Source organism: Puntigrus tetrazona, chromosome 16, assembly GCF_018831695.1.
Source record: "Puntigrus tetrazona isolate hp1 chromosome 16, ASM1883169v1, whole genome shotgun sequence".
Lineage (NCBI taxonomy): Eukaryota > Metazoa > Chordata > Actinopteri > Cypriniformes > Cyprinidae > Puntigrus > Puntigrus tetrazona.
In genome coordinates this window covers 20,393,013-20,465,101 of record NC_056714.1, presented here as the reverse complement: position 1 = coordinate 20,465,101, position 72,089 = coordinate 20,393,013, and the positions used below count along the sequence as shown (strand labels likewise).

Genomic DNA, 72,089 nt, shown 5'->3' with positions numbered 1-72,089 from the left:
CTTTGTTATGATATGCTTTGGTATGTAATGAACAGACTCTTCAAAGGAGCAAGAAAATGCTTCCGTAATATATGCTCAAGCAAAACCTTTTTATATGAAACATATAAATATATATAAAAAAGCTAAAATGTAAATGTATGTTTAAAAATACTACTATTATTATTATTATTAGTAGTAGTAGTAGTATTAAAAAGTGACACCTTTATTTCAAGTTTGCCATTTCATAATAGCAATTACCAACTCAAGGCTAGGTTACAGATATATTCAAATATCTTTATCTACAATACAAACAAAACCACATATTATTATTATTATTATATTTATTTCTATTTTATACATTATTCTACATGAAAAGTACATTTTCTTACAAAATGATTATTATTACTTATCTTTATAAACAGTATTACACACATTATATATTTATTTATAAAATGTAAAATGTATTACTATTAACGGCATTATTATTATTTATAGAACAATTTGCCACCATTTCATAATAGCAATAACCAACTTAAGGGTATATTTACAAATTACTTATATTATAAAAACACTTCATACAATTTTTCCTCTTTTTTTCTAATATACGTTTATAAAGATTGAAGACCAAGAATCTAAGACCCTAGGAATAGGCAATTTCTTTAAAATACATTTATTTCATACTAAGTATAGTTCGAATCTTCACATATTTACTGACATGTCGCTTAAAACGTATTGATATAAAAAATTATAATTAAAATTTATTTAGGCTACTACTTGCGCACAATGCGCATTTCTTAAGATTAAGCCTACAATGTGTTTTAATGTCATTATTCACGAGGCTTTAAATGCCGGATATAAGTGTAGCATACCTGAAGTATACTTACAGTAGTTCCACTTTAGCACAATCAACTACACTTCTTTATATCTTCAACATTTAATGTTTTACTTCGCAATAAGCTACTCAAAGCCAGGTTAACAGAGAATTTCGGGCTTTAGGCACCCCGGTTTGCACACCCCTCACCTGTAATGCACATGCTCAATGGTTTCTTGCCTTATTTAAACACACGGTCGCACCTTGTGTAAAGCGACGCAGCTCCATACAGGTTGAGCGTTTATGCTCAGGTGAGAGGTCACAGCCTGGGTGGCTCGATCCAACAGCGTCTGCTCCTTCACTGCATCAGGGTGACCAAACGTCTGCTCAAACCATGCTCCCCCCATCATCACCTTCACACACACACACACACGAGAAAATAACACCAGTCACAGAAATGGCTACTGTGATAACAGCCGGGATCATCCACGGGACCGATTCTCCAGCTGGAGGGCGTTGCATTATGTTATTCAGCCTGCTAACACTGGCCAAAGCATATTTCAGCTCCTCTAATGGCACTCTGAATCTAGAAGTTTCTGGCCTCTCGACTATATGGATGTTTTCAAGCAAGGGAAAAACAACATGTTCTAAGCAAAGGACATATAACTATTAAATTAATAATGATTTAAGTGGAGGAGAATTAATAATGCAATAGCAATTTTTGTTGTTTTGAGGACCACAGAGTGGCGAAGGCTATTTTTATTACTGCATGTAATATGTTCCTGATAGGGGAAAGGAGAGGAATTGTTAGAGACTCACAAATCACCGATGGGGCTATTGGTTTAGAGACACATCACCCCAGAAACCTTTAAAAGCATTTCCTAAACATGCAAATATTCACTGAGTTTTTAAATTTTGCTTCTTTTGTAGTTTTCCTTTATTTGTAAAAGCCAGATTTCCTATTTTAATTCCCTTGGCCCCACGTAAATGTTTTAACTTTCATTTTAAATTAGTAATAAGATATTTTATAATAAAAATTTCACAATAATATCCAATGGAAAATAAAAAAAACAAACATATTTTTTAAAAGATTTAATATTTTTGGATAATGTGCAATGCCGTAAAACATTCTCAAGATCATTTCTGTTTCACAAAAAAATTTAAAGGTAAAAAAGACCTTTCTTACTGAATGAGTGAATGGTTCTTTGTGGAACCAAAAATGGTTCTTCTATGGCATCGCTGTAAAGGACATTTTAAACATCTTTATATTTAAAGGGGTTTACTGATGGTTTTGTAACAATGTAAAAGTACTTACTGTGACTTTTGGCAGATTTAAGGTGTCATAAAGCTATTAATTTCTTACAAAGAAACCCAAAAAACTACTGAATGTAGAAGGTAAAAAAAAAACTGTCTCACCGTCAGTCTAGTGGTCATTCCTCGACTCCGATTGTGTTGTGGAAAGGGAACAGAGTCGTACACAACCCCCAACAGACCAGGATCTTCAGAGGAAGGCACCAAATGTCCAAAGCCCTGAAGTATTTTGAGCATATGTACATATACAAACACAATCAATATTATAAATGCCAACACATACATAAAATGCATAGATGTACGTACAGTTAGGTAAGATGACAATATGAACTGAACAAAACAACCAGACTTGAGCATTTAATGATTAGGGGTCATTATTTTGCCTCATGTACTTAAAAAAGTAAAGTCTTACAGAAACAGGAAGGACGAAACCTTCATATTCCAGATTCACCACAGAAACATTCACTGAAGCGATGGATCGCAGCTGATCCGACAGAGGTTGAGCAGCAGGGGGCAGCACAGAGGCCAATTCTGTTTAAAATACATACTGTAGATATTATTGTAAAAATCGCCTTTGTATTAATATGCATGTTGTCTGGATAGAGAGCAGTATGTAAATCTCCACCACAGCAACAGTGATCTCATTTGGCTTCGGTTGTGAACTCACAATGTCAATTAAAAATGAAAAAACGCACAGTAAATGTACTGGACGTTTTTAAGCTTGTATCAATAATTAAAAAACATAAGCAAAACGTGAAATTATGCAAAAACTCCTGTGCATAAGAATAGGAAAACTAAAGTACAATTCAAAATCAGCGAATTTACCTGATGCAGGTATTGCAGAAATCACATGATCAGCTTTCAAAGAGACGCCATCATCTAGTTTGATCTTTAAAAAAAATGAATAAAAGTTTTTGTTTGCATAATATTTGTTTATTATAAATTATATGGATTTAGACATGTAAATACATATAGTATATATTTACAGAAAATATTTATGTGCGTTTATATATACATAATATAAATATATAAATTTACACTGCATGTGTGTCTTTTTATATGTACATAATAAATACACACAGTACACACAACATAACTGATGTGACTGAGCCCATCTTGGCTGAATGTCAAAATATGTTATGTCTTCCTGCTGGGTCATCATCTCACCTCGCAGCCTCCACCGTTCATATTCAGACTCTTCACTTTGGCATGATGATGTAGCTCCACTCGTTCGCGTCTCTTCAGCGTGTCCTCCAAGGCTTCTGGGAATGCCTGCATGCCTCTTTTAAGAGACCACTGAGTCCAGGACTCTTTAGATGCTCTCTTTGCCAAGTCAGAAGGGACTATTTTAGGACCACCTCCTTATATAATATGAATACAAACAAACATTAATCAGTGACGCTTTCTCAACCTTCTTCTTAACCTCTTAAACATTTTAGCTGAAATAATAGAAGCAAATATAAGTTTAAACAAATTGCATGGTGGCATAGTGAAAAAGAACAGATTAGTCGAACACCTACAGGCCCTTCTGTGCGCTCACCTGAACCCATCAGCATGCCCAGCACGATGGAGCCCCGAGACCGCTCTGCCTTATAAAGAGGTGGAAAGCAGGACCGTACACTCAACTGTCTGCTGTCTCCAGCAAAAACTCCTCTACACAGACTGTCTATGGCTATATCAGCCAACTGCATGGAGAGAGACAATCAGGTGGCCTGAATCAGTTTCAGAATCTCTTCCGTCGCTAAACATTTGAGACTGATTTGTCATGGCAGCAAAAGAACGTTGTACAGGACAAAGACGGCGCGCTGCGTTTAACAGGTCATTGAGCCTCCATGCTCGTTCTCACCTCAGAACCCAGTCGTCTAGACACAAACGCATGCACAGATTCATCCTCCTCTGTGCCTTTCCTGATCAGTATCTCCTTCAGCACGCTCTGAATTATGGGTCGAGAGAAAGGAGGGATAGTGCAGATAACCCCACTAGAGGAAAGTAAAACAGGATAAGGAATATTAATGACTTTACATAGGTAACTGCACACAGAGTGGAGTTTCTTCTCACCCAGGTCCTGATGGCATCTTATGTAGCTGTCCCTTTACATACAGGAAGCGGTTTTTAGATGCCACGTGATCTTTTGTAACAGGCAGGATTTCTGACTCAAGACCCAACTCAGAGACCTGCACAAAAAAACAATAAGTAGAACAGTCCTTCTTCATACATCTGAGCATTAATCTTTGATACATTTGGAAAGGTACATTTTAAATGCAGTGTTTTCTTTTTCATGGAATTCATTTTGTACACTTCCTCCAGGTACTTCAGGCAAATTAGAGTAAATAATGCATATGTAAGTAAATTGTAATAATATTAAGAAAAAAAGAATCCGCTAAATAACTGTAAATGTATGGGGGCCCCCTGGTGGCCACGCCAAGGAACAACTACAATTGCAAAACTGAAATTAATAGATTTGTATAAAAATATATTCTTATATAAAGATGACTGAAAATGTATGTTAATATTTCACTAATACACATATTAAATACAAATATATTTTACGTATGAAAACTATAGTTATGTTTATTATAATACAAAAATGTAACTACTTTCTGAACACACACCTGTTGACTCTCAGTTTTATAAAAGCAATGAGCCACGAGAGTTTTTATTTGTTAACTTGGTGGTAACTGATTTTCCAAACCAATTGTAAGATAATATCAAATATTACGTGACGGTGATCATGTGAATTTAGATTCTAGATTTCTTCATAGCCATGCACATAATTTGGCACATGCATACCATATTCAAAGTGTTCCGGCCGACAGCACCTGCAGGTCGCACCCCTCGAGGTCCCTGTTCAAACACGGCCCCATCATCTCTCCGTATGGAGCTCAACCAACCCCCACATCTCCCAGATTTCTCCAGCAGCACGATCTACATCAGCAGAGGTGTACAGTGTTGGAGGACATTTGTTATTATTTTGACTTAAAATGTGTGCTGACCTTCATGATTAATGTAGCAATGAAAGCAGATATACTGAATCAAAACTTTACATTAAAAATTGGCAACAGCTTCAGCAGCAATGACCTTCATTGCTTCATCAATGATTAGGAGCTGTCTAGAACCCTAAGCTTCAAAGCAGCTCTGAATCATGAGCAGTTTGGTTGTAAAATAATAGTTTTCAGTTTTGACACCAAAAGTATTATTCTTGTGTACAAATTAAAATATGAAAAAAAAGTTAAAAATATCAACTAAATGTTCCACATTAATTCATTATGCAATAATATATATATATATATATATATATATATATATATATACACACACTTTTATATCTTACACACAAAGAATCTTAAGTGCAAGAATCGAATATTAATATTGTTACAAAATATTACAATAATATTTGAATGATTCTGACATTTACCATTACAGTACTACATTTTAAAACACATTAATATACAAAAGAGTTGTTTTTAGTTTGTTATAATATTTCACAATATTACTGTGTGATGTATCTTTGATCAAATAAATGCAGCCTTTTGGTGAGCATAATAGACATTTTTCTTACACAATAATCTTACCTATGTCAAATGTTTAAATGGTAATTATAACGGAAATTATAAGTCGATACTGTACCTTGGAAACATTAGCACTCTTGCTCAGATGATGACAGGCCGACAGACCCGCAATCCCCCCACCAAGCACTGCTACGACCTTCTGCATTCAGCCCCAAACACTTCCACACCTGCAACAAGACTTACCAGAGTCTAAAAAGACAAAGACAATCAAAAAGTTCATGACTTAATAATATAACAAGCATTCTAATACTAAAGCTACTGATGAAGCATGCAACCTGTCCTTTCCTGATCCAAGAAAAACAGCTGAGCCAAACATCAAAGCTGAGCCACATTCAGTCATACTGGATATTGAATTGCATCTCTGACAGTTAACTAGACTTGAAAGATAATAATTAGAAAGGGTTTTGGACAATGGTATGGTGCTATGGGCTCAGATGGGAGTGACAGGGTGGTGGCCCCTGATAAGGTGCCTCTGCTGTCATTTATCTTTTTCAAACAAAAGAGGAAATAAAAATTTGTCCCCCATTGCCAACTGGTCATTATCTCTTGACTGTTAACGGAGTTCAACTTTGAGAAATATATATAAGACTATTTTGCATGTAGACTGCATGTTTTTTTATACACATACATGTATCACACACACACACACACACACACACACACACACACACACACACACACACACACACACACACACACATCTATTTCTCTCTCTCTCTCTCTCTCTCTCTCTCTATATATATATATATATATATATATATATATATATATATATATATATATATATATATATATATATGACAAAAAGTACACTTACAGCACTTCATTGTAACATCAGTACCATTATAAAAGAGAAACACGAAAATAACACATCTTGTAGCTACTAAGAAGGAAACGACGTTTTAAAAATGAATGACAATGTTTGCAGACTTTCTAACATAACGTACTTCACTGACATACAGTACAAACAAGAGGACAAAATGTGGAAACGTTTCCCTAAAACGCCAGAACGACTGAAAAAACTTCAGCAATATAAATTACATTAATAAAAACGAAGTAAAATCATTTGTTACCTGCATATAATTGTGTAATTTGAACAGCGCTGCTTCTGTTGTTACTTAGTTACACAAGAGTCTACACAAGAGCAGCGAGCGGAAACAGTCAAAAGAGAACGACTGATTCAAAATAAAAGTCCCATCCCTTTCGCTTATATATTTTCTCAGCATGTAAAGGAATACTCAACCACTAGATGACAGGAGAGATAATGACATTTTTCTAGGATAATAACCGCTGCCTTTTGCAAAATCGTTGGCTTTTCCAGTCCAAATGACTGCTATCTATCTGTGTTGCATCTTAGCGCACATACATACATATATATTTGACATGCATACATTTGTCTCGTATAAATTTTGGAGCCTTATATAACAAATATACTTCGTTTTAATTATTGCACTTTTTATATACTATTTTTAGTAAAAATTTACACATCTTTGCTGCTTTTTACTTATTGCTATTCTTCCATTCTAATTTATTTTATTCTTTTATTAACTATTGCTGTTGACAAATACAGTTTTGCATCATATTGAACTCTGGGTGATTTTTAGTTTAATAATTACACACCCACTGGGTACATTCATTGTAGAAAATATGAAAATTTTTCTGTGATTTATGAAATACACATATGCAAAAAGAGAATATATGGGAAACAAAACTCTGACACAGAGTCTGTGTGTGTGTATAAGGTTTCACTAGCAGGACATAGTGTCTTTGTGTCACTGAGAAGCTAATGGACCGTGCTAATTTAATCCCATGTGACACAAAGAGGCCCTGGAGCTCCCTGCGGTTCAAGAGACGGCCCTGTTGCTTTTGGTATTGCGGAGGCCCCTCTGACCACACGTCGTTGTTCACACTCACACATATCTCGGCTCTGGGGTTGTAGGGGTACTTACCATAAGAAAGAACTTTAACTGTGTAAGAACTTCATAGATGCCGTTAGCCAAAACACGTCCCTTCATATTTTGTTAGCATGTGGAAGGTAGCTTGGTAAATGAAGTCCTCATGGAGTGGACCTGCTTTGAATTTTAATTAAATCGCTAAAAGCTCTTTTAAATGTCATAATTTCTTCTGTGTTTCCTTTTGAGGCTTTTAGTGTGTCGCACACTTCGCAGTGGACCATGTGGTAGCGTTCAGTCGTTTACTCAACCTGTTTACCGCGCTATAAATTACAAAAAGTGCATGCGTGCAAAAACAAGAGGTGATCTGTTTAAAAGTCTGATTTATTGTGTGACGAAAAAAGGTTATTCTAAACAATCTGCCGGTGATAAATTCCCAAGAGATGTTAATTCTTCTTAGCTCAGCGACCATCTTATTTGGAGAAACATTCGCTGTGCATTTCATGCATTACGGTACGGTGCTTTTAATTAGTACTAAGAGAATGGCTTCTCCAAAGAAACACCTTACATTCAGCTGAAACTACATTTCTGAGCACCATTTTATTTAGATAGTATAAAAGACTCAATTTTTACAATGTTGATCAAGCACCATGAGGACAACTGAAGCATGACTCTTATGCTGGTCATAGTCTCTGCTCGGAGTGCATGGCATGTCCCTGCGAGGTCCTCGTGTGGATGATTGCAGGCAGGGAGCGTGTGCTGATGGGCCTGTAGAAGGGAGACTCGTACACACAGTATTTACAGTCCTCCCATCTCACCCTGGGCTTTACCCTGCTGTGCACTGGCGATTTGGCCACTTTATAGAGGAACACGTCATAGTGGACTAACGGGTTGGACTTGGGTAGGATTTTGGCATTTTTGGGAAGGTGAAGCTCCATGTCAATTGTCATTCGTCCCTGGAAAAAGAACACATGCAAAGACAGGTGCACAAAGCACATTTCCATTGGTACACAGTATAAGCAATATATGACCATCATTCCTCCTATCAAAATTGTGTATAGTTGATAGATAAATCTCATGAAAACTGCTAAAAAAAGAGACATTTCATTTTACAAAATACAAAACAAAGTTTGAAAAATTATAGAAATTTGAGGTTATATTTTAATTCTATTTAAAAAAATCAATCAATATATTTTGTGACGCTGTGACATTTTCTAAAACACACACACACACATATATATATACTCTTATGTCAATGTATATATGGATTATTTAAATGTATACATTTATCTCATTTAAATATATTCAGAATTTATACATGACAATTTTCATGACAATTTTCATTATATGTAGTCATTTTAATGTGCAGTAATATATATATATATATATATATATATATATATATATATATATATATACACACACACACACACACACACACACACACAGAGGCACACACACACAATTTAAACAAAACAAAAAAACATTCATGTCTTTTAACTCTTGATTTCAGTGTAATTGAATAAATAAATAAATAAATAAAATACATTGGTGCAATGAAAAAAAATGAAATGACTGCCCAATTAAATAAAATAACTAATTTAATTGAAATGAAATAATACATTTCACATATTTAGTTTTTAGTGTGTGGCCTAGGCGTGTTTCTGTGAGACTTACTCTCCTGCAACTGCACCTGCTACTTCAGACCTCACGTGCTGTTCAACATCAAAAGGACGTGCCAAACTCAGCAGGACAAATCGCACTTAGGGAAAAGGGGGGTGTGGGAGTATTTTTAGCTTTTGGGCCATAATCTATCAGGCCCATTTCCATTATAAAGGCTTCTCAGCCCACATTCCAAAGGCCTCATTAATAATCTTAAGCATTCCTTATTAGTTCAGCGTGTTCTGATGAACCCACACAATCTCCTAAACCAATGTGCTGAGTGTGTGTGTGTGTGCGTGAGTGTCCTCGTATTTCTAATGGCCAATGGCTGAACTCTGTCTGAGATCTGTATGTCATCGTTCCACCGTCTCTGCAGCCAATGGGGGAGCAGGGATGCTGCATCCATGTACCCATGTTAGTGGAGGCGGATGTTGCCACACCTCAGTATGAAATGTTCTCTCTTTTACAGCACTTGACGCAGAGGGTAAAACTGATTCATTTATACAGTAATATATGTCCCCACAATTCAAAAGGCTTAAAAACATACTGAATGGTGTTTTTTGAAAATCTAAAAATGCATAAAATTTCCTGTAAAGGGTAGGTTTAGGTGTAGGGTTAGTGTAGGGGCACTTAATGTATAAACGGCATTATGCCGAGAGTTCTCATAAATTACAAATACCAGCATGTGTATTTTATATATATATATATATATATATATATATATATATATATATATATATATATATATATATATATATATATATATATAGGCTACTACTAGTTAAACAAATGACAATTTTATAGTATATATTACAAGTGTCCAAATATGTTTGAGGCTACTTGCATGTAAATGAGAGTTTTGTCTGTAAAAGAGCATTTTTTCGAGTGAATGCAGAATCTTATTTGTTTTTCGCTGTCCGCTGTTCCACTGAAAATGACAGGCAGAGAAAGACCGGCCTCTCTTCAATCTAGCAATGAACTATGCTATCAGAATGTGTTTCTATGACGATTACACCCCCAGAATTGCATTTGCATGAGGACCAACAAGACAGAAAAAGGAAAGGGAGGGAGAGAAAGCGGTGAAAAATGAGAGAGAAGAAAGGAAGAATGCTAGAGAGACAGAGAGCTGGTTTTGGTTTAACAAAAACTTTAGACAGGAGCGCCTGGGGACATTACTGTGTCCTTTTTCACAGTGTCAGGGACTAAGAGCCACCTCCGGGCACTAAGGAATCTTATTTTTAGAGTGTAGCACATGTTGTGATCTCTCCCTTGTTTTTGATACTTGTGTATGTGCCGTTGTCATGGCAGTGGGCGGGAATTAGATTAGGAAAAAAGCTGTAATAAGCAGAGCTGCAACTAACTCAGATTTGGCCAAAACTAAGCAAAGTGCCCTTAAAGTCCTGAAGTAGAAACAAGTTTTACATACTGAGCTTCACAGACAATACGACCACAGACTCGCGTGATTATGAAGGTCTGTACGTCCCCGGCTCTGATTTCACAGGCATCTGTGGTGCACTGAAAAGGCACTTATGTCGCTCTGTGTGCATGAGAGGATGAAGTGCTCCCTATTATTCATTATAATACAGATTCACACAAAGAGACCCGCTAGAGGCCCTTCGTGTACCGAAAACACGGGATTGGAAAAAAGGAAAATGAAATAAAGTACTTTAATATTGTATTAAAAACCAAATAAAAAGAATGGCTGATTGGTTCAGCTCCTATTTGCTGGCAGTCTCAAGTGAACTTGTTCTGTATTAGTGCAGTTGGGGGAAGGAGTCTTCGCTCTGGGGCTGAAACAAACCTCATCGTCAAAAACTCATAAAAGGAAACCACAATAAAGAACCTGTGATTCATTTATAAGAGAAAGGAATCTTGAAGTGTCAGTTTGACAGCTGCACCGACTGCAGAGAGACTCTTATGAGGGATGTTAGTTCTGTATGTGAACAGACCCGTAGCCCATTCATCAAAATAGCCTTCTTTTTTTTTTTAAACCTCAGATTCTGGCTTTTTAAATGAGATAACAGGGAATGACAGATATTTAAAGTTCCCCTAATATGGATTTTTGAAAGCTAACTTTCAGTCACTGTGTACCACAGTTCAATAAAAACATCCTTTTAAATCTGAAAGTGCACAGTGTATAAAGCTATTGTCTCTCAAAAGAAATAGCTGACTCTGAATCATCGAAACGAGTCGTTTTTAAAACGAGTCCTAAGCGATTTCGTGTTGACGTCAAAATGAAACATTAGAATTTGTTAATCTTCATTTTCTCTTGAATAAAAATGCAAATTCATTCTCTGCCACTAGTTGCCACTTTCGGAACTCACAAAAAAAGGTAAAAAATAAATGCATATTATATGAAAATAAGCGCTTTTTGACTTTTTGCATGCATGTCGACCTGTTGTTTGGGACTCCCCAAACCAAAATATGAACCTTTCATAACCCATAATAAGGGTGCTTTAATTTTGGAACAAATTCTTGCGGGAACTTTATATTAAAGGTGCGCTGTGTGTATTATACTCTATACTAATAAATCGCATTGCATTATTGCAAATATTATTGTTACTTGTTCATCATTGTGTCAGTGTTGTATTCGCAAGAACAACATAGTAACGAAACAGGCTCGTCTTCAAACGGCTAGTGTACATGATGCAGACATTTATCTTATTCAGTTAATAAAAACATAACGGTTCATTGTTCTTTATATACTTCTGAAAACATAGTTACATACATTATATTGGATTTCTGTCAATAGATCCTCCTAATAGTACACAATGCACTAGAATACACTGCGTTTTTTTGCACACTATCTTCAGATGATGGCTTTAGATTTCAAAAACTGTATAGTGTATTCCAGACTTTATATTTGCTAAATAGCTACAACGTTTCATACTGAGCTTAACCCTGGGTTATCGTCATTCTAAGCTTTATATTTAACCCCGGTATTAACCTTTGCTCGTCCAATCAATGACATGGACAAATGTGCAAATAAGCATGTTAATCCAGGGTTTGGGAGTATACAGTATAAAACATCATCTTATGAATACCTAGGATAAATTATTAACCATGTCTAAATTATGAGTCGAGTGAAATTGTAGTGCCTTTGATTGCACTAAGACATATATGTCTAATTCAAATAATATATATGATATAATATGAGTCTTGTTTGATACTTAATAACTCACAAAGTGATGCAGTTGATTTTGAATTTATCTTTGTCAGGGAAAGATGTGCACTATTTTGGTTCACCCACCTTATGAGAGGCTTCTGTTTCTGTAAAACTTTGTCAGTGTGCAGGTCTAAAGTGATGCAGACCTTTATGGGGCAGGTATCAAAAGCCATGCGCAACTCCAAGCAAAGCATACGTAAGCGCAAGGCGGCATCTGGTCAGGGAAAACAACGCAGGCTAGGACCACACAGGGACAAGGACTTTAGTGTTAAAAAGGTTTATTTCAACAACTGTCAGATTTTTTTCTCTTCGTAGTTTATATTCCCAAAAAAGTACAAAATAAAACAAGTACATCAAAGGATTAGAAATCACATCAAAACAAAGACACATTGTGTTTTTTCTTTATATCAATCCAAGCATTTTTTCCATATATTTATACATACTCACTGAATTAGTCAGACAAACATCAAAACCTCTCAGTAGCTTTTTCTTTTATGACAACATTTTATATTTTAAACCCCGAATATGTTTTACTTTTTTCTTCTTTTTTTTTTTTACAATATACACCAACGCATGCCGTAATTCAGTTAGGCAGGGGTAGGTGTGTGTATATATATATATATAAGGGCTGGGTCAGGGGTGGGTCGACTACAGGACTGCAACAAGGGGCGGGGCAGGAGGCGGAGACTGAGTGGGTAGGGGCGGGGTTTTTAAAGTTTTCTGTCATGTGGTGATGGTGTGGTGGGTGTGGCTGCTCGTAGCGTCTGCTGCTCGATGCTTTAAGTGATCGTGGACGTGGTGGCGTGGGGTGCTTGTTTCTGTTCTACATCATGTTGTTCTGCAGCGAGTTTACCTCCGAAGAGTTCTCCTCGCCCAGCACCTTATGGTTCTCGTGCTTAGGGGTGAGCGAGTTCTGGATGTTCAGCGACTCGTCCTCTTTGGGTGGGGGCGCCTTCACGGGGTCCTCCAGCTTGTTCTGGGTATTAGGATCATCCTGGGAAATGAAAGTCCCATGTTAGACCTATGCATCAACCTCATATTGTTTATTGCGTCTCCCACTTTATTAATATCTCTTTAAATTTAGATAGAAAATAGGCAATTGTATATTTGTTAAATGATTAAATCTAAAAAAAATTACACAAATAAATTGAAATAAATCGTGCTCATAATGTAAAACTTAAAAAAAAAATTATATAAGTAGTATGTATAAAGCATTATTTATTTATTATTTCATTTCCAAATAATGTAATAAATTTTGTGTTAAAAAAAATACAAATAACTAAAAAAATAAAAGAATGGATAAATAAAAATAAAAAATACATGAACAAATAAATACATTTTTTGTGCAATGTTCAAACATATAATTAGAAAATATATATTTTCACCAAACCAAAAAAAATTGTATTTGTAAACTGTATTTGTTTACATATCAAATAAATTCAAACAAAAATAATAAATGAGAAGATACTATTTTGAAATCACTTTGGCATCACATCCAAATAGTTGGAGTGTGACGGCACTGTGAGAACAGATCTAACATCTAATAAATGAAATGACTGCAGTTGATGGCTGCGGCTGTTTTCTCCTCTGGGCAGAGAGGAGGCTGTATGATCCACCCGTCCTGACACTCATGCATACATGCAAACCCATCAAAGCTCATACAGCCCCATCCCACACTCCTGTCCCGCCAGTGAACAGGAAAAGCCAAGGACTGAAACAAGAGCTCTGGCATGAGGAGCTCACCTGCCATAGCAATAAAGCCTAGCACTCTCTCTCTCTGTGGAATAACCATTCAGTGGCCTTTAATTAGTGCAGTAATTGAAACAAATGAATGAGACAAGACTTGCACATCCTTTGAAACCTTAAGTGGATAAAAACAGATTTGCATAATCTTAAATACAAAAACGACTTGTTTTAGGGATAACTGACACCTTCAATGCATGCTAGCATGTTTTTTTTCAGGGGAAGCTGGTTGAGCTAAACCAGTTTTGCTACAAACAGATGAAGCGTTCTGGTCCCGGTGTGGTTTGGTTAAGGCACGAGTGTGTCACGTTTTGAACTCGATAGATACAACTAAAGATGATTTACCCATTCAGTGATGACTTAGATTGTAACTTCGGGCAGGACATGGGGATACGCCACCTCCATGGTTACCGGGTAGGGGGCGTCCTTTCTTCCGTCGGCATGAAACTAGAAAATGTGCTTTTTATTTGTGGTTGGATGGGGAGGTGGATTACACTTCTCTTGAGACGTTTAAGGGGTTTTCTTTGGATATGAAGAGAGTCATGATGAACATGTCTGATGATTACTTTGCATCCTTCCTGTCCACATTAGCTATGCTAATAATGAGAGGTGGTGGCTATCATGTTGTCCTGATGTAAATGTGCAGTTTCATATAAATATATATATATATATTTTGTTTAGTCGGTTAAACAATTGAGAGATTTTCTGAGGTATTAGCCAATCAAAAGTAAAGTTATAATGTGAATTCCTATAGTTACTTAAAAATTTTTTATTTTACACTACCATTCAAAATTTGGGTTCATTATGATAAAACAAAAATTAAATATATATATTTTTTAATAACATAAGTGACAGAAAAGACTGTTAAAATGTTACAAAAGATTCTATTTCAAGTAAATCATCTTTTGAAGCTTCGAAGAACTCCACAAAAATATTAAGAAGCCCTTGTTTTCAACAGCAATAATGATGCTGAAAATTCAAAGGAATAGATAAAATGTTAAAATACATCGAAATACAGCGGTGTAGTAATATTTTGCAATGTTACAGTTTTTACTGTATTTATTATCAAATAAGTATAGCTTTATTGAGCATAACAGTCTTACAGACTCCAACCTTCTGAACAGTAGTATATATATTACTTTAAATGGAGCATATAACTATATGTTTTTTATCGGGTATTAAAAGTTATGTACTTAACATCACTGGTCTGTTTTACAAATAAAACCTAAATATGTTTTGAGGAAAGAAACTAAGACAACGAAACAGGAACAAGGAAGGGAGACTGTACATTATAATCAGAGGCTTCACAGGTCTATAGCACAAAACTGCGGTGGACAGAAGAACAGAGGGCAGTGGGTCCACACTCATATTCACCGAATTAATTAAAATATTTCACTGTCAAAACTGCAGTGATTAGTTGGACAGATCCAGATTTCCGGCGTGCTAGCATGGTCCATGTGTTGTCTTAAATAGATAGTTCACCCACAAATGATCGTTCTGTCTTTCATCTGAGGAACGAGAAAGAAGATATTTTGAAGAATGCTGGCAACCTGGCTCCCATTGAAAAATATAAAGGTAGTGGATTGTAACTCTTAACTATTTGGTCAACCATTCATCAGAATATCTTCTTTTGTGTTCCACAGATGAAAGTCAGGCAGGTCGGGAACAACACATGAGGGTGAATAAATTACATTCTTTGAACTGACCTCTTCCTTAAAGAATATTCAGCTACCACTTCACTTATCTGACCTTTCCGCTCTAGTTTATATATGGTCTATTTCATTCCAAAACATCTGTCAAGTCACAGACCCTCCCTGAGGGTTTAGGTCTGTGTGTGTGCGGAGCGAGACGGAGAGAGAGAGAGATAGAGGGTGTTTTGGCTGCTAGCCAGAGCCGGGCTCTTTTACTCAAGCGGATATCGATCCATGGAGCAGCAGCTCTGAGCTGATGGTAATAAAGAGGCCTGACTGTTCACATTTCGTCTCCCTCCCTTTCTTGTCTTGAGAGATTCCTCGTTTCATGGCATGCATTTCATTTCCAGGAGTGTTTTCTCAGAGATGATGAGCTCCAAGCCTCAACGCGGCCCGGAAGAGACAATCAATTTTTGTGTCCTATATTGTCTGAAGGTCATGGAGTGTTTGAAAGGCTTTGAAGAGTTTATCTCATTCTTGTTCTCATACTGGCATATTATATTTCTGCAGAGGACTCTAGTTGAAACAATATACACCCACAGATGTGAATTCCACTGATGGAGAATTATTATATTTTTTAGAGGGACATTCGGCTAAAAATTATTTACTCACCCTAGTGTTGTTCCAAACCTGTTTAACTTTGTTCTCTAAAAACCCTTTAATTAATTCAAATATGGACTGCTTTTGTCACACAGTTTTGAAACGACATAACGGTGAGTAAGTGATAACACGACTTTTGGGGTGAACTGTTCTTTTAAGACTTTAAATGGACCGTTATTTTGATTTCACTATGATGATGATGACGATGATGACAAGAAGGGCCAGGATGCCAGGATTGGTCAGTACAGTTTGATTGACAGGAGAACAGCACAATGAAAGGACAGCTGCTGTCCTTTGGGGGCGGAGCTGTGGGGTTGTAGGTCTTACCTCACAGTCGGGCTCCTCTTTGGTCTTACACTCCCAGGTGTATCTGCTCATGGTTTTCTGAGGGGTGGGGGCATTGAGAGGATTATATACCTCATAAATATCATTTCCATTTAGAACGAGACAGAGATAGATACTATGACAGAAAGAAACAGACAGGGAAAGACAGACAGAAGGACAGGGAAAGGCCCTTGTGTAAGATCCTTCAGTGGTGTGACAAGAGACACCGAAGGGGCAAGTGTTCAAACCCTGAAGCCTTGAATCTTGAGTTTTTTTCTGTCTTTTTTTTTTCCTTACTCAAGTGTCAACATTGTGGGACTAGGTCTATGGCCCTTTAGGTAAAAAATGTATAGACATTTACTGTGTGCTAGATTTAAAGCGATAGATGAAAATTTTAATTAAAATGTACTTACTCATCCTAATGTTGTTTCAAATATCCCATTTTAAATTCAAATTTGGTCTGTTCATCATTTAAAAAATAGTTAGTCAGCTGTTTTTTAATATTATTTTTAACCACACACACACACACACACACACACACACACACACACACACACACACACACACACACACATATATATATATATAGTATATGTGTGTGTGTAAGCGTATTTCTTTCTTTTTAAGCATAGAGATATTTTTTCAAAACTTGACATAAAATGACATATACGTTTGTAAAAACATTATGATGAGTAAATAATCTTTTAAAGGGTGTACTATCCCTTTAAAAATATGAACTTGACTTGGACTACTAATATATATATATATATATATATATATATATATATATATATATATATATATATATCAAATCAATGAAGATTCTCCTAAAAAAAACCCTGAGCTTAGGTCCTGAATACATTAAATCCATGTCTCTTTTGCATAAAGATTAAAAAAAAGGAAAAAAAAGCACTAAAAAGTAGTGATTTTATATGGTTTTACTTTGATCTGACTGATGCATCCAGGCTGAAATTGATGGTAACTGCAACTGGACGGGTGTATTTAATATTCTGTGAACGTTATACTCATAATAATGTATTTTCCAAGACACATCAGATTTGAAAAGAGAAGAAAACTGAGTTATGGTTATCCCACAGAAGAGAATGACGCCCATGTTAGATCTACATCTATCCATGCGGCAGACATGTTAGCCAAGTGTTACGCCACCTATGGGCAGCAGTGAGACGTTGCATCTCAGATGTTTATCCTGAATTTTTCGCTCAACACTTCATTGGTTGGTGAGATCTGGCACAGAGAGAGCCCACTCACCCTCTCATCGTTCTGAACCAGGATAAACGAGTGAAACGACAGACATATATATATTAATGCGATGCAGTGGACAAGCAGCAGCAGATCACAGGACCACTAGGAGGCCCGTGTGAAAATCAGACATGCAGCGGTGCAGAGGAAGAGAGAAGGGGAGCAGGTGAGGGGTGAGGGGGAGGAGGGTGGCGTGGGTGGGCTCTCTCAGCGGAGTCCAAGGTCTGCAATCAGGGCACAATGCTGGAACCAGAGATGCTGCCATTAACTCGCCCTTAAACATCTGTCATTGTGTGATCGCTCATCATGTTTGCTGTAAACAGCGACAGCACTCAGACATCTGAGTGGATTTCCTTCTCTTTCTAGACCTCGAAAAGTTTCAAAATGCTTTCTTTCCTCCGAGAAAACATCTAATCTGAATTCTCTTTTTCCAGTAAAGCAAAAACGCAAAAAATATGAAAAAAATTATGGATGTAGTCCTTTTAACCAAATCATTTAACAAAAAATTTGTGACGAATTTATGATGAATTTATGATGAATGAATAATAATAAAACTGAATAAATACAAAATTTGATTGAAACAATGACAATAAAATATATATATATTTTTTTGTCTGTAATACTTGATTTTTTTTTACAAAATAAATTAATATAACAAATACTAAAAATCTAAATAGTTTTAATCAAATTAATTGTGTGTTAATCATAAATAATTATTAATATTATTTTAAAATATATTTACATACATTCCAGTATATAAAAATCAATCTATTACAAATGAATAAGTGATAATAATAAATTTATTAAATTTTTGCTATATTTTATAAAAATACACAAAATAATACATTTAAATGAACAAAATATTACTATATTTCTTTAAAAAATGAATGCAAATATTTAAACATGCCTGTAATTATTCATATGTAAATTAAGAAATATTATATTAATATAATAATAAGAATAATACGAAATTATAAAAATGAATTAATAATTAAATAAAAAAAAGTCTTATATAATTTTAGCATTGCAAACTCGCAACCTCTCACACATAAAACAAGAAATAGTCCTCTGAACCATAAACATCCCAGATTGGACCTAGAAGCCTAGAATCACCTCTAGCCGAATTCCAAAAGGATCAAACAAAATTATTCAACCCTGTCGCTTGCGTTTACATTTAATACAAATGGTCTGGGTGTGTATGTATGCGCATGTGTCGGGGAGAACGTGTCTTCCAGGTCTGCCTCTGTATTGATTCTTGCGTGGGATCAATAGGGCCGCTTTTCCCATGAGTCTCTCAAAGCGCTGTTAAAGAGCGTGTCTATCCGCTCGTCTAGAGACACTGCGGGGCAGACGGATGGCCTGTCAGAGAGAGGCTGACAGACTCGGGTCAGCCACAGCGCTGAGCCCCACCATTAACGGAGCATCCAAAGAAGCGTTCGCAACAAAAAAAAACTCCAGCTTTTTTCGCCGTTACCCGGTTACCCTGTTGCTATGGTAACAACTGTTGCCTCAGTAACCACACTCCTATCTGAGAGCAGACCTTTTCAGCGGAGAAAACGCTCCCATCTCTCTGATCGCTGTGCACCCCCTCCCTTACCAAAGGTTACGCTCGGGGTCCATGCAGAGAGGGGACGGAGGGGGAGAGGAAAGAGAAAGACGAGAAACACGTTACCTGACAGATAATGTTATCATAGTAAGCCAAAGCACGGGCATGAGGGAGGTTAGGAGGGGTGTCGCAAAGTTTCCTTACATTTGGATGGGAGCCCTCAGCGATGGTGGACAACGAGAAATTATCATTGTGGTGCTCCGAGGAAGGACGGTACTTACTGCTGCGAGGTCGGGGAGGTGGGGAGGCGGGGGAAAAAAAAAAAGGAAAAAGAAGGAGAGTGATGGAATGGAGGGAGCAACGTGGGAAAATGAGAGGTATGGAGAGACAAGGACACAATGGGAAATGCAGGGGATTATGAATAAAGAGGTTATGAAGGACAGAGGAGAGAAACAGAATAAGAGAACATTAGTGCAATTCAATAGGACAGAAGTATAGACACACATTCAGTACACAACCTGTGATGCAACATACCACATGACAAAATCACGCCTCAAATTCAACAAATATCAGACGTTCTAGACATTTCAACACCTTTAAAAGACGAATTGATTAATAAATTAAGCTTTCTGCATGGGCTTATGCGTGGATCGCAGTTTCTTCACTTTTCCTGTGCTCGAATTAGGGGCTTTCACACACATGGAGTAAATATTTTCACATGGCTTTTTAAAAATGAGGGATTGGCTGTGTTTCGTATGCGTTTGGACGATCAGTGTACACTCACTTCACTGCTAGTGTCTACAAAGCTGTTTAAGAGACTACTCTGAAATTTTAACTGATATTTTAAAATTAATAGATGTAAATAAATTAAAAAAAACAAGATTAGTAGGTAGTATCGCTGTTACCTGAAAAAAAAGTAAATTTCTTTTAGCAAACTTACATTTAATCATTTAGCAAATGCTTTTATCCAAAGCTACTTGCAAATGACAAATTACAAGAGAAGCAATCAAAAATGCAATGATTTAAAAAAATGTAATTGATCGAGAATAAATTATTTTACATTGTTTCAAACAGAATTCCTACCAAATCAACATATTGGAACGTTTTCTGGAGGGTCATAAACAGGAATAAATTACATTTCACAATGCATTATTAGTATTTTAAATTAATTTACATTTTTAATGATCATTCACGTTTAAATGATTATTTTCATCAAGTGACTGCATTTTCAGACCACAAACTTTTAGTGTAGGTCTCTGGATGGGTGAGTTTTTTTAGTGCCAAGTTGCCACATGATGTAAATTTGAGCCCTAAACTAAAACCAACTTAGAATTTATAGGATCAACGTCCTCTCCCTTCTCTTTTTTGCCATAAAAAAAAAATCCCATTGCTTCCTATAGGTTCTGAAGATTGGATCTTGTTTAGCTCTGAGTGAACTGAGCGCATTTACTCATAGCAGATGGAGAGGTGGGCGTCCGATGTATTCACGACTAGTCTCATCTGCCTCTATTCCTCCTCTCCTCCAAACACGGCCACCCTCCTCTGCAGAGTTATAAAACTCTGTTTCTCCTCTGGCACTTGCTCTGCTCTTTTCCCTCATCATTTTCCTTCTGTTCTTTGAGGAGGGTGTGTGCTGTTTAATTCCTGGCCGTAGCTTCCACCCCCACACCCCCCTGGGTCTCACAGCTGTATGTAGGTCAGCCGGCCCCTCCTCCCCCATCGCTCTGCCCTACTTTCAGCTGTAGCTTCCGTGACATCATGCAGTCTGCCCGCTGCTAGCGCAGTACGCTAAGCATTAGCGCGCCGTGCACTCACTGCATTATTTGGTCTCCGCAGCATCCGATTAGCAGCTGCGCTAACGTAACACTAACACTTTTCAGGGAACTAAAAATGCTGCAGACGTCACAAAAACATTGTCTGCATTATTTTGTTTCTCTCAGCCTAACTTTCATTTATTTATTCTTTTTTTCATTGTCTTGCCATGCTGTAAAAAACAACAGGTCTCAGCTGTTTTAAAGACACAGCCATCTGCCTACATTTACTCATCTTCAAATTGTTCTAAACCTGTATGGAAACAAAAGAAGATATTTGGTATGGTTGCTGGTAGTCACAGTATTTTTTTACCCCATATTATAGAAGTCAGTGGATATCAGCAACCTGTTCGGTTACCAACATTTTTCAACATTGTTCAGCAGAAGACAGAAATTGTCTGGAGGGTGAGTAAATGAAGGCAGAAATGTAATTTTTGGGTATGTTTTGGTGGCGTTTTAGCTTGTTTAACTGTTTAAATTCCCTAAAATCCATCCGAAACGGGTAAACTAAACAGTTTTGATGAGGCAAGAATGTTTATTTCCACCACAAACAAATTAAGTAATCAAACAAAAATGTTAAAGAAATGTATATATAGCTTTGCAATCCTACACTACAGGTTAAAAGCTTGGAATAATCAAGATTATTTGTTAATTATTTTGAAATAAATCTAAATCCAAGGCTGTATTTATTTGATAAAAAAATTAAATAAAAACAGCAATTTTCTGAAAGATAATTAAAGAACTACTTTCTCCATAAAATAAATTTTTATTCAGCAAGGATGCATTAAACTGACTGAAAGTGACAATAATTACATTTTCAAAGATTTTCTGTTGATTTTCTATTCACTAAAGGAAAAAAAAAAATTAAAGCAGCACAATCTCCATTAAATTATTAAGCAGAACAACTGTTTTCATCATTGATCAAATTTATAACTACAATTAGTAAGGAATTAATTTAAATGTAAAAATAACGTAAAAATGTAATGATTAAGCACCAGAAAAACATTAGAATGATTTCTAAAGGATCATGTGACACTAAAGACTGGACAGTAATGATGCTAGAAATTAGAAGAATAAATTACATCTTGAAATGCATTAATGCAAAACTAACTTTCAAAAACAATTAAATTATTCCAAACTTTTGACGGTGTACAGATACATGTCCAAAGAACACTTTAAAAAAACAAACAAAAAAAAAACAGTTGTTTCAACATGAAATAATATGTTAGCCGTCTAAAAATTTTGAGTCAACTTGAAATTATAAGTTTTAAATATTAAATTGAGTGACAACTGGAACATTTTAGTTCACTAAATGAAAATTCTCTGGCAGTCGAGTAACACGTCATTTTAAGTTGAAACTACTTTTTTTTTTTTTTTTTTTTACAGTGAAGGTCATGAGATTAAAGAGCCGCTGTTTAAATAACCACACAAATATTTGGCGAGCTCCGCTGTGTGTGCGATTTTTTTTTCCTAATTCCACCACGCAACATGAGCTTTTAAAGCGTTTAATCCTTAAACCCTTTCACTTTGTCTTACTTTCTCTACAAATCAGTGCCACAAAGGCCAGAGTCTCACCTGCGCTTGCGCAACTTGTTATTCTCGGTCTTGAGCACGTGCAGCTTCTTGGCAAAGCAAACGACGATCATGAAGAGCAGGAGCACCATGAGAGCGGAGGCCCCGATGGCGATGCACATTACCTGGAACTCGGTGATGACCGACTCGCAGCGGGCACCCTTGTGCCACATGTAGTCCTGGATGTTGCACCTGCAAGAGAAAGGGAAATATATGTAAGCATACTCCACCAAATGGACACTTCGCTTGTGTTTCCAAAAACAATGCAATGGTCAGAAGCTAATTTCATATGAAACGAATGAGATTCATAGCAGTTATTTCAAATATAATAATTTAAAATAAAATAATTGTAAAATGTATTGTGAACAAATAGCAGCATCAACAGAATTAATTCGATCTTTCTCTAACACTTTATTTTTGATGGTCCCTTATGAACATTCTGGTGACAATAAGTGACTAATACTCTGTTAACACTCTAATGAAAGTTAATAGATATGTAGGTGCAATATTACTTATAGTCAATGGAATGTGTTAAAGGGACCATCAAAATAAAGTAAAACAAATTTGTCCATTGTAAATCCAACGCATGAGCCTTTTCTTTTGGGTGATATTAATTTACTTTGCAACAGTTTTGGCAATATTAACTTGTTGTTCAGAAAATATAATTCAGCGTTTCATCTTGTTATTATACATTACTCTATTCTCCTATTTGATACCGTTGAGTGCTTTGACACAACCTGTATTTTTAAAAATGCGATATAAATAAAGGTGACTTGACATTATCCCAGCCATTGGCTTCTGATGTTAAAGTTCCTGGTTGAAGACCAGCAGGTTTTAGGGGCCAGTGCAGAGACAATTTTTCCGCCTCTTCTACGATGAAAACAACCTGGGGCAACCTGGCTCTTACTGGGATTCGTTTAGCAGACAATATCACGCCAACACACACTCATTTTGGAAATGAGTTACACTTTAAACACACCATATTAAGACACACAGGAGACGCGCTATTTTAATCCTTATTGGCTTCCCAAAAACGCGCTTTGATTCCCCATGTAGTCTCTGATTCCATATGAATTATTCATGGGGGCTCGGTGCATCTTCTACACCAAGGACAAGTTAAAATTCACAGCCTTCAGCAGTTTTACCATTCATTTTTTGCAGACACCTGGGTGGATGACAAGTTCACTGCCTTTATCTTACCTTAGGTTTCTTCTACATTGCATTAGACTGGATTTAACATCAGTTCTGAACTAGTCCCAGAAGGGAAGTCAGTGAACTAACTTCAAAGTCTGTCAGGATTTGCCATATTAAAACTCAGTGGCATTTGCCTTGAAAATCCAATAAGGCAATCCACTGTTGCAATATTGTGTTTAGGGGTGTGTGAAGATGCGGCTACCGAAAAAGGTTGCAGAACGCAGGGGTTTGCATCTGGGTTTTGTCATCAATAGAAGCACATGGGCATCTGCATCCTCTCCATCAGCTTCCTAAACTATTCCTCCTCCATTTTGTGCACATGACAGTACGTTTGAGGGCAGACCAGCAAAGGTGCAGACTTTTTATTATTATTAAATAAATATATGTGTGTGCTGTGTACATTTTGCATATATAAATATACACACATACAATATATGTTGTGAAAATATTTACATGTATATATTTATATTCAAATAATTTATATGAATAAATATATTTCATACAATAATATATTTTCTGAAATATATACATGCATATATGTGCATTTATATATATAAAAAACATACACAGTAAACACATATTATGTAAATTTTATTTTTATGTGATTAATCACGATTAATAGAAGAAAATAATATTTTTAGAACGTAAATATATTAATAAATAGCCAGTATAAGTTGAAGTTTATATATATATATATATATATATATATATATATATATATTATATTATCTATAACATTTTAAATATTATTCTAAATTATAAATTATTTGACACAATTATTGAAGACTTATTTACATTGTTATCTAAAATACTATAAAATGTATGAATTATATATTCAAAATCTGACTGGTTCATGCCATTGTTGATGTTGCTTCAAGAACATGTCCTACTTAGGCAAATCACGTTAAGCGTGAAATGCACCTTGCGCAAGCAGTAAAGAGTTTTAATGCGGGGTCATCACGCAGATAATCATGGGAAAGACAACTACAAATAGCTGGAGAAGGCAAGAACCCCACTGAAGAAAAGCAGATGCATAATAAACCACAAATCTGATGATGACCAAAACATTTGCAAGCAATCAAACTCAATGATCTGTAAAGACTGGCTCGTCTCTCTCCCTCAACCACAGCCACATATGCGCACAGTCAAATGTAAATGTCTATAATGAAAGGAAGTCGTCTTCATTCACAGTCTTGGTGGTCACAGGAGGGGGGTCTGAGGTTTCACTCCTTTTCACTACAGCATCCTGTATGCCTCTTTGTGCCTGCGCCAACCCCGAGCGAGGCGCAGGAGAACAGGGTTGGCGTGGCGCCACCGAGGGCATTCAATCCCAGGAGGGAGAGCGAGGTGACGGGCGTGTTGACGTGAGCGTGCATTTAAATGCATCCTTACAGTGGGCTGTATAAAGCAGCCTGTCTATTCAGCCCCTCAGCTGTTTCTCATCCACCCTCCCAGCTCTCAACACTCTCTTAATCGTGTTTGTTTCTTCAGCAAAACTTTGCATGCTATCTAAATTACATTCTACACCCATTCTCTTGCCCGTTTTCCAACCCAACCCACATTTTAGGGCTTTCAGTCAAGATCTTGCTTTCTTGTTTGCCTTCTTTTGTTCCTATTTCTCTCCTCCTCTCATGTTTATAGCTGCAAAACCTCCTGACTGCATTCGTAGTCGAAAGTGTAATGCAATCAGTCATATTCATCCCATGTAAGCTTTCGTCTGAAACAGAGCCTAAAGCAATGAACCTGTTTATCCAAAAATAATATTATGTGAAAGAAAGCCAAATAAAAGCTAAATTCTATAAAACATAAAGAACATCTGATAATAACTGCAACTGACAGGGTAAGTGAGTTTGTGTGTTTGATTTCGGAACACAAATTTATTTATGATTTACAAAACACAAACCACCAGCTACTAACTAAGTTAAAGGAATAGTTCACCCAAAAATGAAAATTCTGTCAGCATTTACTCAACTCTAATTGTGACTTTCTATCTTCTGTGGAGCACAAAAAGAAGATGTCTTGAAAAACATCTTTTCCTTTTTATTCATACAATGATAGTCAAGAGTCTCTAATGTCGTCTGGACAGAAGAAAGAAAGCACGTTTGGAATAACATGAGAGAGTACGATAAGAGACACAAAAACAGCAAGTAACACAATAAATAAGAAATTTTGCAAGTAGAAAAATTTAAATTATGCATTCGGTTTGGGAAATATAATTCACTCTTGATTTAAATTTTACACAGATAACACCAGATAATATGGAAGCCCGTTTCAGCCACTGAATAATTTTTTTTTTTTTTTTTTGCAATGCTGACTTACTTTGTCAGAATTGAAAGATATAAACTTAAAAACGCATGATATCACAATTTCAAATTCAGAAATTCGCAATTTTAAGAAAACAGTCACTCTTTTTCCCTCAGACCTGGACTTTATAACTCGGAATTCGTGAATAAATATCACAAAGATCAACAAAGAAGCTAAAAAAACAAAATTGCGAGATGTAAACTCGCAATTGTATGAAAAATTACAATTGTGCAGTAAAAATCAGAGATGCAAGATATAAAACTAGCAAATGCAAGAAAGAAGCCTTTATTTTTCACAACTGCAAGTTTATATCTCACAGTTCTGGTCAGTATTGCAAGACGCAAACTCGCAATAGCAACAAAAATAGTACGAATTGTGAGATAAAAATTGCCATCTTTTAATTTTTACTCTTCAGTAAAAATAGTCTTCCATATATTACAAATTAGTAACCATTAATGACGAATTACACAGCTACATACATATGCATAGAGTGCATTAATTTATTATATATCAAATTGTAATATCCTTACAATATCCTACTATCAACTACCTTATTATTAATAAGCAGCAAATTAAAAATGTATTGATGAAAAAGTCGTAGTTATTAGTTAACAGGTGTAACCTATTCTAAAATGTTATCGAACAATTTTCTATGAAACAAAACTATATCTATTTTTAAGGTACAATTTCCCCCCCAAAATTGTACAAGGTATAGGATGAAAAATGGTTATATTTAAGTGAAATTTTAATTTCACTCTGAAACGTTTAGCAGCATGACTATGACGGTGCACCTGGAAATGCTGGGCTAAGCTAGGGTTGAATTTGTGCCGTTAATCTCTGTGTATAAATATGGGCATTTTATGAAGCTGCCGTGCGGACAGATGGTCAGGCTAAGACCGTGTTTGTGTGTACATGTGTGTGTGTGTGTGTGTGTGTGTGTTGCATGCAGTGTTGAGATGGATGGGTGCCAAACAGCCCCAGCTGAGCAGTAGCAAGCAGTAGTTCAAACAGATGTAGTGATGACATGTCATTCCATCACTAATATCTCTCTTAAGACCAAACCTCCCCTCTGTTCCCCTCCATTTCACCACTTCTCTCTCTCTCTACACTCTGCCATCTCTTCCTCTTTGAAGATCTACGTAAATACACTTACACTTTTGCCTGTATGTTGCAATAAAAATGTCAGGACACCTCTTTTGGCAAAAATACTGTATGCATAAAGGGTGGTTGCACATGTTTGACGTGAAATGCTGCAAAATCAATGCGATGCAAAAGTGGTAAAAAATTCTATGATGAATGGCAATATAAAGCACATCTATTTGCAATTTTGAGACGTTTACAACACAATATCTTGAATATTCTTAACCATTTCGTCAAATTGGTGGCTAATTCATATGGATTTGCATAATTTCTTTTGTATGTTTAATACAATCTGCTTGCAGTACAGTGACATTGATGTTTAGGTGTTGGCTTTCATGCTGTTCACATAGTAAAAAGTGATACAAAATGCAATTCACTCTTGATTCCATCTAGCATATAGCAAATCTTAACTGCTTTAGTGTTATATGATAAACTATATTAAATCACTCACCATATATTAAACATCAGATATAAACTCAACTGCCTGTTTTTTTTTATTTTACTGCAAAATAAAAATTTATTTTGTTGTCACAATATTACCACCCGGCTCTTTTTATAAAGTTGTATGCACTTGATCTGCATACATACAATATATTTACATATATTGTATAATATATAGCATGTGTCGATTGCTAGATTTGCAGCAAAATGTAAACTATATTGTTGCCCATCTCAATCTTCAAAATGCGACTATAAGGCATTAAAATATTTTAAACATTAACATCATGATTTTCTATAAAGATGCTTTAAAACTGTGTATTGTTAAAAGCGCTATATTAATAAATTCAACCTGACAGCCTCAAAATGCATTTTAAATCTTCATATTTGTCAAATCTGCTAGTTGTGATAGTATCGCCACTTTAAATATGCAAAGAAGTGAGGATTCAGCAATATCACTGATAGTGTTACACTGCCATTTTTAGCAGATGGATTCTTACTAAAGCGACCGACAGGAAGTGCAGGCTATTTTACATGGTGCGCTGATAGTCGCACAATATTTTTAGAGATCTTTAGAGATCTTTTGCAAAGCCTGGCACTGCACAGCTTCTTAATTAAGTGTCAGTGCAGCTTGTCGTCCTAAACACAGCCACACCAAGAGCAGCACCCCTTCATTAACTCCAAACATGTGGTTTACCAGCGCTGCCACAATCGTCACTGAAAAAAACAAATAAATTACCAGGGTTATGGCACATTATTCTGTTCTGCCAAATGTCTGTAATATTCAGTTGACTGGGCTGAGAGAGACAGCAGCCCAGTTGATCCCTGGATCCCTGGGGTGGTGTAAGGGTGATTCCCAGATGGAGAATGCTCTTACTCTGAGACCACCGATGGTAATAACCCAGTGACTGAGAAGGATCAGGACTGGATTAGGACCAATCATTAATCAGGTCCCGCTGTGTCTGTCACAACATCATTCTGTATATCTAGAAAACAAAGTGTTTACTGATCTTCAAAATCTAAAGGAGCAAATTGTACAATTTAATAAATAAATAATATTATATATATATATATATATATATATATATATATATATATATATATATATATATATATATATATATATATATATATATATATATAATTTATTTATTTTTCTGGAAACAAAACAACCAGGATCTTAATTATGATGACAAACTTGTTGACCAACCAAGCCTGACAATAATGTACTCTGTTTAACTATTAAATAAATTAATGACGATTAATGAAAGATATTTTATTTAAATAATGTGTGTACTGTGTATATATATATAAACACACACATGGATTTATTTATATATTCCAGAAAATATGTTATGATTATATATATACAATTCTGTTTTATATTATACATTAATATATTTAATAAATAAAAAGACAAATGTTAAAACTAAATAAATAATATATAGTGACTTTTTGTAACTGTGGAATGATGAAACAGTATGAAACATATGTAAACAGTATTTTTTTTTAAATTATTTAATAGAAATGAGTCATCTGAACAAACCAAATCACTAACAAAGGGACGGAATTCAACATATTTTTAAAAGCCAGCTATTGCCAACTGTCTGAATTAATCAAACAGACTATAGAAAAGAAGCACTTGATACTACTTGATAGGTACTTGTAGTAATAAAGTAAATTGCTAACTTAATATCTTCAGACATAAGCTAGCGAGCAACATTTTCAAAAAGGTAGTTTAACATTAAATTTTGAGTAGATTGCAGCTTCGCTAGCAAGAAGTTTCAAAGTAGCAGTGTAAATTGTATTTTATTATAATTTATGTTTTCTGAAACGATTAAAGTCTACATGTCCTCTGTGCCACAGCATGGGAGGTTTGAAACAAACGTTTGTGACACAAACAGTCATGACCAAAACTGATGCAAACAGAAAATAGATATTGCTTGAATTTTACATTATCACACTTTTTTATGTGGTCTGACCTGCCTTAATCTGTTTCCATGCCGACACACAGAGCAGAAGAGCTGACTCACACTTGTTTTTTTTCTCTCTCTAAACTCCACATATCTCTGAACTCTCTGAATTTGTTTTTCATGTACTCCTGCGGATGACTAACACCCCACAGGAAGGAAAATCACATGTGAAATATCTTTACCATCTCAAGTTATTTCTTCTAGATGGCAAAAATAAGAAAAACATGAATGAGACGGCTGAGGAGACGTAGGCGGCCGGCAGTCTCCCTATTGCCTCACCTTTGTTTTTGGAAATTTCATTGGCTCACTGCAGCTTGTCTGTGCACTTGCCCAAAAACTAGAAAACTAGATTTCACACCAGAACAATCTTCAAATTCATTTAATATTTTTTATTTCAGAAGAAACATGTGACAGGTACAGTATATAGTTCTAAAGATCTATTGACCAAGGCTGCATTTACTTGATCAAAATATTTTAAAATATGCGTTTTAAAATTTAAAATATGTGTTTTCTATATTTATAGTTATATACTGTACATATACAAAGCTGTACATATACAAAGTGCCGAATGATCCATTAGAAATCATTCTGATTTTGTGGAATTATTTCTTTTTATTATCTCATGGTTGTGCTTCTTAATATTTTTATGGAAACCGTGACTAATTCAATCAATAAAAAGCTTACTTTAAAAACTCTAATTGAGAGCTCTTTTAGCTGTACTGAGCTACGAAAGAGCAACCTCCGAGGATGAAAAGCCCTTTGTGACATTAACAGAAAGTTTCACTGACTCGATTCACATGTTTTTGTAACCGAAATGAAAGCCCAGCTGCTATAAGTCTGCACATACTTACAGAAAGCTCTCGACAGATCACTAACAGAGAGGTGCGTGCACAGGGGAGGGGGAACGACAGAGAGCTCAAAAGATGTCTGAGCCATTAGCATTCATCCTCTAATAAGATTGCAGTGGTGAATAAATCAGTGTGTTCAGACGAGCCTCATATAAACAAAGCCAACATGGGACACAGCTGCCCAGAGCTCCACTGACCCACTTTGACTAGGCCTGTTTTGGGGAGCCAGTAAGGGTAACCGGTCCCAAAGGGGGGGTTACTGGTAGGGCAAGCGTCTGCTTACTATGCAAGTACATGAGCATGGGGAGAAACTCAGAGTGAGGCTCAGAAAAATCACATTTGATGGCATTTAGCAGACGCTCTAATTTAGAGTGAACGGAGCCGTTATAAATTACACTGGTAATTAGCGAGAGGAGTATTTGGCAGTAAGTTGTCAGCATGATCATTTACTATAAGCATGGACTGCTCATATTATGTTTCAATGGTATGATTTTTGGTAAGAAAAGGAAACTGCTGGCAGGCAGACAATTGTTTCCCCTATATAGAAATTAGATTAAATTGAGGGCAAATGAAGATCTATGTTTCCTATTTAGTAAGAGATCTCCACAACTGTGCTCAAACATCAGACAAAGATCAGAGATTTAAATTTGTATACTCCTAAAAATAAGGGTTCTTTATTGGCATTTATGATTCCATGAGGAACATTTCCATTAAGTGGAAAATTTCATATTATTAAAATTTTCTTCACATTAAGAATAAAAATGGTTCTGCTCACTGAAAGGGTCTTTGGGGAACTAACAATGGTTCTTCTTTGACATCCTTAAAAAAAACCTTTTGAAATCTTTATTTAATTTAACATTTATGAAATTAGTCCAAAATCCACCAATTTAATTTTATGAACATTTACTCATGCGTATAACTCATTGCACATAACTTTAAAGGAGAAACATTTAGAAGGAGACAAAATCCTTATATGAAGCACAACTCTCATGAACAACCCCAGAGCAATAAAATGTTTCTCTAGGATTTACTCTAACTGCTAACCATGACCTCTGAGTTGACGTAATGGTTGGGGTTGCAGTCAGGGTCATTGCACAAATCCAAAAAGAAGGAGGGGCGAGAGATTTATAACCATAAATAAGTTGTTAATGGTCACTGGCTGGCAAGAGGATGGTCTCAGATCTTAATCATGGCATGAATTACAACCTCTGGATGTCAGGAGGACATTGTGGAGAGAGAATTACACTCTATTTCCCATTTCTGCAGTACTGAGAGCAACTGAAACAGTGATACTTTAATTTACGCAATAAACCCCCCCCAAAAAATAGCATCTTTTATAAGAAAAATCTGGTAGTTGCTTTTCAGGAAGCCGTGAGTATAGCTCTCAAGCATCCACCCCCCGTTTGACCTAATCTACCCTTGAAAAAAGCTGAATTTCATATCTCTTCATACTTATTTTAAGCTTAAACATAATCCTCACGATGACCTCTTTATAGTAGCAGTCACAGGCCCTGTATTTGCTTTCATGGTAAATGCATTTGCACTGATACCAAAGTTAATGAACCTGATGTTTGTCTAAATTGGACTTCTTAATAATATTTTTCTAGTAAAAGAGAGGATTGTATGCATAATGCAAGACACATGAAAACAAACCAGGTTTCATAACATACACTTGTGTGGCAAGACTAGTGTGTGTATATGGGTCACATGTTTGCCCAAAAACAGTTGTGCTCAAAATAATCTGGCAACAAGAGGGAGGTTTCCTAATAAACTTTCCTCATAAAGAATCTGGGAAAACATGTGGTACTTTCTGCTCCGCAGCGCTCGTCCTGTCCTTGTGCGAGTCCTTACTTCCCCTCGTGACCAGATGTGCCATGAGGGAAAGCTGATCTCCTCAAGAGGTTCCCTCTGTTTCATTCCAATTTTTAACTACATTTTCCAAAGAAAATACCAGTGGTGTTTGCTCATGAAAAAAATCTGCCATCATCATGCTAGGGTGTCAGAATTCAGACTGGCTGCCCTTTAATTCATGTGTTTGAATTTGATTAGAACTGGCCACATCCCACAGGAAGTAAAATTGGATTGACATTCTCAATTCAGCTCGGAATGGCACATATCCCTGTTTCTAAGGTGCACTGAATGTTTGCTATGCAGTTGCTAGGGTGTTTTGGATGATTTCAATTTGGTTGCTTTCTAGCCCAAGTCAGAAGAGCCCACCCTCAATCATTCTGGTTTGTGGCCTTCAAAATAAGTCTATAGGATTTTTTCACTCATTTGGTGAAAATTAGTTCTAATCACCTACAGTAAAAGCACACCTGTCCTAAACAAACAAAACCATAAGTATGAGCAATATTAATAAGTGTATTATGATAATTTCATACTATGGTACATTTCATACAGCACCTTTCATAATAATTTGTGCCATGCTGCATAATCTGGTTCTTCTGAACGCTTACCTGCAGAACATTTGAGCTCCTTCCATAATGTAGCACTGGCCCCCATTGAAGCAGTAGTTGGGCTGCAGGTCACATGGGGACTTGCAGGAGCCATTGATGCGGACAAAACCCTGTCGACATTCAGAGCCGTTAACTGAATCGACCACACCAGGGGGAGCACGGGGGCCTGCACCCACAGTGGATCCTTTGGGGAGCGTGAAAACAGGGTTGGAGGGCAATCGAGGAGGAAAGCGTTTGGAAGGAGGAGTAGTGGAGATGTCATCATCATAAGAGTCAGTAGTGCTGCTGTAGGGGTAATCTTCGGTGGTGGGAGACACACTGTCGTCAAAGGGCGTCATGTAGTCGTAGTTGTCAGGCATTGACCAGGAGGTGGGGTCACGGCCCTGAAGCTCATGCGGGGAATGAGACGGTGGGCCAAGGTTCTTGCGGCGGGAGCCAGGGTCAAAGAAATCTACAGTGACGTGGAACGGGGAAGGGGGATGAGTTGGAGGTGGGGTTGTAGGAGATGTCTCAGAGTCGAGGTCAAACACAGTGGTCTCCACGTCTTCTTTAGCATCCTGCCAGGGTGGTAGTGTAGGCTCTTCCTCATCCTCTTCCTCCATGAAGGGAGTGACATGCTCCTTCACGAAGGAGGTACTGACAGGCTCATGGAGAAGCAAGTGTTCGGTCTCAGCTGACTCGGAGCTGATCTCTGGGCTTGCCAAAGTGGTTGTGGCACCTTCACTGGAAGTTGGAGCTCCAGGAGTTGGCTGGAGGGTGTCTTCCAGCATGCCGCTGCCTGCTTCTTCATCTCTAAACTTTCGTCCGGTGCGAGTCAGGTCTGAGGAGCTGGATAAGCTGGTGAACTGTGACACTTCCTCTATCTTCTCCTCCTCATCCCCGGTAGACAAGGAGGTCACGTTAACAGCACTATCAACTTCAGTTTCATTTCCCACCACAGAGTTACCTGCTGAAAGGAGTAGATCACAGTTAGAAGAACTCAATGAAAACTTTTGCATTCATTCAAAAAGACACTGGTGTTTATGCTTTGCTTATTTACTTCTCAGTGGTAGGTTTCCCAATATCTTTGAAAACAATAAAATCCTTGAGATTAGGTGCAATTATTTAACTAATGCCCATGGTTGTCAAAGACAGGATTAGGGATTAGGGATCAGGGATCGCATGTAGATTCATGGCTCCCGGCAGAGCAACAATTAGCTAAAAAGACACACACCATTCTTTGACCACCAGAAAAGCCCACAGATTCTTTTGTCATCTTATCAAGTCTAATTAAACAACATTGTAATTTAATTAAAGTAAACACAGTGTTCAAAGTCAATGAACAGTATATTCAATGAGGAAAAAATAAGGAGTTACTTGACATCTCCATCGAGTTGACTGTGAAAAATGTGGCTCAAAAATAAGAGGGCTTGCTTGGAGACTGAAATAAACAGCTTAACAATGAAATAAATAGCATTTTGGTATTGAAACATCTGTTCAAAATACAACCTTAGAAAACAAGTCTAAATAGGCATTTAACTAAAAACCTATTGAGAAGTCATTTTCGAGGTTTCCAACGACAATTTCCCTCTTTGGAATAATATAAACAAATGAATCATTCACAATAGGTCCAAGACTATGACTAAACACACAGATACTCCCAGTGAAGTAATGGTTAGCTAAAAAGATAGTCTTCGGCCAAACTAATACAGTTAGGAAGCACGACTCTTGCTCAATGACTAATAGTCCATTAGACATCAATATAGCTTCAAGTACAATTCATTTTCATTGTGTTTTTTTTCATGAATTCAGAACTTGACCTTTAGCCACTGGGAAATATTTCAAAGAACAAAGATTTGGTAGTTGTGGTTTAAAAGCTCAAAAATATTTTCCACTACACATTTTTGAATGTATACGGGCTCGGTTAAAAGTGTGATCTGCGGTAAAAATATAAGCAAACTTAAATGACAGTTTCTCTTTCTTTTCAAAGATGTCTGATTTGCATTTGATTCTCTTGTGGCATAATCTGACTGCTCTGGTGAAGAAAAGTTTATTTACTTCTGTATTGCCAAGACATTTCTGTTCTAAAAACATCTGTGTTTTTTCACTTTCAAACCAGTGACTAATAAAGACATAAATTGAGTATCGTCGGAGACATAACATGTGACAGTGGAGACTAAGATCTTTGGCACAGAGATGCTCCTCAGAAAAAAAGGTTTCCAAAAATGGCCAGATGTGCTTGGTCTGGATTTTATTAGCAAGCGTGAATCACTAATGTAGTATTTATGTGACAAATCTGACGGAGATGAATCTCATACAGCTCCTTTGTGGTAACATTATAGTCTCTGCATTCGTGCAAGATTAACATGCCTTTCAAACACAGATGTCAAATCAATACTGAGGCATAAACACCAAACACAATACAACAAATAAGGGGAAACATATTCAGGTTTTGTACGTTTAGGTTCTTTTTTCACTTGCAGAATAGGAAGCACATAAAATTGGATATTTAGAAACCTTAGGTTGTAGTTCTTTTCTTCTTTTCTGCTGTATTATATTTCAAAGTATAATTTCCTGTGATGGCAAAGCTGAATTTTCAGCGGCCATTATTCCAGTCTTCAGTGTCACATTATCCTTCAGAAATTTGATTTTGAAAATGAATTTGAAAAACTAAAGGTACAAAAGAAAAGTTTTAATGCACAGAGCAAAAATAAATCTTATGTTTATTTTAACACAACATATAATGTCTACAGGAAGACATGATCAATCTGACCAAATAGAAACCACATGTGTAATTAAAATCCATGATCTCTACTGTAAGTTCAAGAAAGTGCTTTGCACCATTAACACAACCAAAGCTAAGTAATAAAGCTCTCATTTGAGTAGCATAATCATATTTCCAGTTTAGGCGATCCGCTAAATTGTATAATGGTGTTTTAGTGTGACTCATGTATAGAGCAGTCAGCGATTAAATTCTAGATAAAAACCAAACTGTGGTGTGGAAGGGCTGAGCGAGAACAGTTAATGCACAGCATCCTTCAATCATCTGCAAACATATGTTATGGATACCTGACGTTAACCTCATTAGGAGCAGTATTTTCACATACGCTGTTTTCCTCTGTCAGAATACGCCAAGCTGGGCAAACAGTCAAGATTATTTGTTTTGTAAGAATAAGAACATTTGACACCAGCTGGAATGCTGGTTTTGCAGATTTTATGGGTTAAATAGCCAGATCTGGGTCAGATCTTTACAGCCAAGGCATTATCAAAGATCTCCAGCCATAGTATTTAATGCCCCTCCCAGACGGGAAGCAGTACAGAAGCAAAGAATTGGGGGCCCCAGGCGAAGCGGACACAAAAAGGTCCTTGTGTTTCCCCTTTTCTCTCAGATGGTCAAATCTTGTTACATAATACTCAGTTACCCCTTTTCTCTCAGGCACCCCAACTCAGCCCAGAGGGGAGGAGGTAATTTGGGGTTTGCCGCTTGTTGTTTGGTGGCCAGGCTGGGAGGAATGAAGGCCATGGGATCTTAGTTGCATGACTTTGGGGAGATGCCAGACTCTTTATTTGTGCAGCTCTGCAGACAGTGAAGGGAGGACGGCGAAGAGCACTGACAGTTCGTCTGTACCTCTGATGGTTTTCTGATGGCAGACTGCCCAAGCAAAAACTGTGGGAGGTACAACTCAGAAAAAAAAACAACGGCTTCATTTAACATTATTATGTCATCTTCTGTCATAATCATATTTTATAATAGGTGTAGTACAACATTGTAATTTATGTAAAGTCAACTTACTTTCAATTTACATCTAGTGTTTCTTAGAAATGTACTTTTTTGCAATATAATTAGCATATACGCTGATCACAATTTTGGGGTGGTAGGATTTCTTTGTTCTTGATTTCTTCGTTGTGCATAAGTTTCTTAAGCTCAGCAAAACTGCACGTGTGTGTCCGTCTATTTTTAGTTGATAAAAATAGTAATATTATAAGAATTTAAAACGTAAAAATTACTTTGGTCATCAGTGTCATGATCCATCGGAAATCATTATAATATTCAGATTTTGTGCACTGTGCTCACAAACGCTGTTTTATCAAGCATTACAGGCATGATGAAATGAACATGACACCAGATTAGGAGGGGTTTGGAACAATTTATCGTTGAGTGAATCGTTTGTGAATTGTTGAGTAAGGTAAAAATAAATGCATATTATAAGACAATCAAAATGTTTTTTGACCTTGCATGCATGTCAATCTGTTGTTGGGGACTCTGAAAACCTAATAGGGCCACTTTAATATTTCTTTTATATTTTAGAATATATTTTCTTCGGAATTATTCGATGAATAGAAAGTACAAATGAACAGCATTTATTTGAAGTAGAATTCTTTTGTAACGTTATGAATGTTCATTTCTGAAAAAATAAAAAAATCATTCCCATTCAATACGAGCCAACTTAGTTTTTCTGTGCAAAAACACAGGATTCCATGGACTATTTCACCTTGACTAATTATGCAGGTATTAACAGTCAGGTTTTTTCGACCTTGAGACATAATCGGACAGCTGCCACTGGACGACTCTCCACCTCCCGTTGCATAAATCTTTTCATTTCTGTACTCAACAGGTGGTTGGATGGAGGAGGGATGTGTTGCCATGGGAACCAGCTTGCCCTCACAGAGCGGAGTGAATGCAACGATGGAGCTCGAATGAGCTGTGCGAAAAACCTTAATCAAATTCACATGTCCACATCACACATTTAAGTAAAAAGCACTTATAAAAAATTTAACTTCTGCTAAGTCTTCAACAAAAAAAAAAAGACCTGTTTAAATGTCTGGCATCCACACAGCCACTGGTTTCTATTTTACATCCTCTCTGTCATTTTTCTACTTTGATAGGCTAATTAAATAATCTAATGATGTCTTTTCATTACATGTGTGAATTTACACGGCAGACACATTAGGGGTGGGGTGATCGCTTTCTGATGAAACACAAAATGGCAGCAGCCCACATTAACACAGCACATCTTTAGAATGCCCTCCCTTTTTTCTGGTTGCTTTAAATCCATTAGTCAAAAGACAAAAAGCCAACGAAGACTCATAATTCGTAATATTTAAAAAGCAACTGAATCTGATCACCATTAATGCCATTTCCCCCCATCCTGTTCTTACTCTAAAAACAGACTGCAGTGACTTTCTTTGGCAGCAAATGATTGTGAATAAATGCAAATCTGATTAAGCCCACCTAAAAACATCTACAACATGCAAGACTACACTGCAACGGACCCAGCTGAAAAAATACAGCGCTTAGTCTACAAATCCACTCAATTCATAAAGCACAAATGCATCCACACAGCTACCATATTTCATGACAAAAATGCAAAATTTGTCACAGCAAGACTTAATACTAAACGGCAACCTGCAATTTAAGCAGCAGTGTAAATGACATCATATCCCTGGAACAAAGAACAGCAAGGTTTAATTGCTGGTACTCAGCATTGCATTGAAATTTTAACTAAAACAGCACATCTTGCTGATTTGGGAATAATAAACTAGATTCTGAATAGTGGATTCCATTTGTTAGGTCGGATTTCAACATCGTTACCCCAGTCGAGTGAAGGTTTCAGCTTTAGAGGATAAAGCATCTCGATATCCCAATAGAATTGAGATCAGAATCCAGTGTTCAATGGACAGATTGATGCACAGTAACAGGTGTCACATATACAGATATTAATTATGCATGGGGCAAATGTACCAAAATAATCACAAAATTAGATCAAAATCAAAAAAGCTTTCCATTTGTTGACTATAGAGCGGTCATTATGCATAATAAAAGAATATAATATATACTGGAAGCCCAAGCGTATGGTTTGATCAGCAAGATGTGGCGGGCAACACCTTTTTTTTTCTCTACCAGCAGCAGAATCTTTCTGAACAGAATGTGGCAAGCGTGTGGCAATAAAAAGGCGATTCAGCAAACACAGATCAGATCATTGAAAGCGAATACATTATCAAATCAGTTACTGGACAAATCTAATTTTCCTGCAGGTTACACCATGCCAGTATTGACCTAATGGATTGGAAAAGGCTGTCTAAGGCAGCCAGTGGCACACTTCATGTACTCAAATTACATAAATTGCGTTATAAATTTAAAAAATCCCTTCTCGTTTACATTGGAGGGGGAAGCGAACCGAATTAAAATCAAAAGCGGGTACATGCATGAAGCCAACAAAGGGCATGGCCGCCGGTGACATCATTTTTTTTTACCTGACTGAGACCAAGACCACACTGGCCGCCATCACAGCAGATTAAACAAAGGTGTACAGCTGATGTGGTGCGGCTTTTGGAATCATCAAGTAAAAGCCCTAATTTCATCAATATTCATATACCTATTAGCAGATTCCAAGACACCGTATTTTCACTGTCCTGTTGCTGGGCGAAACTGAGCACCCAATCAGATGGACAATGGACCTCCTAATCACCAGTGAAGAAATATACAATAGATCGTATATGATTTTGTGCTTATTTACATAAAACCAGCGCGTGTCAATGAGATCATCTCTCTAACGCTCAGTGATCCATCGGAATTTTAAACACACCACTGGTCAAGAAAAGCGTCGCTCCCATTGGGTTGGTCCTCCATCCTTCTCTGGCATTCTCAGGAGGAGAAGAACGACAAGTCTCTCGAATAACCCAAGCGGCTGACCGTTACAACAATAAAAACGTTCTTGTTCCGTGCGTAAAATCGAACTACACGCATAAACAGCGTGATTTGCTGCGCGAGAATGTCCGAGCATAAATTATTTAGCGCTTTAATCCTGCCTTTGTGCGCCTCCATCATTGCCATAGCGACAACAGCTGCTCTGTAGAGTAATCACAGCGCAGTAACTCTACACTACTACTACTACTACGACGACTACTACTCCATAAAAGAGCCAGGGGGAACGAGGAGTTTGCGCATGGTTTTAGGTCATTAATTTCAAAAATGCTAGCAAATTGCTTGCAGATGTTTTCTGTGGTGTCCCTTCTTTTTTAATGTGGGTTAATTAATGATGTGAATTTTGGACGAAGCCCCAAATTTCCCAGTTCGACATTTAACCTACATTTCCACGGCGCTGATCCAGGCACATCAGCAGCAGCAGCAGCCGCCGCCGGCGCGCAGTCATGATTTACGCACAGCAAAACCCAGCAGCGGCTGCACTACTGACCGACATTCTGATTTCGTGATGCTGTTCTGTCGTGCCACCTCGTGTTTGAAGGCTACCGAGTCTTAACTATCTGCTGATTTGATATGCATGTGGAAAAAAAAACCCATCTTACCATGTGCAAACAGCGGCGTCAAGAAGACGAGCAGAAGGACAGACAGCATCGGCACGCTCCAGCATCTCAAACGCGACCTCATCTCCTTTCGGTTCATGCTTGCGCGTAACTAACAAATCTAGCAGAAGGAAAAAATTCTATAACCCTTTGGAAACAAAAAGTGTTCAAGTCGAGAAGTAAATCCTGGATGTGGTTTGACCAATCTGTTATAGCGTATCTCCTCTGCGCGTCTCCATGTCCACTTCTTTTGTGAGGCGTCTTCACTGGTCGTATTTGTTTACTTCTATTTTTTTTTCAATGCGATGGAATTTGTTCCTTTATGGTCCCATTGCCACAGACAAAATGCAAGTCGGTGATCTTGCTGAGAAGCGTGAGGACGGACGGACGGCGCTGCGCGGACACGGCCGAATCAATCGGGTTGTGAAACCAAACCGACGCGCGTCCACTTGGAGAGATGCGATTCTACGCGTTCTCACAGTATGAGAGGGAAAATGATTTCGGCTCCCACTGTCTCCCCACCCCCTCTTCTCCCCAACCCCTCCCCAAGTTCTTACTCCTTTCAATAATGTTCAACTACTGACAGACACAAAAACAGTCCTCCATTGTACAAGCGCGATTTTGCTTTGCTCATCCGACGGGTTTTATCTTGGAGAGTTGGAACCGATGTGGATTTAACTGCTTTTCTTTCATATTCAAGGCTTATTCAAAGCTTAGTCTTTAATATTCAAATATTAAAAACACATATTTGATTGTATATTTTGGATTGTTTTGAAAATGTCTGATAATAATATTATTTTTAATTTAATAAATATACAATAGTAAAAATACACAGATATACAAAATCTACAACAGACAAATTATGAAATGATAATATAAAAATATACACTAGATATGTTAATTATGTGGATTTTGAATATATGAAAGGATTATATCATTATATATAACAATAATAGTAGTATTATTTTTAGGTTTATGCAAATGGTTGGATATGAAAAACATAGTCTCTTTGCATGCTTGTCAGACAGACAGGCACATGTACAGATTTTAATTATGAATTTTAATCAATTAAAAGTAGATAAAAGGCCAGATAAGATGCATGTGTAATGTAGGGCTGTGATATGGTCCAGATTGTTTACGGGTTGACGGTTTAAGGCGAGGAGAATGGGACAATAAAGCAGAGGAGGGGCGGGAGGCATGAGATACACTCCTCCGGCTGTGTTGATGAATGCATGAGGGCTGGAGGTGACGGTGGGGGTCGACAGCATTCTTCCACACAGCACCATTGAGAAAGACAAGAGACCAGCAACAGGCGCTTCATCGGTGCCTCGGGTTTGAGGTCTATGCGTGCGTGTTAATAGCGCTCACTTTGTCCAAGGTCGAAATTTCTTTCTTCTGGCTGGAATAATAACTAATGCTATCAGCAAGAAGAAGAACACAAAATTCATTGTATCAAGGAGTGATAAATCTCCCGACTGTCCTTCAGTGACATAATGGAACAAATGAAACATAATGCCATCACTTCATACTAAAAATTGATTCAAAACCTATCCGCTATCACAAGTTTGATGAAGCTGTAAAAAACGGAAGATTGCGTGCACGAAAAAAAAGCTCTTCTGTATGTTTCTCGCCATTGTACTGCAAAATCTGCTTTAACATAGCATGCATTTCAGCTGCAGTTTTTTGGTCAGTTATATCAGCCTTTTCAAGAAATTCTTTAAATTCAACACAAAGTTTCACCAGGTGGCTTTTCTATATATTTTTTTTCTCTCTATGCACGTCCTGAACCTACAGGGCTTTATACTGTATTACTGCAAAAATATTTCAAATATAGGATATATGGAAAAAAAATTAATTACGGCATTATTGTAGTAAGTAATACATATACTGCAAAAAAACTGCATTACACAGTAAATTATTTGAAACAATCCGAACTGACACGTCAATTATAAAGTCTGAAAGATTTGATATTTTTCCACAGCAGACTCATTAACCCTGTCCTCACGCCTCCTTCTCCCCCCCTACTGGTTCCCACACTGCTCTCTGAGCGCAAGATTTGGGTTCAGTGCCAACAGGCTCAGCTTCAAAGGGACTGTGGAAGGAAGAGGTGGTCTACTGCGGCCTTCGACCAGCACTCGTACAATAATACAAATATACAAGTGTATACTTATAGGTGCTGGGAGAGAAACAGTTTGACAGGACCGGTCAAAGGTTTGGATGCACTTGACTGAATTTATGCTTCAGATCTTAAAATCCTTTTGATCTGAAAGGTTTATGCTTAAAGGGACTGTTGACTTAAAAATAAAGATTCTTCATCATCATTTTATCATTTACTTACTTTTCATGTCGTTCCAGGACCATATGGCTTTCTTCTGTGGAATAAAAAGAGAAATTCTGATAAATGTCCTGGTTACACTTTTCCACACATCTTTCCACACATATCACTTTTTAAGCTTTAATAAACTATATGAGACCTGTTTTCTCTGATGTAAATAGCACTGCATTTCTGAAGTAAACTATATAAATAAAAACATTTTAGATTACATAAACACATATACATACAGTCACACACATACATCACACACACACACACATATATATATATATATACATATATACATATATATATATATATATATACACACACATACTGTATATATACATATACATATATACATATATATACACACACACATACTGTATATATACATATACATATATACACACACACACACACACATATATACACACATATATATATATATATACATATATATATATATATATATATATATATATATATATATACATATATATATATATATATATATATATATATATATATATATATATATATATATATATATATATACACACACACACACACACACACACACATATATATATAAAAATTTAGGCTTTATTGAAAGCTTTAAAACTCTTAATGAAAAAGTTGCTTTCCTAAAAAACAAATAGCATAAAATAGCATCTGTTTTCTAGCTGAGCAAACAGCTTATCAGGTTATGAATGGATGCTGAAGAAATTTCCAGTAAAATACTGGACTCCTGAGAAATTACTATTATTAATAACGTTAGGTTTAAAAATAGAGTCGCAGTGGGACTACCTATTACAAATGAATAATAGTGATTATACATCTGTGTGAAAGGTTAAGGGCAGTGCACTGATGAAGCTGAACACACGTGAGATGCTCCTGTTAAACCTGTCCTGTGTTCAGTTTTAGTGTATAGGTTTAATTTATGATTACATGCGGAATGCTGCAAACAGCCTATTTGTAATTGATGATGCATTATTGATTGGGCAAAGTGTAAAAGCAGTAAAGAACAAGGTCTCTTGATGAGCACCGCTGGCACTACGCCTTCAATCCCTTTTCTTCTTTCTAAACTAAAAGACCCCACTGGGAAAACACACGGACACGCAAGACACAAATATATCAGGTGGTTCACATTGTCCTTGGACTTGTTGAGAACTCTAGCCACTACACAAACAAGCAAATAAAAAAAAAAAAAAAAAAAAAAAATATATATATATATATATATATATATATATATATAAGCTACATTTAACCCTGAATTCTAAAGCTCTGTTATTGTGGTACCAAAGGTATACTTTGGAATAATGTGAATAAATAACACTAAAAACACAACAACAACAACAACATGGCAAGAAAAATATTTAGGTTAAACATCCGTCATAATCCTCTTATCTCTTTAGCATGAGAGTGTTGTTTTGATAGACTTAGCTCTAGTTGATTTATTAATAAAAATAACAGAAGCCCGTTGCCCAAAGTGCAATAATGTGCCCATAACTGGAGGATACAATACTCATGTTCACTTAAAAAAAGTCCACATACAAATGAAAAACTAATGTTTGAAAGAAAGAACACTGCTAGAAAACATGACTTCTTTCCTGAAAATCGTTTTTTTAAGCTACCAAAAAAAGGATACCATGCCATTCAATTAGTCAATAGCATCAAATCTGTGGATGTATTTCCAACCACAAAACCGTGCCTGGGAATCACCAATATACCCATAACCACATTTTGCATCATTTTTATATTTTGTGGTGTGAGTACTGAAAACAAAAAGAAAAAGAGCATTTTGAATGCCTGAACGATACACTTACTGAAATAAGCTGAAGTTGAAGTGTGCATGTTAGACACATATCACAAATACACATCAAAACACTGTGTCCTGCACATGTCTACGTTATAAAAGGGTTACTCCCTCCTAAAACTTTATTGTTAATCACTTAACCCCATGTCATTCCAAACCTGTAAAAGCTTTGTTCATCTTTGGAACACAATTTCAGATATTTTGGATGAAAATCGGGAGGCTTACTGTCTCATTGACTGCCAAACAATTACATACAACTATTCAGGTGCAGAAACATATAAAAGAGGTCATGTGAATGCTCCATCTGCCATCAGTGGTTCAAACGTAACATTATGAAGATAAAAGATGCTTTTACGAGTTACAACAACATGGGGGTGAGTGATTCATTACAAAATTTTCATTTTGGGGTGGAATGACCCTTTAACTCTATAACTTGGATCGCTATAGGAGTCTGAGCTCAAAAAAGAAGCCCAAAGATATAAGTTTAATCAGCATCGCTTATAATAAGTGGACATAGCCTTGGGGAGTGCACTCTGCAAACAGTGTTTCCAAGTCCTCTGCTTACCTGCGTAATTGGGCTGCCGCAGGTTGTGTTTTTAGTCAGTGGGTTGAAATGAAACCCCCTGCCTGACAAATAGAGCATGTTACTTTCGGTATGAAACAAAATATAAACTTTAAAATTGTAAATTTATTAAGAAATTCACAAAGTACTGTTTTTTGGCTCTTTAATGGCCTGTGACAGTTATAGCACCTTAGTTCAAGGGCACTTCAACCAATTAATCTAATCATTTTATCCTCCTTATTAGTTATAGCATAAAATAAATATTTAATGGACATCAGAATGTATCTGGTTTCAAATGTGGAAAGATGTTAATACACAACATTTTCCAAGCTTAAGTCTATTCTCCTGTCTGGTTTGTTTGTTGGACCAGATTCTGTTTTATGATTGGTCAAAGCACCTGTCAATCAAACTCAGTCTGGCTTGTTTCATTTCACAGACCTGGCAAAAAACACAGTTTAGTTTACAGATTTAGTTCAAAGTCTATGGTCGCTATATTATTAAAGGCTTAGTTCACCCCAAAATGAAAATTCTGTTATTAATTACTCACCATCATGTCGTTACGAACCCGTAAGACCTTTTTTCATCTTCAGAACACAAATTAAGATATTACTGATGAAATCTGAGAGTTCTCTCACCCGCCACACAGGTTCCCAGGTTCAGATACATAGCAAATACATCCGTAAAACTGTGTCCGGCAGAAGATGTAACTTGGGGGAGAAGAATGGTTGAGTGAATTATGTTATTTTTATTTTCTTTGTGCAAAAAAAATTGTGTCAGTTGTTTTGCCATCTTCGGAGGGTCAGATAGCTCTCGGATTTCATCAAAAGTATCTTAATTTGTGTTCCCGAGATAAATAAAGGTCTTACGGGTTTGAAATGATATGCGGGTGAGTAATGACAGGATTTTCATTTTGAACTAACTCTTTAATTTGGTCAAAAATAACATACCAAATGTACAACGTAAAATGTAGCCATTGTTACAATGGTGTCAGTCATCTCAGTTTAGTTGTTTCTTTCACTGTCTCAAAAAAGTGGGTTTGGAAACAAGTAAGTATTAACTTCAGTAAGACTGACAAATGCATGAAGTATGAACACAAACCACTTCTGTTTGATTTCCATGTTTTGCTAAACAACATTTTCACATTCCGAAGCAACATTAATCCTTGTTCAGGAGTCTTGTTATCGTTGCCAAGTGAAAACTCTCTCCTGATGTCTTTCTCTCTGATTTATATTCTCATATAAACTCGCACACTAAGATGCGGTATGTATGCAAATATATTATAATCCAGTTCCTCTGCCCATGTGGCCAGAGTTAAGCCCCTCCTACTTTTTCTCCTGCACCTACTTCAGCGCTTTCATTTGCCTTTATTCAAGTGCCATTAGCACACTGCTGCTATTCCTGGCTCTGGACAGGCTGGAGCTTGGATCATACAGGCTTATGTGCTGCCAACCAGAGCAGAACTAAACTGTTTGTGCAGCCCCCCTCCCCAGCATTAGTGGTGGCCCATCCCCCCGCCTGTGCTCGCTCAATGCTCTCTCTCTCTCTCCACTCTACTCCATTGCTATACAGCGGACATGCTGTTTTTTTTTTGTCTTGCACACTTGCATGTTGAATTGTGCGAGTGGTGACATATTAATGCCATATTAACAGATTACAGGAACATGATCGCTGGTTTTATGCATTTATTGTCAAGCATGAATCACAGCCGTGTGGATTAGCATGATAATTAATGATATTGCTTTGTTACATTTATCTAGTATTAACATAGGATGCTCATAGTTGTTTAAATGGTCATGTGTAGCATTAATGAAAGCAAGGTCAGAAGTTCACATTTTTGTAATCTCTTAAAATTGGATTAAAATTGTAAAAAACTATTACAATTAAAATTATTGTTTTCTATATTTTTAAATGCAACTTATTCCTGTGATTGTAAAGCTGAATATTTATTAACCAATCAGCAAAAATTCTTATTAATATTAATTTAGAAAACCGTTGCACTGTTTAATATTTCTTTTTTGTGGATAAAAAATGGATACATTTTTCAGCGTTCTTTGATTAATAGAACGTTTAGAATAGAAACAGCATTTATTTGATTTAATTATTCTTTTTTTTTATTCATATATTGTTTTCTCGCTAAATAAAGTATACATTTATTTCTTTAAAAATAATTTTAACACCAAACTTTTGTGTATATGCATAATTTATACAAATATTTTAAATATAAAAATTATATATAATAAAAAATATTATATATAAAAACATTTTCTTTTTCATGCATTGCTATTTTTGCATTTGTTTTGTTATTTAGCAGTTGTATTTAATTTGTTATGTTTTCTAATTTTGGGAAATGCATTTTTTGTTTAGTGTATACAGTCATCCAAATGCATCGGTTGATTAACTCTTTTTTCCCTTTCCCTTTTCCTCTGCTGTGTATTCATTAGTGAAACAGTTAATTGTTTAAAATGCAGTATATGCACATACTTTTAAAATATTATAATGCAACTGAGTTCAGCATCACAGTACAATGCCATAGACATAAAAAGAGGTAACATTTTCCATATTTCCACCCTCTCGTTCCATACTGACAGCTACTCTTGACTGTTGTGGAAGAAAGCCTCTTGGCATCATGCTGACACTTTAGACATTGCCATGGCAACCAATGTAGATATACCAGATATTGACTACATAGAACAAACGTATTCAAATTCACCAGCTGAAAAATGACATGCAGACTTTCATATCAGCAAACCAAATCAAACCGGTTTAAATGTGAGCAAAGCATTTACACAAAATCGTCAGCTAAACGCATAAATAAAATATAAAAGACACAAATTGGAAATAATGTGACCGTATAACACTTCAGTTAAAAAAACAACTCCTTCTGGGAATTGTTTAAAGAGAACAAAAGATGACAGACCAGCAATGACAACATATGGTTCATATGAATCATAACAACCTATTAGAGACCTGTCAGATCCAGATGTCAGGCTAGACGGCTAGATGGGAACGGGCTGATGCAGGCAGGCCGAGTGTGTGCTTGAGCTGTGGCATCAAACCAAAGATGCTGGCAGGAGAGGTGACAACCTGCATGGGTATCAAATATAAGAGAGACAGCGAAAGAAAGACATGTTTATGATGCTCCTACCGCAGACTTTGGAACAAATAAAGACACTTGAGTAGGAATAGAACACGGTACACACGGCAAGCTAATCGTGGCACATGGTACACAGACCATTTACTGGATAGACACTTGGCAGAACATTGGAAAGTGGAATCTCAATATTGGATGGAAGGAATATCGCTGCCCAGTTTCAATAGTGCTAGTATTAAGCAATGTTGCTTTCTGTTACCGGCTGGCAAAATGTTGACAAATACGGGAAGAGCAAAACATGGTTAATTGCTGCAGAACGCCAACGGAATATGTACATTAAACCAAAAAATACACGGTTGTCTCTCCATATACAAATACCACGAAACAAATTAAACAGATCTTTTCGTCCTGCGCGGTGCAGCCCGGCTGCCAGCAGTGGCCCACGCAACGTAATAGATGCCTATATTAACTGTTACCAAGTCACAAAATGAGTGAGAGTACAATGAAGTCCATTGTTATGTAATGCACTACAGCTTTTAATGAAGGGCTCAGATAATTGGAAACAAAAAGCAACGAAGGTAATGAGACAATCAAAGCACAATGGCATGTTTGTCACTTTTTTTATTCGGCTAAAGGGCATTCAGCCTTGCGATATGCAGGATATAACGGTCAGGAAATGAGGACGGTCAAATAGGTTCACTTTACATTTTTCATTAATGTTTTGGTCCGCTCTGAAAATAGAGTCTAGCTTTCTTTCCAATTAGAAAAGAAATAAATCGGTAACAAAACCTCGCTAACTGCACTTACATACTCCATTAGGAAACAAATGTAAATCAAAACGGCAGTTTGGAGCTTTAAACATGTTTCCCAATGTTCACATTGTTGTAATAATGAGCTATTTAGATATATTATAAAATGGCAGTGAGATGAGAAGAGCACAAGCCTAAAATTCTTGCTTATTCAGATTTCGTTTTACTGGGACAAATCCATGAGACCCCTCCATCAGGAACAAGGCATTAAGTGTACTTTTGTTGTAGTCTAATGCCTTCCTGCCGTGTCTTAATCATGTAGAATCTGCATATATTCCTTGCACTGAACTCAACTTCTCTCAGGTCAGTTTTTCAGGGTAAACACTTAATTGTTTTTTACTAGAACTGGGGTTTGGCACAAATTTCACAATTCGAACAGATGTCAAGCTTCATTCACAAGCTTCCAATTCAACTATTCAACTCAGTTTTCTAAAGGTCAAAATCTCAATTAACGGTCATAAAAAAAGTGACCGATTTATTCAAACATAAATTAACAAACAGGCTTGAAGATAAAAAAATACACTACATGTGTAGTAAAATTTCAAAATTTGAAATTTGAATGTGCTAGCAGTGTAAGCCCTGCTAGCACATTCATTTTAAGTTAGCAAAAACATATGTGAAGTGCATATTTTAATTCTTAGTAGTTACTGACAGAATTTCATAGAAAATTAATGTAGGAAGACAGAGGCACCCATATCTGGATGGCATTCATAAACTAAAATGCGACCTTTGGCAGGCCTAGAACTGGCTTAATTCCTCAGCTTCAGAAACTGGCTTCAATATTTGGATAACTTAGAGCAGTAATAAATAATGCAGTGACATAATTATTCCTGTTCTCCTGTTGTCTCAAAGCACACAATCAAGTGTATTCCTTTGCAGTGCACTTATGAGGCAAGAACTTTTATGAGATCTGTCGCTAGATTAGCTGTAACTGAGAAAATGCAGGCACCAACCTCTTCATGCGGAAAGCAGACCAAGGGAAGACGGTGACATGGGATAGGCCATGGAGAACTTGGAACGGCTTTCCTTTCTCTTTACCCATTGCCTCCACATCAGTACACCGCTGGCCTACTTTCACAGTTTCCATTTTTAATGAGCTCCTCCAACACCAGCACTGAGCTCACCAGTCAACAACCTGTCACTTCCACAAGAATCCCATGTAAAAGGAACACAGAGTAATTGTAATGAATATTGAAAGAGCGCTGGTTTAGTGGCCTCTAGACATGCCAACAGCTGGTTCCTGGCTCCGGGTTCCTACGGAATTTATGCGGGTGACTCTTGTCAGGAAATAACGTGTTTCTGGATGGGAATTTTATTAAGGAATAAGTCTGACCTTTAGTGCTCCAGATGTGTGTACTAATTAAAGTCAGTCCATCACTTTGTTTTCCTGACATTCCTACATGCAAGAGTCTTGAGAAATAACCAAAAACAGATTTACACCAACATGCAACTGATAATAACAGGGCAATTAAAGACAATGAGTCCATAACAAACATGGTGAATTAATAGGCCACACTAAAATGAAAGACACGACACTTACCTTTATACATAAACACTCAACCTCCCACTGGGAAGCGTGGCATTGGATCTAATTTCCTTTCTTCAGGCAGGCTGGAGGACACACCTGTGCTTCTCACGGGTCCGGTGCATAACTTCAGGGTGAAGGAACCTCTCCAGGAAAACATTACTAAGTCTCAGAATCTTCTTTATCTCGAAGGGTATCATAATCCTGCTCTCACCCATCAGATATGAAAAAATTGAGTTTTTTCCTGGGAGGAGCTTGACGTGTTCACAGAGCGTGACTCAGGCGGTGAGTTGGGAAACTAAATTGCACTGAGTCATAAACAAAAACAGACCATCAGAAGCTTATCAATGTCTGGTGTATTGAAACCAATGGATTTTTTTAGGAAAACTACAAGGGAATCACTAATTAAAGATCTAGGTGATTCAAACAAATGAGATGGAATCGCTTTGGAAGGAAAGAAAGGACAGAATTAATTAGTTTGGTGCATGAGACACATTTATGGTAAAAGTATATTGTGGGAAAGACTCCTAAAACACTAATAAGGGATATCAATTTTGAACTTCTGGTTCAACTAACAAATCTTATCTTTAATTTCAACCTTTTTTCAGAGAGGTTAAAAGTTGATCTGTTTTTTATCAAGACAAATAAGAGCCAGCAAACATAGACATATTATTAATTACTACGCCTTCATGCAATCAATTATTGGTTACCTGAGTTGTCTACTAATCGAGGCTGGTGTAAATCTACAAAGACCGTAACACAAGACAATACAACTGCCCCTTGAAAATAAAAGTAAACAAATATGCACAATACATAATTCCAGAATGCTGCAAAAAGTTCCAACAAATTTTGAAGATTTAGAACATTCATCCATCCCAAAGCTCTACAAATCCCAGTTATTTTATTCAATTCATAGGCTTATTTGATAACACTTTCAGCTCTAAAAGCATACTACTCTTAGCTGGGTTTTACATGTTCACCAAAAATAATCTAAAACATTCTGCAGATTCCTCCAGCGGTACTCAAATTTTATGTACACGTTCTGTCATTTACTTTACTGAAATATTAATATGATAATGGTAAGTGAAACCTTTATCGGTATTCCAAGTCCTCGGTATATCTTTGCGGCAAGACATTATTTTTGCACTAGCAGGATGCCAAATGCCCATGGCGCAAACACAGAGAGGGCCTAATTGAGAGCTTGTTGACAGGCTGGTGGCACCATCCCAGTTTTACTCCTTTCAAACCGAAAGTCTAAAGATCTCTGCTTGATTTTCTGATTCAGCGAATAAACCCGCTCGAGTCTGTCAGAATGCAGCTCGAATACAGACTCAAATGAACTCAATGACCCTCAAGCTGCAAATTGTAGGTCACGCACACACGGAACCCAACGCGACAAATGCCGATTAGGGGGGTAATTAATTGTGCTTTCCAAACACAGTCATGGCTCTGTGCGACTGGAGAGGGCGGCTACCGTCTCAGACAGTAATGGAGTCTCCTCCGTTACATTCACGGGAGCCCTTGCTTTAACATTCAATCTTTAAAGCACAAAACAGCCCCTCCTCTCCGACTACTCTTCATGCAGAACCATGAGACCTGTTACCATGGAAACGTCCTCAGAGATAGTGCGGCTGCACAAACATGAAATGCTTAAATGCCTCCGTCAAGCACGTATTGAACTGAAACGATGGTGCTTGGAATACAAGGGAAGTATCCTTTATATTTCGATCGAGAACGCACAAGCGCCAACTGTTTCTGGCAGTCGTAGAGCTCTAGCCATCTGCACATCACACACAGGCTGTCAATGTTTGTTGTTTTAATTCAAAGTCTTTACAATCGGGGCTTTTGCAGTTCCGCGGGGAGTAACACAATGCAATCAATTTCGAATACAGAAGACGTTCAAGAACAAACCGAACATTTAGCCTTCTGTACTAGCTGTAACTGTAAACCAGGCAGGTTTGATTCAAATCTGGAGATGCATTCAAGATATACGACAGGGAATCAACCCTATAACCTTCTATATAATAAATATGCGACTAGCCAAATATAGGCTTTGCTAAGCTGTCCTTGTTCCTCCCGTGCAGCCGCACAGCCTGTGGCACAGAGCAGAGCACCCTCTTTTTTTATTCACACATCTCTGCCACCATGGTTACGGAGGTGAAGGATGAAGACTGACGGAAGAACACACAACCAAGAAGGAGGTAAGAGACAGAGAGAGAGACAGAGAGACAGAGAGAGAGAGAGAGAAAAAGAACCAGAGAGGAAAAATGGGTTGAAAAGAGGGAGATGATGAGTGAGAAATGATGCGACAAGTTCGCCTGAGCGACCGCGGGGTGACCTCATCGTCTCGTTGCCAGTGACAGGGCTTCTTGAAGCTCAAGGAAATAGGTGTTAATTATGAAAAATCTGAAGGAGTGGGTAACTAATACGGGTTATAATATCCAGACAGCAGAGGGTGTCTTCGTTTCTTTATTAAAGGGATAGTTTAATTCTGTCATTAATTACTCACCCTTATGTTTTTCCAAATCCCTAGGACCTTCGTTAATTTTAAGGATGCAAATCAAGATATTTTCAATGAATTCCAAGAGCTCTCTGACCCTCAATAGACAGGAAAAATTGCCTACTACAACGATCAAATCATTCAAATACACCAAGTGACATCAGTGGTCCAATTGTAATTTTTTAAAAGCTACAAGAATACTTTTGTGCAGAAAGAAAACAAAAATAAAGACTTGATTCAATAATTTGTCTCCTCCATATGACCCTGCCATTCTGGAGAGTATCCACTGACCACAAATAAAGTATGCTGCTCCGTGTCAGCTTGCACCACGTGAATATATTATCTACGTTCAGATCAAAGCATGAACAACGAACACTTCATAAAATGACGGTTGAACCACTGATGTCACATAAATTTGTTAAACAATGTCTTTGCTACGTTCCTTTGCTTTGATCCTTCTAGTATCCTTGCTGTTCATGCAGGGTCAGAGAGCTCTCAGAAGTCATCAAAAATAACTTGACAAGCCCTGCCACTCTTACACTACACATCATATTCTCATGCAGTCTAAAACACATCGCAAAGAGAAAACAAAAAACACTTCCAACATACACATTTCCATTTTTTTGCATTTTAGTATTAGAGTCCGTGATAAAAATCTTTGCAATTTTTTGGAGACAATCTTTCCTGAAAGTCCCTTTCAGTTCTTGCCTACTGTTGTTAAAGTTATTAATATGGTTTTTAACATTTAGAATAATAAAATGTTTCCTGAGAATTAAACAGAAATCAGTCTAAAATTAGGCTATATATGATATATATATAATAGTATGCATGTATGAGTCCGTTTCTCAGTTTTTATGCCAGCAGGCACAATTATTAATCAGCCTACAACTAATCTGAACAAACACATTTAATAAGCTTTAACATTCTTTGAGAAAAAAAAAAAAACATTTCCCCTTTATTCTCATGCAGACATCTACTGCAGAATGAAAGAAAAAAAAAAGTTTTAAAGTGATGAGAGCCAAACCTCGTCACAACAGACAGGGCCTTTGTGCTCATCTGTACAAAAGCATAAGGGTCTGTATTTGAGTGAAGGAGGTGTTTAATATCTCCCCAAGTCACTGGGCGTTTAGGTATGCCTCAGAATGATTTTATGGCCTGGGTCTCATCTGGTATCATTACACCAATCATAAATAACAGCTGTAAATGTTTCACATGAAGGCAGTGAGGTGCTCAAACACCAAAGTGACTATCTAATCTATACATATAAAAAAAAAATCATTTTAAATAAATAAATAAAGCTACATGAAGTTACATCTGAGAATGATCCGCTTTTTTTTTTTTTTTTAAACAAAAGCTCATTTATAAGGAGTTAGCTAATAAATATATTATTCTCCACAAACTCAATACTGCTGTTCTCAGCCCAAATGTCTCCAAATGACTTTTGTTCAGACTAAGCATGTATTAAAACATCAGAAATAACAACCATAATCAGATTATCCTACAGTCCAAACACAAGCTGCTGTCAATTTCAGATGACATCACTTTCTGCATGTGCTAAACAACCTAATTAATAAACTATTAATAGATTTTTTAATGCTACTATTAAAGCTGTCTTCTGCTATTGTGCAGAAGATACAATCCAATGTTGTGCGTTGTTTTCCCTTTCCTGTGGGGTAATACTACTAATGCACAGCATCTAGAAGAAAATTTTAAAGTGCCAGTATTGGGAGGAGCGCAACATTGGGAAAAACACAACTAACCCCCATTGCTTATCAGGCACAGTCTAACACGTTCCAGCCCTCCACATGCTAGTGAACTCTTCCACATGCCAGATTATCCGGGTTAGAGATTACATTACATGAGGTTGTTATAATTCCTGCATGTTTTTTTCCTCCACACTGAGCAGGATTTATATTTGCCAAAGTGCATTTGGAGCAAATGATATGCAATTGTAAAAACAATGCCAAGAAAATTACTTTTTTTTTTTTTTAGACTTTGACAAATGAGAGTGAAAAGAGTCAATTATTAAATATATAGGTACACTTCCAAAAAAACAAAAAACAAAAACAAACTTATATAATAAAAAAGTAAATTATATTATAGATTAATAAATAAATTATAGATTAATTACATGTAAAAGTAAAACATTTTAATTTGATTAGCGTTTGCAGCTCAAAAAAAAAAAAAAAAAAAATAGTCACTTTGAATTTGTGAGATTCATCCACTCCTAAAATTCAAACATCATAAACCAGAGGGAGTGCTAGAACTACAACAGAAAGCAGTCTTACAAAAACAAACCCACTTTATTTAGACAGTGTTCAGGTCTCAGTATCAATGTGCCGGGTAAAAATGAAAAGAGAAAGCTACAAACTTCCAAGAACAGCGATAACTGAGTCTACACAAACTTTATTTTCTTAAAAATACATTACCATAAAATAAAAAGCAATAAAAGATATATATGAGCATGAGGAAGGGCAGGGTTTCACCCTGTTTTTCGTGATATACAGCCTGGAAAGTTTTGGAAGAGGAAATGCGCGTGTATCTGTGTGTGTCAGAGTGTGTGTGTGTGTGTGTGAGTGTGTGTGTGAAGTGTAGTATAGTGGGGTGGGCCATGTTGAAGTGAGGGCTTGGTTCACCTGAGGAGGAGGAGGACGACAGCCTCCACACAGCAGTAATGCAGCAGTCACATGGGCACACACAAAGAAAAGAGAGAAAGAGAGAGAAAAAGAAAGAACAGCCATAACAGGAAGAGAGAAGAAGAGAAGAGAGGTAGTAAAGTGAGAGGTAGAGCGAGGCGGGGCAGCTACTCTGTCAGCACCTAAGGGAGGAGCACAAAAGGCCAGCTACACCTAAGATAAGCAAAGTTCCTCCATCACTTCAGTGTGATACCATATACACCTCCATTTTCATTCTCAGAGAGAACCAAACGGAGGTTTTTAATGTGTGTTTGTGTGTGTTCGTACATCTGAAGCAAACAAAGGTTAATGCGTGTGTGGGTACATCTCTAAAAACAGCAGTTTGGTGGGCTCTCGTTCGGAGTTACAGTACTCAGGACAGCGGAGCACTCGTGGCGGTGTGAGTTACGATCTCTCATTGATCTCTGGGTCACAGCGTAGCTGACCAAGCAGAGTACCATAAAGCAAATCTGCTTCACACACCGTGCACAGATTGCGTACAATTGCACCGGCGAGGTAGATTATTAGCTAGATGTGGATGTAAATATTAAAAAAGGAAGCTCGAGGAAGCCACCGGGAGCCCTGCTGAAATGGATACCGCACCACAAACACGTAAGGCAGTGGAAAGGTTCTCTGCACGCCACAGGACTCCAGACGAGACGGGACGCTGCCGACAGGCTCGTAGCTACAGTGTGATTTCGATCTTAGCGCGTTTAGCTTAAAGTGGATTAGCACAATATACACATATGATTCCATCAGTCACATTACAGGGAAGAGCCGGGCAGCGAAGTTCCGCAGGAGTCTCTCGAAAACAAACAGAGGAGAGAAACAGAACAGAAGCCAGTGCTCTTACTAGCCAAAAGACGCAGGAACAGCAGCACTCCTGACTTTGTGCCCTGAGCGTGTGAACGTTTACGGGTGAGGAGGTGAGTGCTCAGCTCGATCGAGAGAATTTAGAGATGACCCACCCATCAGCAAGGCGAAACTACAGAGGGCGACGACAGCAGGTCTGCGGGGATCCCGAATTAATCTGGATTTGTGTGTGTGTTTGTCTGTGTGTGGATGTGTGCATGTGGATGTGTACGTGTGTGCGGGGACAAGGTGGGGGGGATAGTTTAGTTTTCAGCAGCACGAGGAGGGGGCGCAGATACAGGAGGTCCCACTGGGCCAGGGGGCATCCCATCAGGCTGTGCGGTTGGAGGTGGACCTGGGTCTATAAGGAGACAATGTTGTTGTAAAAACGGAGCCGGAAAAAAAAATATATATACAGAGCCCAGGACAAATGTGCCATGAACAGGAACAAGGACAGGAATTAGCCATGGAAAGGATACTCACACATGCCGTTGGGTGGTCCGGGGTGTCGAGGGCCCATCATGGGCGGCATGCCACCCTGTGGGGGTCCAACTGGGGGAGGTCCAGGCATCATTCGGCCTGGCATAGGCTGACCTGGCATGGGCTGGCCTGGTCCAACCATTGGTCCTGAACAAAGCAACAAAAGACACTTGAAGAGGAGCGCTAGAGAATATTTGCAGAGATTTAAGAAAGTAAAGAATTTATTATAGAATTTATAAATAGGGATTTTTTTTTGCAGAGCATGCAGTATGCCGTGACATTCTAAATTTAAGACTTAAGAACCTAATTTGTGGAATGGCAAATTAAGAAAACCTTTTTTTTTTTAAGAGTCATTAGAGCTGTGCAATTAATCAAATTTCAGTTTCCATTTCAGCTTCCAACAATACAAAACGGCAATAATCAAGATAATATAACTGAGTGCCATTTTCCAAACATGCTGTGCACTTGTGGCCCTCATTAAAAAGCCCAAACCACTGAAATCATGTAACACGACCGTCGTAAAATGCAGACTACTGTGGGACAAGCTTGATATTAAAAAGAGCTGCGTTAAGCTCCATAAAGAGAACTCAAGCAGTTCTCCATGTGGCTTTCTGTGTGTGCGCTCTGAGAATGCAGCTTAGAAACTATGTTTTGCACAAAAAGGATCAAAAGAAGACCTCAAACACAAAACCAGCAGATCAGGGTGCGTGCTGACCTGTCTGAGGGGCATGGTGGGGAACCATGGGATGGTGCATGGGAGGATATCCAGGGCCTGGGTGCCCAGGATGTCCTGGGTGTCCAGGGTGTATGCCTGGAGGTGGGCCGTGTGGAGTTGGACCATGTGGAGGTGGGCCGTGATGTCCTCCTGCATTCTGCTGCGCAGCTGCCTGCTGCTCCATCTGCTGACGAGCCTTCATCTCGGCGTACTTCAACTGCTCCATATGGAACGCCTGTCGCTCTGTCAAAAGCTGCTGCCTCTGGAGCTCCAGCTATAAAGGGAAAAATTCCTGTTAAATCAACAGCTCGACGGGGCAAGGGGGAAGTTTAAATTGATTACTAAAGCTTTACTAAGTGCACACAATTTCGATTTGTTTTTCGAATCCAATCTTTAGAAAGCACTCTAACTGGATCTATTCATTTGGGCAGTGCAGCCAACATCTGGACTATTTACAGCTTGTTCTTTGATATAAATCTGTGAAATTATAATACAATAATGTGAAAAAAGTAGGAAGCTACAAGTGTAGAACTAGGAAAATAAAATTTGCAGTTTGGTTTTAACCATCATATAATAGTAGTACATATACATACATATATATATATATATATATATATATATATATATATATATATATATATATATATACATACATATATATATATACATATATATAATATAATCATATTTATAATGTTCTACCTACCAATAAATAAATGAACCTGATTTATGCAATTAGACAGGCACAAAAATGTTCCTGTGAGTACAAAAAATTAAAAAAGATTTCTAAAGAAAGAGCTGGTGGAACTAGTTTGTACAGAAGTCACCAACATCCTTAACTAAATTCAAAGCTGTATTTAGCAAATTTATGAACACCAGAAGGAAATAAAGTACCACTGGGCTGGGCTATATAAAGACACATACTTCATGCACTATTTACAGCAGCTAAATGGGTTACTATCTTCAGCTGGATTTGCTAAAGCATTTTGTAGAGCTCTTTAAGTCTCTTGTGGACAGCGCCTCTGGTGTGCAGACATAAGACTACAGGATACAAAAGAACCAGGCAGAGCACTAACAAAGTAGGGTGTAAATTACAACCAACTGCAACACTACATTCCATGAGAAAAAAAAAATCTAATTTATTGACTTTACTAAGCAGAGGAACAAATTTAAGTTTTAGGTTTCTGTTTTCAAAATGTGAATAATTTTACTAACTACAGGGAGTAAAATAGCCACAATGCAAATATATATATATATATATATATATATATATATATATATATATATATATATATATATATATATATATATATATATATATATATATATATATATATATAAAAAATTCATTATTTAGGATTTTAGGGTCACCCGTACTTGACAGACAGATTTAATACTTACTGCTTCTTTCTCACGGTCCATGATGGTTTCCAGCTCCTCAAAGTGTCTGAGTTTGAGCTCCAGCTTCTTCATCTGAGTCTCTACCAGCAGAGCCACGAGAGATTTGATCTTCCTCTCTTCCACTGCAGCCAGGTGCTGAGACACAGAAAAACAACAGTGCATGAAATCAAGTTAGCCGCCAGGGTGATAAAACCACTTTGATTGGAGACAGCTGCACAAAGCACAGAGGTACTATTGGTGCCAACAAGGGAAGTTAAAGAATTGATAAACATTAAACCCAGTCCCAGCTGAAGTCTGAGTACTGCTTTACCTTTGCCTTGGTGGCAGCAGAGGCCAGAGCAGCTGCAGCAGCGGTGGCGATGTTACCCTCTCCAATATCCAACTCAAGCTTTTTCTTTCCGTCTTCTTTTTCTTCCTCACCCTCCTTCCCTTCCTCTGTGGTCTCCATGTCCTCTTCTTTGTCTTTCTCTGAAACATGGGAATAAACAGCAGTATGGACTCATTAGTCATTTTAGAGCATCATTAGAATAATTTCACATTATATGGAGTATTTACTTCCATGGCACTTGCAGGCAGGGGAATAAAAGTAAAATGTATTACCGTTTATAGATTTTCTGCAAAACAGGCAGAAAACGGGGAAAACAAGACATGGTTCTATTTTATGCTCATCCGAATAGACTTTAGATTTATAAGTTTTACATTTTTGACTTCAGTGGTGTATAGTAGGTTGTGGCACTTTGCAGTGAAATGTAGCAGTTCTTGTTAGTGTGTTAAAATCTAAAGAGCAGCTCATCTGAATTTATGTATTTGGACTTATTGAAAAGATGACATGCAAAGCATTTAATGACCACTATTTCATTTACCAGCTTTATCTTTGCATACATTTTTATTTTTGCATTAAAAGGAGAGTTCAGATTCAAAAATAAAAATTCTGACATTATTTCAAACCTGTATAAACTTTTCTCCCTGCTAAACATAAGATGACATTTTGAAAAATGTTGGTACACAAACAGCCAACAGTTTCCATTGTCCATAGTACTTTTTTTCCTTTCTATACTACCTACATTTTTCCAAGATCTTGTGTTCAGCAGAAAAACAAAACTCAGGTTAGCAACTATTTGAGTGTGAGCATTGTTTTTTTTTTTTTTTGTGAATAGCATCTTATAAAAAAAAAAAAAAAAAAAAAGTCTAGCAGAGTCCAATGTTTTGAAAAGACAGCTCTGTAGCAACTCAAACATGCATTGCACACACAAGCATTACTGCTCAATTTAACAGGCATTAAGCAGATTTCAGCCAGCATGTGTCAGATTTCAGGAAAGCCCATGAGCATTCGTTGTTGCTGTGGCTGCCAGTGTCTGTACCTGCTGTCTTGGATTCTCCTCCCTCACTCTCTTCCTCTTCCTGCGGCTCAGATTTCTCTGTAGTCTCATTCTTTTCCTTCTCTGTCTCTGTCGGCTTTTCCGCAGACTCGCTGGGCTTCTCTGCTTCATCCTTTGACTCCGCCTGCAACAGATGAGATGGGGAATGGCGAGACATGAGTCAGACAGCATGAGACAACTGAAATGCAAATGAAGCGATGGTACGAATGACTGTATAGAAAGTGAACTTGGAAGAACTAGACTCGATATGGAAATGTGCATTGCAAGAAATAACGCCGGGTAATGATAAATCACTTCTGATATGATTGTAATCAATTCATTATGACAAACATGTGTACTGGTGGTAGGGCCATATCTGACCTTATCAGGCTGGGAATCTGAGTCTGTGTCCATCTTCTCAGTCTCTGCTGGTTCTACAAAAAGAAAAAGCAATGTGGTAGAATGCATTGAAAAAAGAGAGACCTAAAGACAAAAAAATACATCTTAAAAAGCAATTCCAAGTGCAGTGAAAAATTTTGGCTAAAATTTATTTTCATAAGATTTCATAAGTTATTTAATTCCCATAACTTCCTAAAAATGTATGTTTTTTTTTAAAAGTAACCTCATCAGGCCTGCATTTACCCATTCAAAAATACCGTAAAAAGCAATTCTGTAAATTATTAAATTTACACCAACTTAAAAGAAATACGCTTTGCATTAATTTATTTTTCATTATGTAAATTTGTGATATAATGTAGAATTTTCAACAGCCTTTACTCCCGTCTTCAGCATGAAATGATCCTTCAAAAATAATTCAAAAATTATGATTTGGAGCTCAAGGAAAATTTCTTACCATCTAATGCTGAAAACACCTTTGCTGCATGATATTTTTGTAGAAACCATAAATTGAAACCCACTTTTCATGCATTATCAAAATGCATTACTACATCAAGATACTTCTTCAAAAAAAAAAAACCTGACCGATCCCAAACTTTTCAACAGCGGCGCACATTCAAAGAGAAAAATGTGGATGAAACTTAGCCATAGTGGACAATGAAGAATTTAATATGTCATGCAAAGTCAAACTACAGGGCCTGACAGCACACAAGGCAAAAAACACTAAAAACAAAAAAGCCATTAAGGAAGAGTACAGCATGACCAAGTGAGTGAATGTCCTTTTGAACAGGCATTAGAGCATCAGATCTCCACAAAGAGTTGTGGCATCGAAGCCTTTAAAAAGGTATGTGTGGCAAAGCCTGCACTGGCACACCATGTCACACTAGGTCACTCCATTGACCCAGTTTCAACCCCTCCCATGTCTGCCATCTGCCAGCGCTGCTTAAAGCCATCAGCTACCATTGTATGCAGTCACACACTGCCTTTGGTGCTGTGCTGACTCATAATTAATGTATTACAAGTTCTATAAAATTCTGAAAGATGCGCAGGTGAGATTTATATCATATTCTTTTTTTTATTTGACTCCAATGGTTATAAAATCGCGACAAGCCCATGCTCAGCTGATCAGGGTCATTGGGTTTGTCTATTAGTCTACAGATGTTGATCTGATGCCACCTGGTGGAAGAAGATAGAACTACACGGAAGCAACGAGCAAGATGGAAAACATCCTTCACAGCTGCTGATGAGTTCACCTAATCTCACTGCATAAAATTACCTGTCTTCTCTGGTTCTTCAGGTGCAGTACCGGCAATACCACTGCTCTCCAGGCCGAACGCTGGGTCTACTTTTCCTGTGCTGCGTGCAGCTTCCTGTACCTTTTTCACATGAGCCTCCACCAGCTCTGTGGGAACCTCCTCACGCACACGCGAGAACTCCTCTACAAACGCAATGGACAGAAAACATTTTAAAATACAGACAATAACACACAATGTTGCTCGTTCTAAGCTACTTTGAGTTTCAGAATCACATTACTTTGCAAAGCAGAAGCTCTGAATGTGAATTTCTCAAACAGTTGACTCAAACTACACAAATAACTGGTTTTGTGCTACAAACAAGTTAATTTAGAATAAATTCAGCAATGAAATGAAAGTTTTAAGTGAGCCAATGAGTCAATTCAGTCACTTGCTAAGTTTCTGAATGAATCAGCGGTCTGAACTAAACACCTAAATGAATAAATTACTTGCTCTTTAATTTGCAGTTTTAGTTTCATATTTAGAGTGTCATTTCAATATGAAAAAATTTCATATTTCTTTATTAATTTTTTTAATCCTATTGATGCCTATTTGAAACCGATTAATTTATACCATTATGTAGCACTTCACTCATGCTACCTCTGAACAGTTTGGCTAAATGCCACTTCTGGAGGAAAAAAAAAAAAAAAAAAAAAAAAAAAAAAAGGTATGATCACATTGTAGCCTTAAAAGTTTGTGTAATAAATTGTCTAATCAAAATAAGCCTAAAGCTTCATTTTGTAACATTTATTCATTGCTTTTCTCATTTTAAAATGATGAAAATGGTCATTTCTCATACCCCAAACTGATGCAATTAATGACACCAGAAGCCCAGCACACACAAATAGCTACATTCTCATGCTAAAAATAAGGTGGCTACACCAAAACTTGACAACATACCCAAAGCGGCTTTGGCAGCAGCCGCCACACACGGGTCGACCACAGAGGCAAGGAATGCAACAGTGCTCATGACAGGATTTCCTGATTGGCTGAAGGGGATCGGCTGGTAAGCCAAAGGGCCTAGTGAGGCTTCAGAGCTCTCCAGGTATTGATCCTCTATGGGTAGCCGCAGGAAGTGCAGGATGCACTCATCTTGTGTACGGCTACCCACATGCTCCGAAACCTTATTCCAGTCATCCTTATACATCTCCAGAGCCTGGAATGATTCGTTTAAAATATATTATTACTACAAACTGGTACGAAAGGAGAATCCCAAGTCTATAATGCCCATAGATCTCACCTCCAACAGAAGCAATGTTTCTTGCTCAGTCCACTCTCTCCCACCTGCGGTCCCTTTACCCTAAAGAGCAAATGATTACATCAAGAAGCTATGAAAGAAAGAAAGAAAAAAAAGCAGCACTGACAACTAGGTCTAGCATTAGATGACATGCCTTGGGATTCTTCTTTGAGTAAATATCTGTACGGAGGCCAAAGTTCTGCAGGTCAGTTGGCTTGTCTTTGTTCTTCTCTGGGAAGTTCAGCATCTGCTGAGCAGGGGGAACCTGGAAAGAAAAGCAAAGACTTTAATTTCCAGAAGGCACAAGCTTTCTTGTGCAAGAACTGCTGTAAAGGGAAGTGAACCCAGTTTTACCTGTGGGGGGCGGTGGTGCAGTGGCACCAAGCCAGAGGGAGTATCAGCCAGTACGTTGAAATGTGGGGTTGGTGGAGGGCCCATAGGAAGAGGTCTGCTCTCAGCATCAACCTGGTAGTTCACCAGCCCCCACTGCTCCAAAAAGGCATGCACTCTGGGGTTTAAAATAAAAAAACAAAACACACAAGTTAAATATATCAAATAAATGATCCTATTTAACTTTATGCAAGGCTCTTTGCATAATACTCTAATAAATTATGAGGGCAAATGAAAATTCTGACCTCATGACCGCGCACACATCTCCAGTGAGGTTTCTCCTGCAGGAGGTGGAGGTCAGGTACTCCTGAGGATTCAGCCGGTACGTGTCAATCATGAAGTTACGATAAGCCAGATAGCTAAGGAAGAGGTAATAATGAATATGAAAGTTGAGAATTTTTTTTAATTAAATGAAAATGAAATGTGCAAGCTTACATCTCTGGAGTCTTAGATTTGTTTTTGCCATTGAAGAACTCCGGCAGGGCACGCCTCTCAATTTCATGTATACTGGGAACATAAGAAAAATGTGAAAATTTATTTATAAAATAACACACACACACACCAGTTTCAACAAAAATTCTTGTCTAAACCATACAGTGGTTCCCAATCAAGGTGCCCGGGGGTCCACTAGGGGGAGTCAGCAAACTTCCAATTGGATAACTTCAGTTCAATTGCTTCATAAGTATTTCTAATTAATGTGCCATTTTTGTTAAGACCATAAAACTACATAAAATGTAATTCTTTTATTTTAAAATGGTGTATTGTTTTAATAAACAGCTCTTGAAATTAGATAATCCATAGATTATCTAATGGACAAGTCAAAAAGATCCTCAAAAAGGTCCTCAAAAATATTCCTTCCATCCAAACAAGCTCTCAGGACACTGAAAATCATGTGGTGGAAGGGATTGATACCTGTTGTAGTCGAACCAGGCAGCATAGCTGGGTATAATGATGTGATGGGTTTGTTCAGTCACGTTGTCCTCAGAGTCAATCAGGCGATTGATCTCCGTTTTGCCCTGGTCATCTTCCTCCTGTCAATAAGAATCAGTCAAGACTTTCAGCAACATCTGACTCTGTATAAATTGCTAGGCACTAAAGTAACATATTGATAGAGCACTATAATTTATGGTTAAGGAGTAAGGGTCATCAACAAATCGCTGTGTATCTGAAATAATAATAATAATAATAATAATAATAATAATAATAATGACGAGAACCTTTCCTAAAACATAACTGGATTACGATATGAAACACTCTACCTTGCCACCAGATGCTAGTGAATCATCTTCTTGGTCATCTACGAGGGTAAACAAAGGAAATATAAATGATCACGTAAACTCTGACGAGATATCACATTCAAACCCACAACACATACTCATACACTGCAAAATACTCACCCAAATCAGCAACTGTTCCGCCTTTTACTGGTGTGTTCTCACTGTCCTTTTTCTGATTGACTGTAAGCAGAAAGGCAGAGAACATCAAGCAAAGCAGATGATGTATCAGACAGACTATTCCAATATAATAACATTTAAAAGCTTTCAGTGTAAAGTAGGACAATGAAAGTAGGGCACATCTTGTAATAGCAGAGTGTCTATTTTAGCCATGCGCTGAATTTCCGTGCATCCAGAGTGGGTTATAGTTGCTATAAAAGTGCTATGAACCATGAGCTTTTTATTTTAGACATTTAAGTTAAGCAAGAACTTGTCAGCAAGGCTTTTTTCCCCCCAAAGTCACTTACTAAGTGTACTACTACTAACAGGGAAACCCAGGGTTAAGAGCAAATGTACAATGGCAGTAGCTCACTGTCAAAATAAACAAACACAACCTGTTCAAATAAACTGACCATTTTTTGGCAATGTAACTTCCTCCATTCCTGGTACAGGGGAGGGATCTTCCAAGTCCTTTGTGAGGTCTTCATCCTGCTCATCATCATTTTGATGTCCACGACGTCTCCCCTGGGATCCAGGATTCCTGTTTGAAGTAAATGAATGAGACGGTTACATTTGAAATTTTCATGACTATTTTTTTTGACTAATTTTTTTAGATCAAAAAAAAAAAAAAAAATTGCATAAAAAGCAGTATTAGAAGGATTTATGAAGGATCATGTGACTGAGTACTGGAGCAAAGTCTGCTGGGGAAAAAAAAAAAAAGTCAAATAAATAAGTTAAAATTTAAAGTAAAAGTGGATTTTTGAAAAGGAACTTATGCAAATGAAAACTTTAAATCTGTAAGTGCACTATGTATAAAATTATTACCCGTCTACTTGGTAAAAATTCTAATTCATTCTTGAACTGGATCAATTGACACTTGGCGATAAAACAGTTTCCCCAGTAACGCTGTACACAAAGCAGTACCTTTGTGTGAATATAAATATAAATATAATAAATGAATATAAATATAAAAAAGGTACAAATACAAAGTACTTTTTGACCTTGCATGCATGTTAACCTGTTTGGGACTCTCAAAACCAAAATTTTTATTACCCATAGAGGTATTTTAAAACATGATTACACAAAATAATTTCTATTAAACTTTTTGAACATATTTCATACTAGTCCTGTTTTTACAGTTTTTTAGCAATTAAAATCAGTCCTGGTGAGCATAAGAGACTTTATATTTAATTATAAAAATATATAAAATATTTATAAAATATATAAAAACATTTAAGTACAGTTTTCTCCAACAAGATAGTTACCCTTTCTTGCCCTTTTTACGGGACTCTGCAGGGGTGCTGGGTGGGGATGGAGAGCGTCGCCTCTTCTTGCCGGCAACCAGGGACTTGCGGTCCTTGCGATCAGGTGTACGGGAAGACTGATCAGAACCATGGAGGAGTGAAGGATGAGAGAAAGAGCGAGAGAGAATGAGAGAATGGAACGGTCTTACACACAAGGGGGAGGGGTACTGAGGGGATATTTAGGTGGGTGGGTGGGTGAGGTACGTGAGGGTGAGGAAGAGCTTTAGAGGATGATTGACAAGACACACAGAGTGACAGAAGAAACCCTGCCGAAACCTTAAAGGGTCTGGCTTTGCAACAACACTAATTTGAACATGCACTATATCTATTTCTTTAGCGCTCGCGTCTCTGAGTCTCTTACCACTTCCTCCCCTGGGAAGATCCGCTGGCGGAAACTCACAGGCTTCTTGTTCTCATCCACTTCATAATCTTCCTCATTCATCCACTCGTTGAAAGCATCTGTGTCGATGACCCATTTAGCATGCACCTGAGGGGGCCGCAGAAAATACGGAGAAAACGCTGAAACCGAACCTGGCTGTATAACTGATTATGCTTCATATTGTACAGCTCTTTGAAAAGGGTTCATTTAGCAAATTCGATATATCAAAACATTTACAGATCCCCTTACCCTCCATGGTTTCTCAGAACTGGGCGGATCCTCGACATCTCCATCCACATCACTTGTTGATACCCACGTATCGTAACTGCAGAGTTCATTAATATAATTTATCATTTAAATTAGAATGAATACAGGCTGTTTCATGCAAACATAGCAAAAATAGTGCGTGTATTTATAAAGCACCAACCTGTCAGGGTAATTACCCCAGTGAACCAAAACTTGCTTGTCTTTGCGCATGACAGGACGTAGCCATTCCTCTGAGAAAACAGGCAGCAGAATTCAAAAGGTGAAGTCAAGAATATACTAAACAGAACATCCAACTAAAAGAAATGATTGAGGAAGTTTTGTTCACCCGTCTTTTGTTATAAAAATCAAACACCAACCTTCTTCCACCTGGGCTGGGGAGGGGTAAATAATATGAGTGGCCTTTGACTTATCTTCAGTGATGGTGCCCTAGAAGCGAGAGTGAAACAAAAACATCAGATAACTGCCAAAAACAAACATGGAATTTTATCAACCTTATCAATGCATGTTTTTTTTGTTTTGTTTTTTTAAACCTGATGTCTCTTAATGATGTCTTTGAGCTTGTTGGCTTGCTTTTGCTCCATGTCAGACACAATGTACACAATTGGCCGGGTCAAAGAGTTGTTCTGCAGGAAGATATGGAACATTACACATTCGTGACTGGGAGAACCAAGTGTGACTAAATCAAAGTGCATTCACAATGAGACCTATTTGTTTGTTTACTAATTAATCAATTAATTAAACAGCACAGATATCTACCTGAACGAGAGTCTTCTCTATAGTCATGAACATCTCAACATTTCTATCCATTCTGGATGGGTTTTGCAGATCAAACCTCCTCCTGAAAAAATACAGGCACACCCATATTTAACATATTAGCATTAGCTTTTATGCATTACTTCACTGAAGTCGTTTTCAATGCATGCACGGATTATTCCAACTCTCTACTCACCAGCCCTGTTCGCTTTTGAACTTGTATGCAGAACCCAGAATGTGGCAAAGGGCTCCTCCAGGTTTGAAATCCAGAAAGCTCTTTGCCTAGAATGATAAAATGACTTGACTTAATTTTTTATTGGTGTGCAAATACAAATGTACAGAATTGCACCACAAGAACAAGGCACTGTACTTGTGCTATGCCAAGTGTGAGAAAATAAATTACAGTATAGATCGGCATGGACATTTAAGAGAACATTTAAGGCATAATTCACCTAAAAATGAAAATTCTGGCAGTTACTCAAGTCATTAATAAAACCTTCATTAAACACAAATGAAGGCATCAAAGTCCAAAGATTTCAGATTATAAAAAGGAATCCATTTTATTAGAGTGGTTTAACGCAAGCTTTCGGGAAAGACAATCACATCACATGAATTTACATGATTATTGTTGGTAATATTGGTATAGTTTACACAAACGCTGATTAGCCCATCAAAAATAATAAACAGCTGCTCAGTGCACAATAACAAACCTCACTGATACCAAAGGGTCAAACAAGCATGTTGTTCCGCTTACTATATTATGTGCATTGCTCAATACTTATTTAAATAAAGCTTTTATTTACAAATAAGTTCACCTTAAAGCGATTTACTTATGTTTCACGAACTACAGTTGAAAGAACATTTAGTTAGGAGACTATCTTCAGTTATGTTTTGAAGTGGTAATAGATCAGTTAAAGGCTAATAGATTGGGAATGTGAAGAAAAAGAAGTGTAAACACCGCAAAACCAGACTCACGGGTAGTTTGGTAAGGGCAGGATTGCTGACTCTACGCCCAAACGCATCCTCCTGAAACTGCAGCAACTGCACGACCAGCGCAGCCAAGGTTTTGCAGGTTGGAGAGTCGGTTTGGACATACTGCAGATGAATGAAAAGCAACAATAAATACCAGAAAAAAAAACTATGTATTAGACTTCTATATTGGTGTTTTCAGTAATCATACAAAAATAAAAATACCCTCAAGTTCTGCTTCTAGCGATCATTACAATCTAACCTGAAGAAATAATTCGAAACATGCATCGTACATGAACTTCATCCACAAAAGTGCATTACAGGAGACTACAATTGTACAATACAGAGAAAGTGGGAAAGCATTCTGTAACAACTACTACCTGCTAAAAGAAAAACCATCACACTTGTTTTTTTAAAAAAAAAAAAAAAAAAAAAGTTACACACGTTTTTAGCTCTGCCACAAAGCTGAAACATACACAAAAGCTGGACACATTACTGTTGTAAATACCACGGTATTCTTGACCTATCTTAGTCTACCATGTAAACACAATGATGGGTGACAGTGTTACGTATTCAGTATCATATGAATGTACCTAATATTATACCATCACTTAATCATGGTACCACCAGAACTTCTAGAGAATCAATATTACAGAATCAGTAAACAAACTTCAGCACAAACAACCGAATTATGGCGAGAGCCACTACGACTTCTCTAACATTTAAAGCAGTGGAGTTAATTAAAAGGAGAACATATTTAAAAAACGTTGCAAATAAAGACATTAATTTGGCGTTTTTTTAAGACACAGCCGTTATTATGGCAGATCGCGCATCTATCGTTAGCGCGCAAGCTAACTCAACAGCCCACAACACTGCCGCTTTAATCAACACAAGAGCAAAACTTGCTGACTAAAACGCCAGCCTGGAACCCAAGCAACAACAGCAACATTGCTCTGCTTTGACCCCTTCGAATAATTGCTTATAATAGCGAATAAACCGCACGCAAACACGCGTGCCGCTTCTTGTAGCTATTGTGTGATGCGCGCGCCCCCATTCAACGGGCGCCTCATGAGCCGCAGACCTTCTTATAATGTTTCCCGATCCACAACCGAACTGTCTCCAGCTGAGACACCGTTTCCGAGCTCTCCCAAAATTTGGAAGATGGCCCTCCGTCTTTTTTCCGTCCGATCGAGGAACCGGCGCCCGCCTGGCCGGCCGATGGTCCTCCGGAGCCCGTTCCGCCCGCTGCAGTCGCCGCTGTCGCCATTGTTTCTTTATTAGCGATAGAGGCTAGTCCGTGGAAAATGTTTAAAACAGCACTGCGCTTGCGCAACGGTCGACGCAAGAGCCGTTGGTTGAAAGAACTCTCGCGAGATATTTTCCCTCTTCTGTCAGTACCGCCAGAAAATACAAAAGTATATACAATTATTCGCATAAAACGTATCCTTTTTTTCTTCTCAAAATGATATATATTTCATAAAATTTGGATAAAAATATAATTTAGCAGAACTCGTTTTCCTGACACCAGACAGGCTACAAAACATTTTAAATCGATGCAAATTAAAACGATAACCTTAACAGCACTGAATACGCATTATGCAAGTGAGCTTACAGCCAATAATCATTTTGTAATGTCCAGAAGCACAGGACAGACATATGTATACCTTTACAGATTCAGGGAAAATAGTGCAATCTAGTGGTAACGTGTTGTAATTCTTCCTGTAATATATATATATATATATATATATATATATATATATATATATATATATATATATATATATATATATATATATATATATATATATATATATATATATATATATATATATATATGGCACATCCAGGGGTGGCTTTCCTGGTCAGGGTTTAAATTAAGTCAGAAGTAGGCCTTATCTAGAATTAAAAAAATTATTAGGAATTATTATGAGTGGAATCTCTGAAGATCAAGATTTACTTAAAAAAAAAAAAAAAAACACTAGGCTAAATTATCCAAACACAACTTCCTGTTTCACAGAAATATAAATAGTCTATGAGGTGGCAAGTCTTTGTCATCCATCAAACCAATGAAAAAAAAAAAAGATAATACAAATTTTACAACAGCTTTACAAATTATGGAGTTAAGAAAATAGCACATAAAAAAAAAAACACCATTGAGATAATACACTATCAAAATTAAGACAAAGAAAATTGGTCACTGAGAACAAAACAATGGTTCTGCCATTCCAGTTACCTGACCTGAACCCTAGAAATATCAACTCAGAATCTGAAGGATTTGGAGAGATTGTGTCTAGAAAATCGGTCTCTGATGTTTCAGGTGCTCTCCTGCCTCTTCAAGCATTATAGAAGACAACTCAGAGCTGTTAAATTGGCAAAAGAAACTTGCATAAATGTATTAAATAAAAGGGTGCTGTTAACTGGCCAATCTGAATTATAGAACAACATTGCTTTTATAATCTCCTTTCCTTTACATTTCACGGCAATTAAAGTTTTTATTTATTTATTTTAATAAAAAACAAAATGATTAACAATGCAGATTTATTACTTCTTTGTTCATATATACAAAGGGTACCAATAATTTTGATGCATAAAGACTGGAAACACAATGTTAATCTGAATTTAAACCTGCCTCCTGTTAGGTTTAATTTAAACCCCAATTTAGTCCTGTAGTAGCTCTAGTCTTCCTCCAAGAAATCAGCCTGTTAAAATCTGGACTACACTAAATCTGAGACTATTTAAAACCATGACGATAAATTGCCATTTTAGTCTAGGACTAGACTTAATCTCTGTCCGGGACCACTCCGCAGTGTTTTAAAGTAAACATCCCCACCTCGACCCACAATATTGTTCTGTTTTACCTTGATTTATAGCCTACTTCTCTTGTATTCAGATTGGCTATATTCAGACTATAATGATCATCACCAGAATAGAATTTAAATGTCTATAAAAATGTGTATTGCTATTAGCCATCTACATTTCAACCACTGTTAATCG

The 72,089-nt window shown here is 37.2% G+C and overlaps 3 protein-coding genes and 1 long non-coding RNA gene across 15 annotated transcripts in view; all 4 read right to left on the bottom strand.

Moving 5' to 3' along the window:
• The window catches only part of ppox (protoporphyrinogen oxidase), a 9,117-nt gene extending 2,290 nt beyond the window's left edge, over positions 1-6,827 (bottom strand). Inside the window, exons 1-11 of one of the 3 annotated variants that reach the window (XM_043261876.1) lie at positions 6,744-6,827; positions 5,729-5,859; positions 4,892-5,026; positions 4,160-4,275; positions 3,948-4,080; positions 3,642-3,786; positions 3,269-3,462; positions 2,927-2,990; positions 2,514-2,632; positions 2,207-2,320; positions 1,054-1,203 (exon numbers count right to left, since the gene is read on the bottom strand). In XM_043261876.1, coding sequence (XP_043117811.1) covers positions 1,054-1,203; positions 2,207-2,320; positions 2,514-2,632; positions 2,927-2,990; positions 3,269-3,462; positions 3,642-3,786; positions 3,948-4,080; positions 4,160-4,275; positions 4,892-5,026; positions 5,729-5,815 — 1,257 coding nt within the window. In that variant the 5' untranslated portion in view covers positions 5,816-5,859; positions 6,744-6,827. Of the gene's footprint in view, positions 1-1,053; positions 1,204-2,206; positions 2,321-2,513; positions 2,633-2,926; positions 2,991-3,268; positions 3,463-3,641; positions 3,787-3,947; positions 4,081-4,159; positions 4,276-4,891; positions 5,027-5,728; positions 5,860-5,945; positions 6,046-6,743 lie in introns of those variants that run through there. The other 2 variants (XM_043261877.1, XM_043261875.1) reach the window with 2 other exon arrangements.
• A 5,824-nt stretch (positions 6,828-12,651) lies between these two features.
• On the bottom strand, positions 12,652-41,094 carry cspg5a (chondroitin sulfate proteoglycan 5a). Of its 8 annotated transcripts, none has more exons than XM_043261595.1 (6): positions 40,578-41,093; positions 33,291-34,239; positions 22,941-23,129; positions 19,759-19,837; positions 16,752-16,808; positions 12,652-13,384 (listed from the first exon to the last, which is right to left on the bottom strand). In XM_043261595.1, exons 1-6 carry the CDS (start codon positions 40,672-40,674, stop codon positions 13,214-13,216), a joined length of 1,542 nt encoding a protein of 513 aa, XP_043117530.1. In that variant the 5' UTR covers positions 40,675-41,093; the 3' UTR covers positions 12,652-13,213. The 8 variants fall into 8 exon arrangements, with proteins under 8 accessions (XP_043117530.1, XP_043117531.1, XP_043117529.1 ...); XM_043261596.1 differs by having other exon boundaries at positions 19,759-19,834; XM_043261594.1 differs by lacking the exon at positions 16,752-16,808 and having other exon boundaries at positions 19,681-19,837; positions 33,291-34,236; positions 40,578-41,094.
• A 1,818-nt stretch (positions 41,095-42,912) lies between these two features.
• LOC122360972 lies at positions 42,913-50,892 on the bottom strand. Its single transcript, XR_006252845.1, has 3 exons — positions 50,123-50,892; positions 48,237-48,353; positions 42,913-42,946 (listed from the first exon to the last, which is right to left on the bottom strand). It is a non-coding gene; the product is annotated as an uncharacterized LOC122360972 (long non-coding RNA).
• Positions 50,893-55,478: 4,586 nt separating this feature from the next.
• smarcc1a (SWI/SNF related, matrix associated, actin dependent regulator of chromatin, subfamily c, member 1a) lies at positions 55,479-70,389 on the bottom strand. Of its 3 annotated transcripts, none has more exons than XM_043260996.1 (28): positions 70,177-70,389; positions 69,102-69,221; positions 68,323-68,408; positions 68,130-68,211; positions 67,904-67,996; positions 67,730-67,799; positions 67,534-67,603; positions 67,356-67,431; positions 67,089-67,214; positions 66,689-66,804; positions 65,837-65,964; positions 65,388-65,447; positions 65,250-65,287; positions 64,903-65,021; positions 64,426-64,497; positions 64,236-64,349; positions 63,955-64,108; positions 63,755-63,865; positions 63,604-63,663; positions 63,264-63,519; positions 62,348-62,509; positions 61,057-61,109; positions 60,679-60,820; positions 59,628-59,785; positions 59,318-59,452; positions 57,917-58,190; positions 57,205-57,348; positions 55,479-57,082 (listed from the first exon to the last, which is right to left on the bottom strand). In XM_043260996.1, the coding sequence occupies exons 1-28, from the start codon at positions 70,360-70,362 to the stop codon at positions 56,985-56,987; spliced, it is 3,303 nt and encodes a 1,100-aa protein (XP_043116931.1). In that variant the 5' UTR covers positions 70,363-70,389; the 3' UTR covers positions 55,479-56,984. The 3 variants fall into 3 exon arrangements, with proteins under 3 accessions (XP_043116931.1, XP_043116932.1, XP_043116933.1); XM_043260997.1 differs by having other exon boundaries at positions 66,689-66,780; XM_043260998.1 differs by lacking the exon at positions 70,177-70,389 and adding an exon at positions 69,321-69,491.
• Positions 70,390-72,089: the final 1,700 nt, after the last annotated feature.

Coding starts and splice junctions, on each gene's coding strand:
- cspg5a (XM_043261592.1), bottom strand. CDS start 40,674: ATGAACCGAAAGGAGATGAGGTCGCGTTTGAGATGCTGGAGCGTGCCG. Junction 34,240..40,577: donor GACGCCGCTGTTTGCACATG/GTAAGATGGGTT, acceptor TACTCCTTTCAG/CAGGTAACTCTGTGGTGGGA. Junction 13,385..19,680: donor ATGATAACATTATCTGTCAG/GTAACGTGTTTC, acceptor TTCATTTCCCAG/GATGATCCTAATACCCAGAA.
- smarcc1a (XM_043260996.1), bottom strand. CDS start 70,362: ATGGCGACAGCGGCGACTGCAGCGGGCGGAACGGGCTCCGGAGGACCA. Junction 68,409..69,101: donor CTGCCCTTACCAAACTACCC/GTGAGTCTGGTT, acceptor TTATCATTCTAG/GCAAAGAGCTTTCTGGATTT. Junction 66,805..67,088: donor TCTTCCCAGGGGAGGAAGTG/GTAAGAGACTCA, acceptor GGTTCTGATCAG/TCTTCCCGTACACCTGATCG.